This window comes from Vipera ursinii, assembly GCF_947247035.1.
Source record: "Vipera ursinii genome assembly, chromosome: 3".
In the NCBI taxonomy this organism is placed as follows: domain Eukaryota; kingdom Metazoa; phylum Chordata; class Lepidosauria; order Squamata; family Viperidae; genus Vipera; species Vipera ursinii.
Genome location: NC_139516.1, coordinates 68080746 through 68152834, shown reverse-complemented (window position 1 = coordinate 68152834; position 72089 = coordinate 68080746).

The following is a 72089-nucleotide window of genomic DNA, read 5'->3' as shown; positions in this document are numbered from 1 at the left end:
TCTAAAATTCCGTGCAGCAAAGTTACACTTTTGGTATGTTACAGTGTACAGTAATAAAAGAAGGAAAAAGTTTCTCTGTCCCTTGTTTTATTCTACCGTAGGATGAATGCAAATGTATTTTTCAACAAAATCTTTCAATTTTAACTTCACTGGAGAATCAACACTGATAAATTGAAACAGGGATGGGCCTCATCTAGAGAGAAAAATCCTTGGAGTTTCATTGTGGACTAATCCCAAACTCCAAAAGGAGAAGCAGATTCTCACCAATTCTTAGGATACAAGAATACATTATGCACATATGTTTGTTGATGTGTATGTGTGTGCGTGAGTGCACGTATTCACTAGTAGGCATTGGTAATTATTTGCTTTAATGTGAGGCACATGGCTATATATAGCATACTTAATTTCAAATCAGTTCATATGAAGCGATTAAAGTAATCCTTGTCACAACCTTGACAATTAGGAATAATATTATCATCTCCTTTGTAGAGAAGGGACTTAGGATGAAAGAATAATAGCTTACTTTAAGACTGGTATCATGTGAATTTATGGCTGATATTTCCAAGTGATAATTCCTTGACGTCGGTTTCCATCACTCCCAAGGTCTCCTATTGACTGACACAGTACAAACTGAACGTGTACTTACACATGGTATAAGACAGGATCTTAACCTCAATATCATGGGAACTTAAGCTGACATGTGGAATTTAACATGCAGAGTCTGCTCCCATATCTTTCTCAAAACCAAATTTCATTCCTTTTTGTTTGCTTTGTTTTCATTTTTGGCGATGGGTTGGATATACTACATCAGAAAGATTGTGGAAAGGAGGGGCAATTAATGCTTTTCTTACTAGCAATGAAAAAAAAATACCCTTCAAACTCCTCTCTTAACAAATCTCAAAAAATGTTTCAGGGAGTGTATGAATTTGTATTGTGGTAGTGTGGTATGTGAAATAAACTATATTGCTGATGTCCAGATATTCTTGTGAATTCCAAGATTAGCTTTAGCAGGCTGGTTTCTCTCTTCTCTTCTCTTCTCTTCTCTTCTCTTCTCTTCTCTTCTCTTCTCTTCTCTTCTCTTCTCTTCTCTTCTCTTCTCTCCTCTCCTCTCCTCTCCTCTCCTCTCCTCTCCTCTCCTCTCCTCTCCTCTCCTCTCCTCTCCTCCCCACTTTTCTCCCTTCTCTTTCTATCCTTCCCCCACTCCTGACACACTTTCCCATTCTCACTTATTTTTTCCTGTAGTCCTTTGAGAGCAGCAGGCCAAAGTTCCAATGCAGGCACTCTGCCCTTTCACATGTTCCCTTGTTTCCCTGGGAGTCAATGGAAGCTTTGTGCGTATTTTTCCAAATACACTTTTGAGCCTGTAGCACTGCCACACTGAGAACATCCTTGGTTTCTTTTATTACCCAGAACAGAGCATGTGTTGAAATGCAAAGCCCATAAATAGACAGATTCTGAACACACACACAAACATAAAAGGGATACAATACAAGTCAATATTAATTCATGCTGAGCAAAAAATTTCCACGAACATAACATCACCTCCCAGCCTTGCCTCACAAGCCTTCTTATCAAAGCCACTGGGTTGTAGGCATGTTTTCTTAGAAATGTCCCCAAAGATGAAAGGACAACACATTTGGAAGAAAATGTGGTCAGGATTTCAGCATTGTAGCCTTAAAGCCTTCAGTGCAAAGGCCAATCAAAAAGAAATTCTACGAAAATCCTAAGAAAACCAGAAGTTAAAATAGAACAAACAACTGATTGATAGCCACTCAGTACAGATGCTGGCCACACATCCAAAAGCACACCATGTTTACTTGGATATTGGTCACAAATTCAGTTTGCCAAAATTGATTGTAAGAATGTAGGACTAAGATTATAGTCCTAGTTTGCTTTCCTAACTGAACATGGTTTTCAACACACAAGACAAATACAAGATGTGTTTGTTAAATTGCTGGTTATGAAGATGTCCAGGTAAACTTAGATTGCGTTGGCCATCAGGAAAAAGGGAGAAAGACTGCTGAAGGTAGAGTGTACAGGTAGTCCTTGACTTACGATCACAACGGAGCCCAAAATTTCTGTTGTTAAGTGAAACATTTGTTAAATTATTTTTTCCTCATTTTATGACCTTTCTTGCCACAATTGTTAGGTGAATCACTCCAGTTGTTAAGTTAGCAACATGGCTGTCAGGTGAACCTAGCTTCCAGATTAACTTTGCTTGTAAGAAGGTTGCAGAAGGTGATGACAAGACTCTGGGACACTGCAACCGTCATAAATATGAGTCAGTTGCTGAGCATATGAATTTTAATCATATGACCATGAGGATGCTGCAATGGTCATAAGTGTAGAAAATGGTTGTAAGTCTTTTTTTCCAGTGCCATTGTAAAACAGTTGCTAAACAAATAGTTGTAAGTCAAGGACTACCTGTATAACGTTTGATACATTACCATATAATCCTTGGATGAATGATTTCTAATCTTGATTTTTTTAATAAAGATATAAAAGGAGGGAGATTAATCAAAGATAGAAAATTGTCTTTAACTTTTTTTTAAATAAAGGAACAGGGCTTAAAAAGCCAGTTGTTTAGTCTGAGGCCCTTCAGATGTTTTGAATTCAGCCTCTTTAATAATTTCCAGACATGGGGCTGCCCTTGAAGACCACCCGGAGCCTTCAGCTGGTGCAGAATGCAGCTGCACAGGTTGTGATGGGAGCACCCCGATACTCCCATATTACACCCCTCCTGCGTGAGCTGCATTGGCTACCAGTTGCCCTCCGGGTGAGATTTAAGGTGCTGGTACTTACCTTTAAAGCCCTACATGGCTTAGGTCCGGGATACTTGCAGGACCATCTGCTGCTGGGAACGAATTCCCATCGCCCAGTACGCTCACACAGAGAAGGCCTCCTCAGGGTACCGTCAGCTAGGCAATGTCGGCTGGCGACCCCCAGGGGGAGGGCCTTCTCTGTGGGAGTGCCAGCCCTATGGAATCAGCTCCCCCCTGAGCTTCAGATGGCCCAAAACCTCCAATCCTTTCGCCGCGGCCTCAAAACACTCCTGTTCCACCAGGCTGACCTGGACTGACAGGCATTTTAATTAATTTATATTTAGAATTTTTAATTTATTTTTTAATTCTTTAATTTTAATTTATTGCACAGATGATTTCAATTTTATTTTTATCTTGATTTCTGTACTTATTATATGTTTTGTTGTTAGCCGCCCTGAGTCCTTCGGGAGATAGGGCGGGATATAAATCCCATCAATAAATAAATAAATAAATAAACTATGCAGCTGGGATATGGAATTTGACATCCAACATTCAAAAAGATGCCAATTTTGGGATGGCTGGATAAAGCGATATTTATAGAAGAGAATATTTGTAGCTTAGGGTCGAACTGTGGGGTCCTTGGTGCTCTCTGAGCTTGGTGGTTTTCTTGCAGACGTTTCATGATCAGACTAGATAACATTATCAGTGTTAGAAGCATATCTACTGTAGCACTGATGATGTTACCTAGTTTGGTAATAAAATGTCTGCAAAAAAAATCACCAAGCTCAGAGAACATCAAGAACTTCAAATTGATACTTCCCATTATTTGACATAACAAAATGCTTCTCTGAGGTATAATTCCAGGAGTTTCAAACCATGAGACCACTGCAGATATTACTCTGGGAAGATGGAACATCACTTATTTTCAAAGTTTGCAGATGACCATTAAGGGAGGGTATTTCAAAACAGACCGGCTGCTACATCACTTCACATCCCAGAACTGGCAGTAGTATGGAAGTGATCCAAGTTTGCAGCCATGTTATGATAAGAAGAAACAGTTCCTGCTTCAAACATGCTGAAAATCCCTTCAGGCCTGGATGTTCTAAAATGAATGCAAAGAAGCGCTTTGCTGATTGGTTTACTGAGATTTCGGTTTTGATTTATTATGGTTGATGACTTGTTTTGCATGTTTGTGAGAATACCTAATACCTGTTCAAGTTACAGCACTATTTCTTGTTCTGCACAACCTTCTTGCTCATTCAGGTGGAAATTGAGTAATATGTGAGTAATATTCAGGCCTCTTAAGCAGTGGTGGGATTCAAATATGTGAACAACCGGTTCTCTGTATGGATGCTTCCGGAAGTCCATTCTGGGCCTAGGCAACCAAAAATTAACTACAGATTCTGCCGAACTGGTGCGAACTGGCTGAATCCCACCACTGCTCTTAGGTTAGGTACAACAATCGTTCTAGAAACTATGCAGGTAGACAGAATACCATGCAGAGGTGCCGTCACCATGACAGTACTTTGGAATATTGACTTTAACTCTAGAAAACCAATATAAATTAACCACATTGACAATATTCAGATGTAAACTGGAATGTGCTCTCCTGTAGACTGATCTAGGACAGATGAACATTCAGTGAATTTCTCCCCACCTTTTTCTGATGTGTCAGGGCCACAACTTTTAGGATTCCCACCAACACGATCTTTCAGTCATTGAATTACATTGAAACGCTGAATTATTCATTCTCTTGTAGACATGCTTATATGTTTGGAATTATAGTCTTGCTAGACAATCTTTTTGTGCTTCAGCTTTAGTGATCAGAGTTCAGTGGATGCTCTGATAAACAAAACAAAACAAATACAAATGATTTTAATTGTAAGTCATCCAGGGTCTTTTTGCAGAATGAGATGTGTGGCATATAAATTTAATAATTTAATAAATAAGTAATCCAGTTTCCCGAGGATGCAAAACATTCCTAAACTATAACACTATCATGTTTGACAGCTAATACAAAGTTCTTGTGGTGGAGTACAATGTTTGACTTCTGTCAGATATAATTACACATTTATTGCCTTAAACTTTTCATTTCTGATCCATCTATCCATAGAAGAGTCATTCAGGAGTCAGGATGGTCATCCAGATTGCCTTTGGCCATCATGTTACAAAGCAACAGCTTATATCCTGCTACTCTCCCACGAATCCTAGTTTTGTCCAATGCTTTTCTGATAGGAAGTCTGAACACCGATTCCAGCCAAGGAGAGAGAAGCCTACACATTCCTGAATGTTGTTTTTTGTAGTTCCAGGACAATCTCCACATATTTTTGAAAGACACCATTCCTACATAGATTCTCTATTGTCCCAAATATTTTTCAATTGAAGATGGTATTCCTGATTGTGGTTTGGTTTTGTGAATTTTAAAAATGTTTTTGTATTTTTTCCGCAGAAGAATAGCTAGTGTGTTTTTTTTTAGCAAACATTTTCAGGAATTTCTTCTGAATAGGACATGCTATGCTTCTAAATGTTGTGTGGTCAGAACTTCATCCTGGTGAAGGAAGCCAAAATCTCTGAAATTTATATAGTGTGGGGTTGGGCAAAATCAGTCTTGACAGTTCAACACACAAAACCTATTTATTGTTTTAATGGAAATGATAAAACTAGGGGAGGCAATTCTTTTTCTTTTTTACATTGGCAGATGACAAATTGGCTTATTTTGTTGACTTTGTTTATAAAATAAATGAAACAAGCACTAAATGGTTGCGTTATTCATTCACCTAATATTAGTGAATATGTCACATAAAGTTCTGATAATATTCAATAACAAACACAGAAAATCCCAAAAGAGACCACTTTTTTTGCATGACATAAGAACTGCAAATCAATCAGCCACATTTTAACCCAGCATGTTATGTAGACCTAGCCCTTATGGTTAGTTTATGGTTCCGTATTTTTTTTATATTAAACTCAGAACATTGGGTTAACTGAATAACCCATGGCTCAGTTAATCATAGATAAGCCTGTTGTGGAAACATAGCCAATATATCATAAATGAAACTTGCCAATTTAGACTTTGATGAAATTCTGAATGTCAGCTCAACTTTCTCCCTCCTGTCCCTTTCTTGTTTTCGGTCACAAAGATGTCTTAATCCTGTGTGCTAGTTGACATCACTTGGCAGAGAATAAATTGCACAATATATACATTCTGACTCAACTTTGCAAAGTCTGAATTGATATCGATCAACTCTTAGCCTAGAAATCACTTTGTCCATAGAACATAGACATTTTTGAAAGTAGAATTTATATTTATTATAGTTAAAACAAAAGAATAATTGTGTCAAAACAAGACAAATAACTTTTAAGGCTCTCTACCTTAATTACTTATCCTTCTGTTATATCTTTAGCAGTTTCTGGATGCCCAGATGTTTAACAAGTGATGCCTCTTTTGACATAGTTGGAAGAATTAGAGACTTCCATTCAGAAGCTGACATTTTGAGTGTTTGCAGCTGTGTTTGGATAACAAGGACAATGTATGAATCCTATTAGTGTACTGTCCACCCCTTGTACAGCAGTCTTTCTTCCTGAACTAGACTGCAGAAACTCTTGTATGGGAATTATCTACCTTACACCTTACCTTACATTTATGGCTATGCACTAGCCAGACTATATACTAGATATGGCGCATTGTTTGGCTGAAACTGAACTGAACTGAACTGATATGATATGATATGATATGAATATGTAGGAAATACCTTTTACATTTGCTGTCAGGGGCAGGTCACTCTCTGTTGAGTTTTAGATATAAGTCATTGGTGCAAAACTCTGTAGGGGGGCAATGACTGTTCCAATCTCAGCAGCTGATAGATTTCATAATTTTTATAATGGGCTAGATAAGAGCTGAAATTAGAATAGAGTAGAATAGACGAAGGGACCTTGGAAGTCTTCTAGTCCAGCCCCCTGCTCAAGCAGGAGGACCTATACCATCTCAGACAAGTGACTCTTTAGCCTCTTTTTAAAAATCTCCAGTGATGGAGCGCCCACGATTTCTGGGGGCAAGCTATTCCACTGGTTAATTGTTCTCACTGTCAGGAAGTTTCTCCTTAATTCCAGGTTGCTTCTCTCTTTGGTGAGTTTCCAACCATTGTTTCTTGTCTTGCCTTCTGGTGCTTTGGAGAATAGTTTGATGCCCTCTTCTTTGTGGCAGCCCCTCAAATACTGGAATACTGCTATCATGTCTCCCCTATGTCTTCTTTTCTTTAGACTAGCCAAACCCAAATCCTGCAGCTATTCTTCGTATGTTTTAGTCTCCAGGCCTTTGATCATCTTAGTTGCTCTTTGAATCTTTTCCAAAGTCTCAACAACTTTTTTGTGATAGTGACCAAAGTTGGATGCAGTATTCCAGGTGTGGTCTTACTAGGATTTTATAAAGCGGTACTAATACCTTGCATGATCTTGATTCTATGCCTCTGTTTATACAACCTAGGATTGTATTAGCTTTTTTGGCAGCTGCTGCACACTGCTAGCTCGTGGCTAAATGATCATCCACTATGACTCCAAGGTCCCTCTCACAGATATTGTTTTTAAGCCAGGTCTCCCTAATCTGTACTTGTACCTTTGATTTTTCTTGCCTAAATGTAAAACTTTGCTTTCCTCCACACTGAAACTCATTTTGTTGGATAGGGCCCATTGTTCAAGTTTGTCAAGATCTTTTTGGATCCTTAGTTGGTCTTCTGGGGTGTTGGCTACTCCTGCCAGTTTGGTGTCATCTGCAAATTTGATGAGTTCCCTTTCAATTCCCTCATCTAAGTCATTGAAGATATTGAAGAGTACTGGGCCTAGGATGGAACCTTGTGGTATCCCACTGCTTGCTTCTCTCCATGTGGATGTAGCGCCATTGAGGACTACTCTTTGAGTTCAGCTTGCCAACCAGCTACAGATCCATCTGGTGGTGATGTTGTCTATTCCACCTTTTTCTACCTTACCAAGGAGTAGGTTGTGGTCTACTTTATTAAATGCCTTACTGAATTCTAAGTATACTACGTCCACAGTATTTTGCTGGTCTATTAGTTTAGCCACTTTGTTAAAGAATGAAATAAGATTGGTTTGGCATGATTCGTTTTTAATTATTAAATCCAGGCAGAACCGAGATTCTGTATATAGGTAAGGAAAAAACAAAACTTTTGGACTGAGAGGAGGGTGTCCTGCATGGGAATATGCTTCCATAAATCTCTGGGTTTAACTAAATTTCTTTTATTTTTCTGCCTTAGAATACATATTTTCAATTGTAAGCCACCTGAGTCTTGCAAAAAAGAAGGTGAGAAAACACATTTAATTAATTAATTAATTAATTTTCAAACAACTCCCCTCCCCATCTTGTCTGCTCATGCTGCCGTTGTTAAAGAAGAAAAGGATGGAAAGAAGGAAGGAGAGTCGTAGAGGCAAGAAATTTTCACAGGCTTTTTAAATGTAACTCCGAACCCTCAGCCCATATGTGTTTATTAGTTATTCAAAGGGCACTATTAGATAATTTTTACCACCTCCTGCTTTGAGAGCACTTTTTCACTGCCTTTTGAAACAAGATCATAGTTATTATTTTACAGCATCCTTGGTATTCTGGGATGAGTCCCAAGGGTTGCCCACAATAAACCTCATAATGTGAACTATATAATACATTGAAACAGGGCAATGACTATTATAAGAACACAGTTTAAGCTTTCATTCCATTTATAAGAAACTGTTCTTCAGAATAAAATGGATACCCAAAGAGGGAAATAGTGTTTCAGCTTATCTAGATTTAAGTAGTTACATTAAAGGTAGATCTGCTACGCCCATATAATATTATTTATGCCTGTTTGCCTATAAATGACAATGGTTGCTTATAAAAGCAATCAGGTAATCCGTGTGATCCAGAAACAGCATCTTTTCCTAAGATTCCACTGGGTTGCTTCCAGTAATCCTTTCTTCCCCCTTTTTTCACTTTGAATCACTCTTAAACAGTGGCTTTCTTTGTATAGCTGGGCAGAAAGCAGTACACTAATAAAAAGGGACTCATGAATTAATTTGGTTTCTTTTTTTGTCTTACAGTTATTTTGCACAGATAAAACATGGCTGCTTGATTCCCAGAGCTTTCAAGTAAGTTGCCCTTCAGGTTTCCTTTCAAAACTGAGCAGAGAATAAACAACAGGAGAAACAAAAACAGAAATCTAGTCTAAATGCACGTAATAAAAATTATTGCAAAGGAGACAGAGCTAAACAATTTTACCCAATGTTTGGTTGCACAGTTGTTCACTGGCTTCATATACTTTCATAAACCATGGTCTCCTTTTGAGTTCGTGCAACACTTTAGGCCACTGGTCTACAAATCACAATAGCTGGTTTACAAAGCATATTAAGTTTATGTCAAAACCCCTCTGCGTTATACCTTTTTGTAATATGGGAGGCCAACTGCTCACTCAAATGAATTCCAGATAAAATTAATTTTGCTTTGATAAGTCCCACTTTTTCCTCTAACAGGTTTTGAGATCCTAATTATGAATTCCTTCCTATTTTATCCTCACAAGCAGCCTGAGGGATTAAACCGAAAGACTAAATAAATAGCAATAGCCATTATAGAGATCTCCAAGACAGCAGAAACGTGACTTTAGATCTTTGTGGTCCCAGCTGAACACCTTATCACATACTTGCCACAGTATCAGGACCTGAGTTTATGATGACTGAGTGAAAACTCTCAGATTTTACCTTGACTATGCCTGAAGTATCACCTTCCATAGAGGAACAAGTGCCTTCCTAGATAATTTGTGCCATTCTCTGCTTTCATCATTTACCATAAGTTTACAGGTCAGTTGTGATTTCCGCTAGAAGGGGCAAGTCTTTGGTCTGGTTTCCTTAACAGGTATCTACTCTGTTGCCCAAATTTACAAGCTGCTTTTATGTCTTCCACACAATACTAATCACTGGACATTGATATTTGGGTTAGTAAACTCTAATTTCTCTCACAGGTAACTGTCACCTTTTGTTTCATTCCCAAGCTTTTATTTTTCAAGCACCATAGCTGACCCCTGAACTCAATTTGCACTTGCCTATTGATGCATAAATATCTATAATATCACAGTAAATTAAATTCCATTTTAAAGGGTTTCTATTTAACACTCTGTCAGAACTTTCACAGTATTTGATTTCTGGTTTCCTCTGCCCACTGACAGGTTTATCTCAATATGGTATGATTAATGAAACCGTATATTTAGGAAAAGCATGGCTAGCATTACCATAATCTCTTAATGCTTGCTTAGGCAACATTGTATTTTGCCAGCAGGGCTCCAAAAACTTCCAGCCTCTTTAGTTCTAGAGAGAACAAGCAGGAAAGATTAGCAGGCTGAGGGAATGGGTGGGATTGTAATGTATAGCAGGCTGATGGCTTGCTAAATTGCAGGACTTTCCACTTAAATGGCTTTGGCAAAGCACCATTGAAGTGTTTGTGTGTTTTAAAACCATCTTTTCTTTCACTGGTGAAAACACCAGGATGTTTGAGAAGGCAGGTCTTTGTCAACTTTTAAGAATTTCCAAAGGAATAGCACCCGTGTAAAATAATCAAAAACAACCCCATTTCGTTCTGTGTAACAAGTGGGCAACTGAGGATAAGGTAGAATTAACTCCTTAGGCCACAAAACCTATGTCAAAAGGAAATGTGTGTTAATGGTTAACAGGCCTGAAGAGATTAGGTAGATTTGTCCAACATGTTTACTTATTTATTAAACCAAGTTTGCTCAGTTATTTCAGTTTGGCAAAGGTTGTGCAGGTAGTCTTCAACTTATGACCACAAATGAGCCCAAAATGTATGTTACTAAATGAAATATGTGTTGAGTTTTGCCCCATTTTATGCCCAGTTGCCACAGCTGTTAAGTGAATCACTGCAGTTGTTAAATTAATAACACATTGTTCAGTGAATCTGGTTTCCCCATTGACATCGCTTGTCAGACGGTCGCAAAACGGGATCATACGACCCCGGGACACTGCAACTCTCATAAATGTGAGTCAGTTGTCAAGCATCCGAATATAAATCATGTTACCATGAGGATGTGGCATAAGTGTGAAAAATGGTCATAAGTCATTTTCCCCCCAGTGCCGCTGTAACTTCAAACGGTCACTTAAATGAACTGTTGTAAGTCAAGGCCCACCTGTAGAGGCTACTGTACCCAAGCGATGAATCTGATCACTTTTTCCCCCCTTTCTCTTCCTACCACCATATCTTTGACTCTCCCACTCCAACACCCCAATATTCATCCTATTCTTCTTTCCCATGTGGTATTGCAGGCTAATGGCAGAGGGATTAGGGATCTCTAAAATGATAAAGGTAAAGGTTCCCCCGCACATGCATGCTAGTCATTTCCAACTCTAGGGGCCGGTGCTCATCTCCGTTTCAAAGCCGAAGAGCCAGCGTTTGTCCAAGGACATCTCCGTGGTCATGTGGCCGGCATGACTAGACGCCAAAGGTGCATGAAATGCTGTTACCATCCCACCGTAGTGGTCCCTGTTTTTCTACTTGCATTTTTACGTGCTTTCGAACTGCTAGGTTGGCAGAAGCTGGGATGGGTAACAGGCGCTCACTCTGCTACGCGGCACTTGGGATTCAACCCGCCAAAATGATAAAGGAGTACAGTAAATGATGCTGAACTTTTTTTAAAGACTTACATTTCACAGGCAAATAACAGGTTGACTGGCTTTACATATCGTGTGAAACTTTGAGGTCCTTGGTGCTTCCTGAGCCTGATCGTTTTCCTGCAGGCATTTCATTACCAAACTAGGCATCATCATCAGTGTAAACGTCTGCATGGCATGGGTCCAGGCTATTCGAGGAACTGTCTCACCAAAATGGGACTGAACTGCTCCACCCACACCAGCAGAGGGGACCTACGGTAGGATCTCATCAGCCAAGGAATTTCAGCTGGTGGGATCCAGGAGAAGAGCCTGTTCTGCCTTGCCTCCTGTCCTCTGGAACATCTTTCCCCCTAAAGCAGGGCTCCCCAACCCTCGGTCCGTGGTACAGTACAGGACCATAGCATGCCAACAACTGGGCCATGCAAACAAGCGAAGCCCCACCCATGGGATGCAGGCAGCACATAAAACCACACCCCCTCCAGTTCGTGGAAAAACCTTTGTCCATGGAACCGGTCCCTGGTCCCCAAAAGGTTGGGGATCACTGCCTAAAGTGAGATTGGCTCCCACCCTCCTGATGTTTTTAAGAACGTTAAGACCTGGCTCTGCCAGGCAGCTTCATACTGGAGGTGGTTGACTCATTAAATTCTAACCCTCATCTTCCTCCTCATGTCTCTGGCTCCCCTCTTTGCTATCTTGTGTCCATGATTTTCTGTGTTAATGTTTTTTTATCTGTTGTGTGTTTTTCTTTTTACAAAATATGATTTTAATGTTTTTCAATGTTTCTATGTTGTAAGCTGTCCAGGGTCATTGGATATGAGATGGGTGACAAATAATTTTTTATGAATGAATGAGTGAATGATTGATTGATTGAATGAATGAATGATTGAATGAATGAAACAGAAAACAACCAAGCTCAGAGAGTACCAAGGATCCCACAGTTGAACCCTGAGCTACAAATATTCTCTTCTATCAATGTAAAACTTCATTTTTCTGGTGGTTTATTGAGTATGTTTTGCTTATTGTTTCATGATTATTTTTCCCACTTCAAGTTCAGCACAGGGTGACTAGTGATAGTGGTGAGAAGGAGCTGTGAAATTGTTTAAGTCCCCTTTGACTAAGCAATGCCATCCGATGGGATTCAGGAAACTTGCCTTCTTTGTCCCTGTGCCTGCCCTCCAGAACAGCAAATGTATGAGATTTGGGTGGCCGTAATTTCCCACACACTTCCTTAGAAAGTTCCAATGAGTTTATTTGAAAGACCATTCACAACAACGTTATATTATGGAGTGGAAAAAATGGATTGATTACATCCAGAATAAATATGGGACTAAAAAGTTTCATTTAGCATTTGAATAAGTATTGATGTGATATTTGTATTGCTTGTAGTCATTTTATAAGAGCTAAAGTGCGATAGACCTAATAGCTTATTGTTGTTAGCATAGGGTTGTTTATGATTGTTTTTACTTTTATACCTTGTATTTAGCTCTGGGAAGTCGGGGACGGGGAGGGGGGAAGGGGAGGGTGGGAGGGTTGGGTAGGGTTGGGAAGGGGGTGGGTGGGTGGGGAGGGGTTGTTAAAGATAAAATGTATTGAAAAACTTTTCAATAAAAAAAACGAAAGTTCCAATGAGTTAAATACATTTATAGGTATTTAGAACTTGGAAGCGGTGGCTCAGTGGGTTAGGATGCTGAGCTTGTCAATCAGAAGATCGGCAGTTTGGCTGGTCGAATCCCGAGTGCTGCGTAACAGAGTGAGCGCCTGTTACTCGTCCCAGCGTCTGCCAACCTAGCAGTTCGAAAGCACGTAAAAATGCAAGTAGAAAAATAGGGACCACTACGGTGGGAAGGTAACAGCGTTCCGTACACCTTTGGTGTCTAGTCATGCCGGCCACATGACCACGGAGACATCCTTGGACAAACGCTGGCTCTTCGGCTTTGAAACGGAGATGAGCACCGGCCCCTACAGTTGGAAACAACTAGCACGCATGTGCGGGGGAACCTTTAACTTTACCTTTTAGAACTTGGATTTTCCCCAGATATTTGTCCATGAAATATAAGTGATCTGATTTTGGGGTTATTGATAGAAATGTATATGCTGCCTCGTATACGGTGGTAGTTTTGGGGGAATTATTTCAATTTGTTGTTCACTGTCCAAAATCATATGTCATGCAGGAGGCCATATACATGCTGAATGAATGAATGAATAACTGAAAGAATAACTGAATAAATGATATGTGGTCCCAACTGGTACTACACACAGCATTAAGCTAATTTTTTAAAAAAATAAACTTCAAGGCAAGGTGTATATATTATACTATATACACGGCTTACAAATCACAGCGATTGAATCCATACAACATGGATTCCAAAGCAAGCAAATCATGCATTGGCTTAATGTGATAGATGAATCCAATCATTCTTAATGTTAACTAGTAGAAATTTTGAAATGAATTCTAGACTTTTGTTTGTGTCCATGGACTAAACAGAATGATTTTAATATGTCTATAAACAGAGGTGTGCACACAGACCCACATAAAGACATTAAATGACATGCTTTTTATTTCAAAGATATGGATTTTTTTTAAATACAGAATTTGTATTGTTTATATGAAGTGTAATGAAATTTCTTAAAAAGAATGTAACAATGCATCTATAGTAAAAAGATAATGGGTAATAATATCCAATAGAAAATCTACGGTATGAATCATTTTGTATAGTTCAAGTGTTATTCTGATGTGCAAACCAAAGTCCATGCCACAACATAGCCTGTGTACACATCCTGCCACAATAGGGTGAGGGTACAATCTGTTAGGTTTGTACTGACATTTGAATCGATATAGTCTATTTCCCTCAATATCAAGGTCACACTACAGCTGCTGCCCTGATCTTTAGAATGTTAGTTCACTTTTCACAAAATCAGATTTCACATTTTAGGTTTTTTTTTGGAAATATGCGATTACAAGACAAAATAATACATTTCCCTTTCTGGAATCTTAGTTGTAAAATTATTATTATTCTCTGGCATGTTCATGATTTTTGGAGTCATTTCCTATCTTGCTTTTTAACCTTTGACAACAAATATTGTAGTATCATGAAGACAGCAAATCCAAACAATTACATATTTAGTCCAACAGCATACTCTAGAAAATCAATATTTGACATCTTTGCAACTCCTTCTTCTGAACAGCGTTCAATAGCCTTTATTCTCTATACACTTATATCTCTTTCAGATTTGCCTTTGTCACCAGAAACCCATTTTTCTCCTTTGACTTCTACATAACTTCTTTGCCCTGTACTTTTACAGATGCCTTCTGGCTATAAATACTAATGAAATCTCTTTGCTTAATTCAATTTTGCTGGTACACTTACAGTTATGACCTAACTTTCCCACGAGAGAGAGACTGATTGAACATTTCAATACCTTATGGATGGGAGCAAACATTCTACAGAACTGGACTGACAATTTCCATAATTATAGAATTCACAGCCTAATGACCTTAAAAAACAATAAAAGGATCTCTTGTTAATTCCACTTCTGTTACTGACATTCAGGATATTTCATTTTTCACGGGACAACAAATTTACTTTTTATTTTCAAAAGAGCACTCTATCCTTTTACCCTAGATTAAATTTTCTGAATGTTGAAGGATTTCATGGAATATTTAGCATTTCTTTGTCTTTTAAAAGTTAGAATATTTATGATCCTTAGAATGCTTTTGACTGATTTATAGCAATCAATTATGAGAGTGCATTTTCAAATAGCTCCTTTAGAAAAGAGAAATAGAATAATTAAAAAGATCAGAAGTCCTCCCTTGCATATAATTATTTCATTATGCTGCTATAGAGCCAAAATTATTTTTGCTGACTGGAAACTATTGTAAGTGAACAAAATCTATAGTAATATACTGTATACTAGCAGGCAGTTCTTCATGAGAATTAAGACCACTAATTGCTTAAATTGTTATGCAGCCTGGTGTTTCACACTGTATATAAACCTAATGACAAGGTTCCTTTCTTCTAATATAGACAGACTCAAAGCACAATCTTTCAATACAATCAATTTATTTCTCAAACAGGTTTATTGCTTTGTTAAACATTCATTTAGATAACGATTCACTCTGTGCTCACCACAGGGAGGAATACACATGGTCAATGTTCAGATGCAGTGTCTTCTCCCAACCGGAGCTGCATTTAAAGGATCAAACAGGTCATATTATTATAGACCACATATAGACCACCATTATAGACCACATGGTCTATAATCATGTGGAGTGATGCTTTACCAATCTTCATGAAGAAGGCCACTGCTGTAAAATCTTTAGACTCAATAAATACCCTTCTAGTCTGGTTTTCCCCTACTTAGCATTCTTCAGATATGGTGGATCACAGTTCCTATAATCTATAGGAAGCATGAGCTTGATGGTTAGGAATTATGGGATATGGAGCCCATCACACTGGGAAGGAGTCAGGTTGTGGAAAGGTGACATAATATAATAATGGTTATTTAAGCAAGCAACATTACTGTCAAAACGTGACGTGGATCTGCTGGTGATACTTGCAATGGATCGTCCATCCACCTACCTCTCTGAGAAACTGGGTGGCTGAATGTAGCCTATTTTAATTTTCTCTATACCATGACAAGAATTTCAATGGGATTTGGTAAGGGAGTTAGTATGGTTAAGCTGCTGGGCTGGGACCAAGGACATGCAGTATCAAGTCCCCACTCAACCATAGAACAGGTCCTGCACATTGGACTGAGAAATAATGGTTGGTCCAAAGGAACCTATTGACAAGATAAGCTTGACTATGTCATAGATGGGTATGGGGAGAAGGCATTAGTGGGATTCAGCCAGTTCGCACCACTTTGGCACAACTGGTAGCTAATTTTTTGTTGCCCAGGCCCAGAATGGACTTCTGGAAGCAGCATCCACACAGAGAACCGGTTGTCCACATATTTGAATCCTATCACTGGGAGAAGGGTATGTTGTGTAAACAGAAAGAACAAGCCCATTGATCTAGTCAACAAGTCAAAGAAGTCAAATTTGCTTGAGATATATTTGAGATAAAACAACTGATTAGGATGCTAACTGGGTCTTTCTTCATCCATGGCAAAGATAATATCCTAGGGTTCTTCAGGCCTTGCGAAAACAGAGCCTCTTTATAGGCTCACTGTGTGGAGGAGCTGAAAAGGGCTTGAAATGGGAGTGCTTGGTTAACCAGTTTCCTGTCTCATGTCCTGGCCTTGCAGAGTGATAAGTGAGGCTGTGAGTTTACTGAACTGTGTGAACACAACTACAGGATCACTCTGAGGATAAGATTAGAAGAGATCATTTCATACCGCCCTGCGCTTTTTAGAAGAAAATCAGGATCTACATTGAATATATGTAGATGGAAGACATAAAATACAATCACAGAAATACAATGACATCCAGCTAACTTAAGCCGGCTTTGACATTGCTTCTCTGACTGTCATTACTCCCATGAGGTTACCTTTGTCAGAATGCACAGGCTGGAAGAGATACCAAATTGTTATTTGCACAGGGTCTCTTCAAGGGTGGCCCTACAAGATGATGCTACCATAAAGGTCTGCAATTGCTGCTTATTTTGGCTGCATCTTTTCCTATTGTAAGAGACATGCCTGGACTCTTATCATTGGAGACAGGTCCCACCCTTTTGTACCCTGCCCTAAAATAGAACTTGTAGCCTGTGCTTAGTGATGCCAGATTGAATATATATCTGATGACTAAATTCGAGGACCTGTACTATATTTAGGACATCGCATCAGACTCCATGTCCTTCTGGCAACTTTGAGCACCTGCTATTACATATCTTTCCTCTAGCAAAGCACGCTTAGAATCCTGCAAGATTTGGTCATATCCTTACTCCTGCCCTGCTTCTTTCCCCGGCTATTTCCCAGTGGGCAATCTGGCGTTTTGAAAGCATCTGCTTCAGAGATCCTTGCCAGATTTCCTCATTGGCTAAGATCATTTGCACTAGAGCCATTTCTTTGCAGGCTGTCAATCCTGGGACTGCTGTGTCCAGAGGGTTTATTGCAAATCTGCCATCTGTGTCTATGTGCATGCCCAAAACATATCGCCTTCCATGCCCTGGGAACTTACTGGTCTCCAGTGCATTTCCTGCTGTGGAAAGTTTTGCTCAATAGCCCCGCACTAACCAGTAATTGTGTCACACCCTGGACAACAAACTAACATCTTGTTTTCATCTGATCCAAAATGGCTACAACGGCTATCATGTTGATGCTTCATTTGGTACTTTAATTGTCAAATATAGTTTAAAATTGTACCAGAATGAAACTGTAAATAGGTGCCTTCTGAGGCTGGTCCACATAATAGTCATTCACTAGACAAGACTCCAAAATATTGAAGTCTCCCAAATTCATAGTAGTTAAGCCAATTAATAGATCTTGACTAAAGGCTCAACATTTCAAAAAGATCTAGAAGTCACTTGTTTAGGTCTGCTGTAATTTCTAATAATATTAGATAGTTTTGTCCAAACATCAACAACAATATTTTAGACTAGGAAACGCATTCCCCCCAAAAGACAAATACATAATTCATATTGATTGGTTCACACATAATATATAAAAAATTAATCAACACACTGGCTTAAAATGTTGTTTAAATCCAGCAATTGTGATTTGTAAAGCATGGTCTTTGACTTAGCATGTTGTGCACATCTAGCTAATTATGATTTGTTCAATAAACAATGACTAAGAATTCCTGCCTTTATGTAAGCATATTCTGAGGTATAAACATTATTCTGATGTGAACAGAGGATGGATAATTGGATTTATAGGCCACTTCTTCCCAAGACCCAGGAGGGGGGCCATAATGATAAAGTTTTCATCCAATCTTTGCATCCAAGAAGCAGTTATAATAGCAATACTTTAGCTTGTGCTAGAAACAATTTTCTCTTCTTATTCCAGAAGATCTCCTACACAACCCTCACTGAAATGAATCAAGAAACATACATATTATTGAACCCTGAACTGGTCAACCTCTCCAGATTTTAACCACGGCAACAAGAAATAATCAGACAACGAAGAGTTGGAGTGATGGCATTCACAGGGTTTGGTGCAGTTCTCATTGTTTTTGAATCATACCCAGATTTGTGTGATCAGCAGTCGCTGAAGTTTGGCAAAGGAGGAAGTGCCTATAACGCCATTAGCATGAGTAAACCTTGGTGGGGTTCTGCTAGGCAATTGATGAAGCTGGCTAAGCCTCAGGGATGTGTGAAAGGAACCATGGATTAGCACATTTTCAGGGGTGTTAATGCCTAATGCCAGGTACACAGCTTTGGGGCACCCGCCTAGATCATTCTGAATGCAAATGCCTTATTTCACTTCTCTTTGTGAACTCAGTATTTCAGGAAGTGTGTCATTTTGCACACACGCGTGCGCACACACACACACACACACACACCCTTCAGCCAAATTTGCTCTGCTACAATAGATCCTGACAAGGAGCAAGTTTATTTAAACTAACCCCACAAACACAGACAAGCAATGTCCAATTTGGGGACAAGTTTCTGATTGTTTCAAACCCAGACTGAACATGATCCATCATTTCTAATGTTCATCATTTTTTAGCAGTTTACAAGCTGTCTCTTCCTCTTCTCCAATAGCTTGTAAGTGAAGCAAATCCCCATTATAAATGAAAAATCAAGACTGAAGGATCATTAATGGGTTATATTAATAGCTTATATTGTAGACTAGTCGCATGTTTGTGATCAAATTAAAATATCAAAGAAAGCCCGGGTGCAAAAAATCTGCATCCAAATGGTTAAGAAAGCTAAAGGAACAACTAAAACCACTGCTCTTTTTAATTTGGGAGTGAAAGCAGATTCAGAAAAAGATATGATACAAATACAGGTAATGCTTGACTTATGACCATAACTGAATCCAAAATTCCTATTGCTAAGCCAGACAGTTGTTAAATGAGTTGTTCCTTATTTTATGACCTTTTTTGCCACAGTTAATAAACGAATCCATATAGTTAAGGGAAACATGCAGTCATTACGTGAATCTGGCTTTTCCCATTGATTTGCTTGCTGGAAGCTGGCTGGAAAGCTTGCAAATGAAGATCACATCACTCCAGGACATCACAACCATTGAAAATATATGCTGGTTGCCAAGTGCATGAATTTTGATCCTGGGGATCCTGGTGAGGGCCAGTCATAAGTCATTTTTTTTTAGTGTCTTGTAATTTTGAACAGTCAATAAAAAAATGGCTGTAAGTCAAGGATTACTTCTAGAAGACAGAATTAAACCCTAATAGATGATAGACACTTGGCTGATCTTAAATGAGGCAACCAATTTATAAAGACTGGGCATTCTGCTGGCTGATAGGCTGGTAGAGAGCAACTCTGCTATTGTTCTTCTGTGTTGTGAGCTTCCTAAATGCATCTAAATGCATTTAGGAAGTATGAGTATGAGACACAGAATGCTGGACCACCTGAGCCCTTGGCCTGATCCAGCAGAAGATTTATAGGATCTGATGAGACACCGGAGAATTTAGCAGGGTCCTTCTTAAATGCTCTTGTTATGCTGCTTTTTATTTAGGGACATTGGGGTGGATTAATGTGTGAGCAAAGGCGACATGCCTACAGAGGAGAAATAAATTCAGGGCCTGGCAGGCAGTGCCAGTAGCTATTCTCTATTGATTGGAGAATGATTAATGGATTTGCCTAAATAGAAACATTTTGAGGAACTTTGATACTAAGTTTGGGTGTGATGCTAAGCCACAGAGCAGTGATGGTGAATCTTTTAGAGACCAAGTGCCCCAAAACCGCCCTGCCCCTGCCTGCCTGCCCTCCGCTCTGCCCATCAACAGGGCCACCCACCGCCTCCATGGCCCACCGCAGCAGATCGCCCAGGTGGCCCTGCAGTGCCATGGCAGCGACGCCCTCCACCTGTGCTCCGCAGCATCATCTGCGCACGACAGGGCGCGAGGGCAGAGACTTGTCTCTGCATGAAGATTCCTGCTTGCAGTTGAGGTGCCTCTTCCTGAATAGCAGAGCTAGAGGACCACAGTAACATAGTTTGTAAAAGCACCTGAAGAGAGATAGGGAAGATAGGCAAGGATGAGCTAAAGACCTTCAGACATTTATTTTATTATTTAAATGATTTGGCTATCCAGATCCAGTAGTTCTGTTCGATGGCCTCACATTCTTTGTCCTGACTGGGTCATCTCTGTCTCTGTCCCCCCCAAAATGATTTTCCCATCAAGGGATATATGTTGTCAGTGGGCTAAAGGGCTAAAGCCAGCAATTGGGGCCAAGATAACCTCTCTTTTTCCCTTTGTCTCTCTTTTTTTGCTAACACCTTTGATTGTCTAATCCCCTGTGTCTGTCTGTCTCTTTTTTAGTGCTTTTTTGGGATAGGGAGGGGGGCTCCTGCAAATGCCATTTCCTGCCTTTGTCTTATACCTTAGCTATAATGGCAACAAAATTATTTTTTTAATGAATGCCTTTGGAGTGCACCTGACATGAGAAAAGCAAGAAAGAAAATAGAAAAAAAATGGCTTAAAAGGGAAAGAAAATATTCCTCTTCGCTTCCGACATTTGCCTAAATAGAACCTGTGAAAACGTGGAGCAATTCATATCCTTAGCATGGAATTAAACAAATGAAGCCTTCCGATAGTACGGTTTTGTGGCATTCATTTGAAAAACAAACTAAAAATATTTCTGCAAACCAGCAAAAATCCCACTCAGTTTGAGATTCATTTATGCAAAATATTTTTTAAAATCTCCAATATATTTAATCTGAGATAGCTTCCTAACATGATCAGCCAGAGTCGGGAAAGCAAGGGTGGAGGAAGTTGATCAGGTTGAGATAATATATTATCTTATGATGCAGGCTGTTGTTTTTTTTCCAGTGACAAAATGTGGAAGCAATGGTGTCTTTGACCTTCAGGAGAATTGACTTGCGGAGCTTAACTATTCAAACAAACAACTGTATACACTCCTTAATCCTGATGAAGTTTTTGATTTACTGTAATGGCCTGACTTTAATGAGCTAAATTACTTTATTGAAATGTTTTTACTGAACTATGCAGCCTTTCCCTCCTAAGTGTATTCTCTGGGCTAAAAAGTGCTATGAATGATAGGAGAGGTTATGTAACAAAGGGGCTGGATTGTTGTATAATGTTCCATATACAATATTTATTTTAGAAGCTGTGAAAAATGAGTCTTGATTTAGCTGTGAAATGATAGTGATTTCTCACAGTCTGTGGGTATCTATGAGTTGATAAACTTATAGATTTTATGAAAATTAGTCAGTGGAATAAGAGTTTAATCAGTGCACACAGAGTTTTCATTAGAAATATGTATTTGCTCTATATCCTCACTATCGTTCACTCTTTGCTGAAAAGCACATCATTCTTTTATCAATAAACTTTTTTATACCATCTGTTTCTTTGGTCCATGCAAAAAGTAGTCTATAATTGATGTGATTAGCTTTCCAGTTGCAGGTAGCCCTCATTTAGTGACCACAACTAGGACTGGCAACTTGATCATTAAGCAAGATATCACAATTTTACAAACTGACTTCAGCTTTCCTGGACTTTACAAACTTGAAAACATTGTAAATGCAAGGGCTGACTCCAAAGTTATGTTTTTGTCCTCATTGTAACTGAACGTTGCTAAACGAGGCAATCACTAAACCAGGACTATCTGTATTATGGAATTCCAATCCCAACATTTATAGTCAATGGGCAGTTTCCTGCCATAAGATCGTATTCAAGACAGCGAGCAAAATTGAAAAGAATAGAAAAGAAATTAAAAATGAAACACTACTAATATTAAATTAACAAACAATTAAAATCTAGTGAGAGAAATGCATTTCTGCTGGTGCCAGATAGACAAGCTCTTGACAGCAGGAGCCTCTTCAGAAGAGCTTATCTTGAAGTTATTGAAGCCTATTTAGGTTCATAAAGATATAGAAGATATAAAACCATTTCCCAGATCGTCAGATCCTAAGCTATTGAAGGCTTTTGAATATCAATACCTATATCCTCAATTATGTCCAATAAACAACTGCCAATCTGTGGAAATCTTTTAATACAACATATAATTTTTCTGTTATATACCAACTGACAGCCTAGATACTGCTACTTTGGGACATTTTTCTCTTCCAAAATGTAACTCCGTGCACAACATATATTTATTCTGAAATAAATCCCAGTGGGACTACATCTTTAATATACGGTAAGTACCTTTATAATTCCTGGATGAATTATTCCTGCCATTTCATTATAGTCTGTACTAAGTTGAATAATGTGCATGAGGACTGATGATTCTTTAAGTTTCGATAGGATAATACAGCCTTAAAAAAGATAGCTTAGCTTTAGAGGACAGTATTTCAAACAGATAAATTTGAAGCATTGAAGCTCAGATAAACAATAGAAATGTTTTCCAGTTCATAATTTTCCTATGTGTAGATTTTAACCCTGCATAAAGACGTATATGGATGATAACTATCTTAGTTGATAATTAGATTCTCTAGATAATTAGCATGGAATCCCCAACTATCAAAATAGCACAGCAACCCTCCATAATTTTTGTCTCTCCATTTGTTTCGGGATAAAAAGTCCCAATGTCTGCCTTCCAAATAGGTATTGCTGCCTGCAAGTGATGGTTTGCAATGCAATACATCTGGATGGCTGTGGGTTAAAGAAAGCTACAAATCTCTTTGTGGTCCAGATGTTGAATCGATGGGTGACATTGCCTTTTGGACCTGTGGCTTGATGCCTTTCCAGTCATAGCATTTGACTAGTGCTTGGGAAAAGCACACATGGTTTGATTCAGGAAGAAAATTCTTATACTTGTTGATATTTCAGAATTATACAAAGTAATATTTTTTAAAATATATAAGTGAAAAATAACCTGCAGTGAACTGTACGGTGGAATATATTTTTAATAAGATTTATATAAGAATGTAAGGATGGATGTGTAATTGAGATTAGGAATTTTTTGTTACGATGGATGAATAGAATGGAAGAAATATTGGATTTTTTAAGGAACATGTTAGTGAAGTAATACAGTGCATAGAGATAAAACAAATATAAAAACCAGTAACAAATAAGTGGATTTGGAAAAATGAATTGATGGAGATGTTGAAATTGAATATTATGGTTATTTTAAGATTTCATTTAGATTTATTACTAAATTACAGAGCATTTAAAAATCTTTTTTTGATAATAATAGGTAAGTATTGTTGGAAATATTGTACATTTTGTTAAACTTAAGAGTTAAACATTGGTTGTCTTGTGTTTAACTTAAAGTAAGAGATTACCTGATTATATAGTTGTATCTGTACTTAGGAAAGTTGGAAACCTTTCATACAAAAACACATGCGCGCCTGCGCGCATGTGCGCCTGCGCGCATGCGCGCCTGCGCGCATGCGCGCACACACACACACACACACAAACACACAGTAAAAATACTCCATTTTGAATCCCTCTCTCTCCCCCTTTTTGTTGTTATTTTCTGTTTTATTGAAATTTAATAAAGTTGTTTAAGGAAAATTTGAAAAAAATTATTACAAAAGAATATTTTTAAAGTATATCAGTGAAAAAAAATCTGCATCCCTTTTTTGTTTTTCTGTAAATTCAGTAGAGTTTGCCTGTTTTGCCTTTTTTGTCAATGTGAGGATAACAAGTAGTTTTTAGATAATTCCTTCAGCCAAACCTTGCCCCAGAAATGTCAGTTTCTGCTTGGAGCAGATAGAATAAGCATAATTATAGCTTTGCTGGCAGGATATTTTAATACTGATGGTAATAATGTTTAAATTTTTAATCAGGCATGTAACTTAAAAAGCACATCACATAAAATGTGCAAAGAAAATGGGCTAATGCTGATGTACTATTAGACACTTTATTTCACTGATGGAAGCAAAGTTCGATAAACATTATTTATCATAAATGACAGAACTGAATGTGTGTTACTAATAAAACCTACACTGTGAAAATGGTGATTCTCCGAACAGCCAAGAATTATTTTGGGGAAGTCTGTGGTATGTATACAAAGTATGCACAAAGCAGAAAGGAATATATATGGATTTACATTTAAATTCAATGTGTGCCTTACTTAGATGTAATCTTTTGCTGGTTTCTATTACATTTATTTTCGGATATCTGAGTACAGGTTTGCAGCTTAATTCTTTTTCACTTTTATTTCAGCACTCAGAAATTCTTCGGCTTAAAAGAAATGAGAAAAGGTTTATTTAATTTTAATTAAATTGGCTTAGATGATGATTTGCTTAACTATTAAATTTATATACGTACCATCCTTCTCATATGACTCTGGGCAGCTCACAGCATCATAAAAGCACAATGCAAAACAATAAAGACATTAAAAACATTAAAATATCCAGCAATAAGAATTAAAACATTACAATTAACAAAAACTACGTAGGGACCAATATGTAAATGGAGTGGACCAATTACCTTTGGGTAAAATCAATCCTGGAGAATTAGGATCTTCTCCCCCCTGCCGCTTTATATGTCCTCTATCTAGGTTTAATTAAAAGAACTGAATGGAGGGGTCTTAAGGAACACGCAGAGAGGAGAGCTGAACCAAATCCTGTTGTGCAAGTTCTCTCACATGATATTGGATGTATCCCTGCCAACCAAGCCCCTCTTCCTCCTTCCTCCCTTTTGCCAGATGATTATTCTTAAAGAAAAGTGAATGAAACGGTAATGGAAAGAAGAGAGAGGAGGCAATGGTGTGGGAATAATGAGGATGGAGTGTACCTGCAACCCTTTAAAGTTCTCCATGCTGTGGTGGTAAATCAGTCCTCTACTCTAGTGCTTCAAGCTCTGGTCTTGGATATGAAGACCCAGTTCTCACTTGACCACAAACCTCACTGGGTGACTTCACATCAGCCACTCTTGCACAGTCCAACCTTTTTCACAGGCTGGTTCCTGTGACAATTATACAGGGATATAATTATTATGGGGATATAATTAGGGAAGACTCCCATGGATGGCCTATTGAACTTTCAGAGAAAAAGTGTGATACAAATGCCATAAATTGTGATACTTTGGGGAAATATTTCTTTCCTAGTCATCAAATCTGGTGGCCTGACTAACACAGGGGATTAAAAAAAAAAAGGAAAGTTCACAGAAAGCTACCTATAAGAGAAAGCAAGTTTAAATCCAGTGTATTTCCAAAATCTAAATTTAAAATAGGTACGTCCGATGTACAGCTACTATTGCTATAAACTTATTTTCTGGTTCTTGAGATTGCAATCCAGTGCACATTACCTAGTAAAAATCTCACTGAAATCAACAAAATGTATTTTAAGAATCCATAGGAATAGGCTTAATCTGCAATTTTTAGCAGATGTTGAACTCTGCCTCCTGCCAAATCTAGGAACAGTGGCTATTCCATATCGGATGCATAGTAGTTAATAGGGAGATAAAGTTTAACAATCTAAAAGTTAATCCAGATGAGATTGAAGATTAGGATAACAATACTAATGAGTTCATTCCCAATCCTCAATGGGTTATATGAAATGAGCATTCTTAGGTCCTTTAGACTACTAGTTTTGATGGGATGCGGAACACCATCTTATCTATTAAACTCAGAAGTTAGCGGTTTCCATATCAACCATCTTATTCCATATATGGTTTAAATATTTATTCCTTGTTAATTTGAAATTATCAGGAAGCTTGAATTCTATGACTGGATTCACCTGGTATACAAATCCATGGGTTGTTTAATCATGGTTTGTTAAATATGCCAACTCTGTTTGGGTTTCCAAATCATGTTGAGTCACCATGATAGCCGCCTAACTACAATAGCTGAGATCAAACTATACATTAGCCCCAGACCAAAACACATCTTTGCTTATGTGAGATTTCCAGACTGGAACAATAGACAAGTCTTCTTAGTGGTGACACCACAATTATGAGATCTCTGTTCTGATTAACATTTACCTGGCTTTTGCTGTTTTCCCATTTTTTGCTTTGTTACATTTCAAATAGTTTATTATTTTTCAATTTATCATTGCTGTCCCTTGATGCTGATATTTTGCTATTGCTTTTCTCTTTCAATACTGCATTTTGTTGTTGTTGCTCATCACATTGCTCTATTTTTTTATTGTAAGCTACTTTTTCCTGCATTATAAAATTAGCTTCAAGGAAGCATTAAGGGAATTTTGAAATCTTGAGTTCTTATTTATCCTGCATCTAAGAGGCAAAATAAATTTAAAACTCTCAGGGCTGACTAACCCATTTTACTGTGGTTATGCTTTGATCTTAGCAACGCATAATATTAACAGGCAGACTTTAGAACCACTAATTTTATTCCCTTCCTTTCATAAGATTGAGATGGTTTGATCAATAAGAGATTTTATGTTCTAAAAAAAACTTCCCACTAATTTTGCTTGCTCCAATTTGATACCCTTCAGATATGTTGGAGCATCATTTCCATTATTTCCAGCCAGACAGAAGATACAGAATTACAGTTCAATGAATCATCTGAAACAAAGAATTCAACATTTTAGTCCTCTTATGGATGTCTCAATTTTTCTTGTGCTTTCTCTAACATAAATTTCAGCAATCTGCTCGATTTTCTCTCACATCTTCTAAGGTAGCCAAGAACAAATTTGGGATATGGCATCACTGAGCAAATTACGTATTATCTACCGTATCTTAGTTTTATCTATCTCAGGGGAGTCCAACCTTGAAGACTTTAAGAACTGTGTACTTCAACTCCCAGAATACCCTAGGCAGCATGGGGAATTCTGGGAGTTGAAGTCTACAGGTCTTAAAGTTTCCAAGGTTGAACCTCCCTGAATTTATCTGGTGATTCTGTCTTATTTAGAAGCTTGTTAATAATAAGTATTAAAATATAATAATTACAATCATGTGTATTTTTTTAGAGATAAATCAGAATGAATTAACGGGCCTGGAAATAAATCTTTCCCAACTTTCACAACTTCTGGAGGCAGGATGTCTCACTGATTAATTGTTCTAACTGTCAGGAAATTTCTCCTCAGTTCTAGGTGGATTCTCTGTTTGATTAGTTTCCATCCATTGCTTCTTGTCCTGCCTTCAGATGCTTTGGAGAATAGTTTGACTCCCTCTTCTTTGTGGCAACCACTGAGACATTGGAACATTGCTATCATGTCTCTCCTACTCCTTCTCTTCATTAAACTAGACATACCCAATTCCAGCAATCATTCTTTATATGTTTTAGCTTCCAGTCCCCTAATCATCTTTGTTCCTCTTCTCTGTACACTTTCTAGAGTCTCAACATCTTTTTACATCATGGTGATTGTTGTGTACTGGGTTCGTTGCGCAGGAATGAAGACGAGGCGAGTGAGTTCAGCAAAGATCATGGTTTATTGCTTGCAGGATCTGAACTAGAGAACAGGGCTGCAGATGCAGCAATTTATACCCTGGCCCCTAGGCGGCAGCCAATAGGTTTGAAGCAACCTATTGCTGCCCTAGGGGCAACCAATAACAGCGCTGGAGACGGGTTGTCTGAGGTGCTGGGAGCCGTTAGCTAGCTCCCAGCTTAAACAGCCTCCCAGCAATACCATGTGGTATTTAACAAAACAAGCCCAATACATTACAATGACCAAAACTGTATGCAGTATTCCAAGTGTGGCCTTACCAAGGCATTGTAAAGTGGTATTAACACTTCTTGTGATCTTGATTCTATCTTTCTGTTAATGCAGCCTAGCTTTTTTGGCAGCTGCAGCACATTGCTAGCTCATATTTAAGTGATTGTCCTCTAGGACTCCAAGATCCCTCTCACAGTTACTACTATTGAGTAAGGTGCCACCTATATTGTACCTGTGCATTTGGTTTTCTTGTCTAAATGTAGAACCTTACTTTTTTCACCACTGAATTTCATTTTATTAGATAAAATAAAAGCTCCCAATGTTCAAATCTGTCAAGATCCTTCTGTATCTTAAGCTTATCTTCTGGAATGTTGGCTATTTCTGCCCGCTTGATGTTGTCTGCAAATTTGATGAGTTCCCCATTTATCCCCTCATCCAAATCATTGATGAAGTTGTTGAAGAGCACTGGGATCAGAAAAGAACAGCCCTGGGTCCCCATTGGGGACCACATGCTGAGTACAGCTGGTCAGCCAGCTATGAATCCATCGGGTGGCAATGCTGTCTAACCCACATTTTTCTATCTTATCAAGTAGTAGGTTGTTGTCTAGTTTATTAAATGTCTTACTGAAGTCCAAGTAAATTATATCCACAGCATTCCTCTGGTCCACTAATTTTGTCACCTAGTCAAAGAATGCAATAAGATTTGTCTGTCACGATCTGTTGGCTTTTGGTAATGACTTTGTTTTCTTCTAGGTCAGACATGTCAAACTCGCGACATCACATGATGTCGTGCAACATATTGGAGCTTTTCCCCTACTGTCAGCAATGGAGTGGGCGTGGTTTCCTGGTGATGTGTCTTGCCTGCGGGCCGGCAGTTTGACACCCTTGCTGTAGGTGTTTGCTGATTCCTTGCTTGATTATCTTTTCCAGAATCTACCTAGATATTGAAGTCAGGCTGATAGGTCTGTAGTTTCCTGAATCCATTTTCCCCCCTTTTATGAAGATGGGAACTACATCAGTTCTTTTCCAGTCCTCTGGTAGTTCCCCGTGCTCCAGGATCTTTGAAAGATATAGTTCAGTGGTTCTGAGATCACATCTGCCACTTCCTTCAGAACCTTGGAGTGTAATCCATCTGGTCCTGGTGATTTTAACTTGTCTAGAGTAGACAGGTGCTCAGTTACCATTTTCTTGCCTATTTTAACTTGTGTTTTTAATCTGTTTTTACAGTACTGTTTTTGATAGGTTGGACTTTCCCCCCCTCTTATGTAAAGATGGATGCAAAAAATTAGTAAAAAATAGTTCTGCTTTCTCCCTGTTGCTTGTCTCCTTCTTGCCACTTTCTCCCACTAAAGGACCAATAATTTCCTTAACTTTTTTCTTGTTTTTCAAATGTTGAAAGAAGCTCTTTTTTTGTTATTTTTTACTTTTGTTGCAATCCTTAGTTCATTTTGAGCCTTAGCTTTCCTCATTTCATCTTTGCAGGGTCAGGCTATTTGCTGGTATTAGTTATGTGCCCCTCTTTCTACTTTTCATACTTGTCCTTTTTATCTTTCAATTTGTCAGAGAGTTCTTTTTGCAGCCATGTTGGTTTCTTTTGAGAGCTGTTATTTTTCTTCTTTGTTGGTATTGTGCTAGACTGGGCTTTTATTATCTCACTTTTTAAAATTTTCCAAGCTTCTTGAGTTGTTTTCCCCTTGAGGATTCTCATCCACGGAATCCTTCCCAAGCTCTTTCTAAATTTATTGAAATTAGCTCTCTTAAAGTCCAAGACTCTAGTTTGACTGTGTTCTATTGCTTGTGCTTGCATAATGTTGAATTCCAATACTGCATGATCACTCCTCCACAAGGTTCCTTTGGCTTCAATACCTTCTATCATTTCATCTCTGTTAGTGAGAATTAAGTCCAATATGGCTGATCCCCTAAGTTCTCTTTTCTACATTTTGGGAGACAAAGTAGTCTGCTAGGTTTGTCAGGAATCTGTTTGAACTTCCACTTGGTGCAGAGTTTGTCTCCCAGTTGATGTCAGGATAATTATTTATTTATTTATTTGTTTTTATAAACCGCCCTTCTCCCGAGGGACTCGGGGCGGTGTACAGAATAAGGTAGGTATACAGATTGAACAATAGTGAAAAAACAATAGTAAAAACAAACTGGGACCCCAATTAGAGCTATCAGGCCAGGCCAGACTGCTGGAACAGGTAAGTTTTTAAGTCACGCCGGAAGGTGCGGAGGTCGGGGGCCATCCGGATTTCGGTTGGCAAGCTGTTCCAGAGGGCTGGCGCACCCACTGAGAATGCCCTCCCCCTGGGGGCCACCAGCCGACATTCCTTGAGCGGTGGCACCCTGAGGAGGCCCTCTCTGTGGGAGCGCACAGGACGGTGGGGTGCTGACATTGGCAGAAGGTGCTCCCGTAGGTAGTCCGGACCCATGCCATGTAGGGCTTTGTATGTCATTGTTAGCACCTTGAACTTCACACGGAAGGCAACTGGAAGCCAGTGCAGCGCACGGAGGAGAGGTGTGATATGGGAGTATCGGGAGGCTCCCAAGAGTGTCCGTGCCGCTGCACTTTGCACCAGTTGAAGCTTCCGAGTGGATCTCAAGGGCAGCCCCATGTAGAGAGCGTTACAGTAGTCTAGGCGAGAGGTCACAAGGGCATGGGTCGGCATCGAAAGCCGCCGAGAGGTCTAATAAGACTAGGACAGAGGAATGGCCCCTGTCCCGGGCTCTCCAGAGATCATTTATCAGAGCGACCAATGCCGTCTCCGTGCTGTAGCCCGGCCTGAAGCCCGATTGGTACGGGTCTAGATAAACTGCTTCATCCAGGATCTGAGGAAGTTGGTGCGCCACCACGCTCTCAACAACCTTCGCAAGGAAGCGAAGATTGGAGACTGGACGAAAGTTATTCAATGAGGATGGGTCCAAGGTGGGCTTCTTGAGGAGAGGTCTCACCACCGCCTCCTTCAAGGCGGTGGGGAAGTGACCCTCACTCAGAGAAGCAGAGATGACCGCCAGGAACCAGCCTCGTGTCCCCTCTCGAGCTGCATAAGCCAGCCAGGAAGGGCACGGGTCCAGTAAGCATGTGGAGGAGCTCAACCTCCTCATAAATTAAAGTCCCCCATTACTATTGTGATTGCTTCCTACATACCTTAGTTATGTATATACCTTTAGTGAACTAATTTACTCATACTGTGCTTAGTTATGTGCACACACTAAATAAAAGTTACTACTACTACTAATGTGGCTTACCTCTGAGCAGATATGAATATGATTGCACAGAAATAGAACTGGAAGAGAATATCACACACTTTTATATTGAAATAAATCCTTTAGTTATCTAGCAAATTTGAAATAATTATAATAACTTTAGGAAAAAAAATAAAAATCACTTATACTATAAATTATTAACAAATAGTAATACTAATTTACAAAATTATCAAATAATCTGCACCATAATAATTAAAATTAATAATACTTTCTAGCCTGATGCCTTAACCATTGGACCAAACTGGCTCTTGCTTATTTCAATGCTTGCATTTGTGCACAAATAAATTTATCCCAGGAAATGTGATGTAAAGAAGAGCAGCATCCCTAACCTCTGGGCCATGGACCAGTCCTGGTCTGTCACCTGTTAGGAACTGGGACATGCAAGCAGCGATGAGCAAGTGAAGCTTCATCTGCACATGCAGAGGATCTAGGTTGCACACAATGCCTCCCCCCAGTCACTGGAAAAATTGTGTTCTACAAAACCAGTCTCTGGTGCCAGAAAGGTTGAGCTAGAGGGTCACTTAAGAATATATTTAGCACAGATGCATGTTTCATGGAATCTCACAAATACCTCCAGTTTGCAGGATGAACTTTTCAAGTCAAATCAAGGGTTAGTAAAATCGTTAAACAAAGTTTCCCAATATTTATAGAAACTTTGTTAATTGATTCCATCATTGCTTTGTATGAAGATAATAAAAAAATCTATCTTAGCGGTTAACATCTTTTATTAAAGCACTGATCCTGTATATCAGTAAAGGAATTATAAAAATGCAACCATTCCTCTCCCCCACCCCACCACTCCTTTTCTCTATCTTTTTTCTCTTTTGCACCAACCAAAAACAATTGGCCAAAATGGTCCATTTAAGTTCTGACAATTTTACTGAACATGTTTACTGAACATTTTCCTATGCAGCTGAAGAAAGCCAGAAGCCCCTACGTTGGGAAAAATTAAAACAACAAACCTTGATTGCATATCGCGATTTCATATTTTGCAGATGTTAATATTTAATCACATACAGAAGCATTTAGCTTAAGTGCATTAATGTAACTCATTTAAAAAGGCTCAGTAATGGTCCCTATTAACTCCCAGTGCGGGTATTATCCATGTTGCTGTGCTGAGAAGGCCAGAGGGAGTGAATCCTACTGGCACCCACTGAGATTGCTGTGATCTGTTGCAAATCCTGTTAACATCTAATTACTTATGAGAAGCGTCCAGGGAATAGCTAATGAGCTGCAGGAAACCCATTGAAGGAAATTCTTCTTTAATACAGAGTGAAACATCTTCAGTCTTTCAATTACAGCTCCCTCATATGAGCATAATTATACTCTTAGGGAATGTGACTATTATTTGTTGTTTTTAATTACATGCCATTGGTCACATGGAAAAAAATAATTTTCTCAACCCAGATAAACATTGGTGAAAAGTTTAATATTCAAGCAAATTTAATAATGTGATTTGTAGCACTTCACATCCTGTTCAGTGATCAGATAGTAATATAAGAAGCATTGAAGGAGAAACATGGAAAGAGGAATGAAAAATAGCATGAATGAGGGAGGTAACTTCCAGAAATAGGAATATTTTTTCCTCTCATCCAAGATAAGCTGTGATCTCTTGAGTAACTACTTAATCAAAAACAAAAGAATGAGAAACATAAACTGTATGCATTATTTTTATTGGAGGGAACCAATGAACACATTTAATTTCCATCATTATTTTTGGTATCTATCAGTCCACTCCTCGCCCAGCTAAATATATTCTTTTCAAATATATCACATTTGAGTTTTGTGTCTGAAAGATATTCCAGAGTGTTGTATGTTGCAAAATACAAACTCTCCACCAAGTAGCGTGCATTGCTGCCATTTTCAATTCCTCAGGTAGATTGGCTTGGATTGGCCCAAAACGCTATCAGCTCTTTTAAAGTATACAGTAGATGGGCAGGGAACATTCTTTCAAAGCTTCCCACTAGTGACTAGACCATGGTGACATATTATCGGAGTTACAGTTCAACCTCTAAGCTGCCTTCCATAACTGAGAATTTCCAGAAGAACACAACGATTTGGCAGTGTCTCAGAACAAACTCAATACAGTAGGATTGATTAAAGGGGCAGTACATTTTACATCACGGTAATTTTTGGCCCTTTAACTCAGCAGTGGAATCAACAAAATAAGGGCTAGAACAGTGGCCCACAACCTTTGGGTTGCCAGGGGACCGGTTCTGGGGAAGGTGGTTTTTCTGGGGACCGGGCGGGGCGCATGGTTTTGAGCACTGCCTGAATCCTACACTTCCACAGATGGGGTTTCGTTCACTCTCGCAGCCTGGTTCCTGGCAAGTGGTGTACTGGTTCTGATCCACATACATGGGGTTGGAGTCCCTGGACTAAAAATCTTCCAACGTCACTTCAAGCCCTGAGATTCTGTTCTCTGCTTTGTGCAGTTATATAGGATTAAAATGAATGGAGATAGATCTATAAAAGTCCCTAACACTGGATCTCAAAATTACTTTTCCCAGGTGCCCCTTTTCTAACTAAAAAGGGCCTTTAATGCAAAATTTCTAAAAAAAAATTACTTGTTGATGCACATTGTTCCCTAACTGGAATAATTAAAACAATAAATTGCCATTCTGCTAGGGGTTTCATAAGGAACCTATAAACCTGACCTCGATGAATCCTAACAAATTTAAAAGGGTTTATTAGTCTATAATTGGAAAATTATCACTGTGATTATCACAAGGATGATAATTATGCAGCAGGGAACAACTTAACCTGGTCAAAAGTGCTACAAACTTCATTGATTACATTGTGTGCTCAGTGTCAAATTATAAGCCTGAAGACAGGGAAGACATTAGGCAAAAAATATCCTCTATCAAGAATTTTGACCAACACCACACTGGAAGTGGTGCCATAGAAAATCCCGCCAAATGTGAAGATGCCAAAGGAGTACTGCTAGTGAAGTTCATGGAGCGTGGTTTGACCATCAGTTCAGAAGTCTACTGTGAAACGTTACAAAAACTCAGGCGAGCCATCCATAACAAGCGTCAGGGCATGCTGACTTCTGGTATGGTGTTGATCCATGATAATGCTTGCCTGCACACACTACTAGACACATCCAAGAACTTTTGAAGCAGTTCCATTGGGATATTTTTGATCACCCCCCTATAGCCCAATTTGGCACCGAGGGACTACTATTAAGGAATTTCAAACCTTGTAAGACGTTATGACAAGTGCCTCAATTTGAATGGCAATTATGTCAAAAAATAATGTAATGTTGTAGTTTTCTAAAGTGTATAATAAAAGTTCTGTATCTGCAAATGTCTGTCATTGATAACCAAATGGAGGTTTATTTCTGAATTGCTCTTGTAATAGCAGTAAAACTTCCAAGGAACTTCAATTATAGTTGCAACCAATATGTCCTTTTATGGAATATGGGGTACTGTAGCCTACTATACTTATTAAATTCTTTAGCTTTCCCTTATTTTTGTTGCTCTGATCCTACTGTAGTCATTAGTTGTACTAGATTTAAGCTAATCATGGTTCTTACAAATAGTGCACCATACAGTCCTGATTTTGATTTCCAAATATGTATGTCTGTGTGTCTCTCTCTGTGTGTATTTTTCTCTTTGTGTGTGTTTCTCTCTCTCTGTGTGTTTTTTTTTCTCTCTCTCTAATATTTTTATTGCTTTCTTTAGAGGATGAAGAATGGAAGTTATCATAATATAAGCTAACCATAATGTAACTCATGTTTAAGTTAAATCCTAAAAAAGAACTTTTAAAAAGTTAAATTGAAAGAGAAAAGAATGTAGAATAAGGGCCTATAAATCGTTCATGTACAGGAAAATAAATAAATACTAGTCTGATATTTATTATTATTATATACACAACAACGTGTAATCACAGCTACCATTTCTTTTGCTGATGATCTTCATTAGCATAGACTTCCTCCCAAGAACCTAGGATGTCATAATGTATTGGCATACTATATGTGTGGATCCAAGCAGTAAGGTTTTTGCAATGGGCTGATGGACTTTTTGTCAGTGCAGATTTTTTATCTAAGATTTTTCTGGTATGCCACTCAGTGTGCTGGTAACCATTGGGATCACCATGGTTGGTTTATGTCATAATCTTTCAACTTTAGCTTTCAGATCTTGATACTTTGTGATCTTCTCCAATTCTTTATCTTCTACTCCATTTCACTCTGATATTGCTACATCAATTATCCACACTTTCTTCGTTTCAATCACAGTTATATTTGGTGTGTTATGAGCCAAGACATTACCAGTCTGCATTTGGAAAGCCCATAATATTTTAATTTGCTCATTTTCAACTATTTTTTCAACTCAATGTTCCCACCAATTTTTCTTTACTGGTATATGATAAGCACTTTATTCATATCCTTCATTATAGGTGTCAGGTGTTTGAACATTGGAAAAGACTTTATCCAAACTTAAATATCAGTGAAAAAAATTATTAGCAAATCAAAGGAGATTCATTACCAGAAAAAAAAATTCAAGGAAGCAAAATTGTTAGAGATTCAGAAAAATCATGACGGCCCAAAGGCAACAGTAGAATAGTAAAGGAAATTCAGATAAGAACAATTATAAGCAAACAAGTGATATGAACTACACAAATTAGAACTTAGAAGAAGTAAAAAAACAAAACAGAACCAATACAGGCCAGCATTGAAACAACTTATGAACTGACGACCCAACAAAAAGAATTAAAAAAGATTATGGCACGTGTAGAATCACCCATAGACAAAGACTGCCAGCATTGAAAGTAGTGCCCCAAAAGACCTCCCATTTGTTGCTTCCAATTTAAAAGAGCAGGCCACAATGGTGCAATTTTCAAACACAATATACTTTTGTCTTGTCTGTGGTTCTTGTCCTTTCTATAATTCTACTGGGCTCCTGGTTGTCTAGCCATAGTTCCTGAGTCCCATTGCTCACTTTTCAACAGAAGCCCAGGAACACTAGCATCTGATGTGGTCCTTGTTAATATTATTATTTCATATACTGGAACATATACTGTAGACCAGGGGTGTCAAACTCAATTTCATTGAGGGCCGCATCAGCATTGCGGTTGCCCTCAGGGGGCCGGGTGGGTGTGGCCTGGGTGGGCATGGCCTACTGGGTGGGCGTGGCTAAAGTGCGTATGGCCTACTGGGTGGGTGTGGCCAGCTCTACATCATTCGTATCAAGGGTGCCTATGGGGGCCTGGGTAGGAGTGGGACAGATCTGAGGGTCTCTGGCAGAAGGAGGGTCTCTGGGCCAGGGCCAAGGCAGTGGGGGCCGTTCCCTCACTGTTTCCAGGATGGCTTCGTGGGCCGCATGAAACCACTTCACGGGCCGGATCTGGCCCCCGGGCCTTGTGTTTGACATGTCTGCTGTAGACTGAAACATATCCAGTATTATGGGCTAGTACAGAGGTAGGCAACCTTGGCTCTTTTATGACTCGTGGACTTCAACTCCCAGAATTCCTAAGCTCTCAGAAGTTTAGCTGAAAAACACTTCTTTTAAAACATCAGTCAAATATTAGCTACTACCACCCCCCCCCCAAAAAAAATCACACCGCACCAACATTGGCAGTAGAATTCTGGTGCTCCTGCACTGTTATAACAAAAATTGTAAGTGACTGCAGCTATAAATTACCTGAAGGGAAAATGTATCTGAGTACAGATATTCCTTTTACAGGCAGTCCTCGACTTATGCCCACAAAGGAGCCCAAAATTTCTGCCGCTAAGTGAGACATTTGTCAAGTGAGTTTTGTCTCGTTTCGTGACCTTTCTTGCCACAGCTGTTAAGTGAATCGTTGCAGTGGTTGAACTGGCAACATGGTTGTTAAGTGAATCTGGTTTCCCCATAAGTATTTTACTTTTCTCTCCTTGTGCAAAAACTATATAGCAAAGGAATGTACACTTAACTTCCTCTTCCCTGTTCTCCAAATTGCTGGAATCACTAATATTCTTATTGTTTATTAATGATATCATGCTTGTGACTCTGGGCAGTGCACTACAACTAATAACAAAAAAGCCAAACAATCAACATAATTAAAGCAAACCATTAAAATACAGTCAATAAACTTCTGGGTGTTTTCCAAGACTGATGTAGAGCACATCGGAATAACTCAGACAAAGGGTAACTTACCATGAATGACTGAGCGCAGTGACTTACCGAACAGGAGTGGCGCAACTGGTGTACAAAAAGAAATGTTGCAAAAGTCTTCTGAGTCATAGTATCCAGGGCTTTTTTTCTCATAGAACGCTCAGAACGGAGTTCCGGCACCTTTTTTGGATGGAACCTTGTAGGGTAGGCAAGGCGGGTTGTATGACATGTGTGAGTTCCGGCACCTTTTTCTTTTACAAAAAAAGCACTGATAGTATCACTTCCTTCAGCTTGTGTTAAGCTGTCTTGGTCGTTCTTCTGAGTATGACTTTTGACCTCTGTTTTCCCCCCAGTCCTGTTTGAATGACAGTGCTGACTCAGGTGCTAAGCATGGAGGCTGAATTTTTTTGCTTGCTTTACGCACGAGTTTCATGATCACAATATTAGATTAAAGCTTGGTCAAATACTAAGAGGAAGAAAAACAGCATCTCTGCTGTAACAAGCAAGCTGATCTAGCTATTTATGTTCTTTTTTCTATTATAGACCTTTACTTTATCTCCTTTTTAAAAACTTCTTTCGATATACTCATTAGACTACTGTAACTAACATGATTGCAATACTTAATACGGAAATACATAGAATGCTGATGGCTTCTAATTATTTCATTCAACAATGGAAAATAGCCCAACCTAGGGACAATTCCACTCAAGCAAAGGTTTATAAGGTTCAAGATTTGTTGAAAAGTCTTTAAGAATGCCTCTTCTTGTATCATATGCTAAGAACTCAGGGCATTGCTATATTGTCAAGGGCTCTATAAGATTACTTTAAAGAAGGATCGGGTGATCTTAAGGCATGTGATCTTAAGGCATGCTTCCCCATCTTATGTCCTCTAAATATGTTGGGGATGGCTACCACAACTACAGGGTACCTTGGTGGGAAATGTCTTAAGGGATACATAAAATTTTTAACTTTGGGAAAATGTTTGGAGATCTCTGGAAGATGCGCCCATGGTTCTGGGTGGTGGCGGTGGTGGATGTAATGTGTAAATCTCAATATGGGCAGTGCAGTATTCAATGTAGTTCTGAAGTGCTAACAGATTAATTTTAAATTATGATTGGTTGCACAGCTATAAGTTTAGACTTGTTTTAGCTTTTTTATCTACTTTGTTAAGTCCTTCCCAAGGACCTGGGATGAGTAGAGATGGTTGTTTGATGTGCTAAAAGTATCCTTGCAGGAGGTAAGCTATTCCAGGTAAAGCTGCCTTTTGCAATTGACTGATGATGATTTTGTCAATGCCAATGATGTTTAAGTGGTACTCCAGATGGTTCCAAGGCTCCTGTGACTATTGGTACTATCTTTGCTTTCTTTTGCCACAGTCGTTCTACTTCTATTTGCGGGTCTTCATATTTTGTGATTTTTCTCCAGTTCTTTCTCTTCTCTTTTGCTGTCTCCAGGTACTGTAATGCTATTATTATTATTATTTTATTATTATAGGAAAGCTGCAGCAGAATTAATAGTATTTGGCTTTTCTAAACATAGGCAAAGCATGTTCTTTGGATCTGAGTCTAAATCACTGCCGATTCCAGTTTTGGGCCATGGGGTCTGGAATCCACAGACAAGGGGTGCTTGGCGCTGCTTTTCTAAGATTCAGTGGTTCTCTTTCCTTGTTTCCCATCCATCTTACAGCATCTGTATACTTCCAGCTCCATAAAGAATCCTGGCTATTTACTTAAAATTACATAAAATCCATAAAAACAAACCTATGCCCCAAAATCAGCTGACCAATGAGTGACTTCTTTGTCCCTCATCAGTTATCAGCAGATGAGATTGATTACGATACAGTCTGGCCAAGATAAAGTCCAAGCAGATACAGTATTTGCCTAGTGTATGTTTTCACAGGCTTTGATTCTTAACATATCCTTTCTTAATTTATGAATCCTTGCTTTTGTACAGCATGTTCAGGTACAGTACTTACTCAGGGGTTACCTGTCATACTTCTGCCTGATGCAGACAAGAGGGCTCTATTTGCATAATATACTAACCCAGAATCAGCTAAACCATTGTTTACTGAAGTAAACCAAATTTTCCAGCCACAAATGAATGAGCCATACTTTAGCTACAATATTGAGTGTATCTACCTGATTGGGCAGTTCTTTTAAACCACTGATTTTAACTGCTAGATAATCCTGATGTAATTTAAAATTTGAAATGGCTGATTTGACTATTTGTTGTGAGTGGGAAGAAGTTTGTGTTCCTTGAAATATATACTGCCTAATATCTGAACAAAAAATGAGGTTAACTGAATTTCCATTTTCCCCCCATTGAGCTTCAAGTACTTCCGATCCAAAATATGAATATATAAAACACTACAGTTTAAATAAAAGAAACGTAAGTATTGCAAATCAAAATAATTATAAAATTAGGGTTGTGAAATGAAAGACTCATCAAAGTAAAAGTAACTGCAACCAAGCACTACGAAAATAAAAAGAGATTAACATATGTGGTAATGAGGTAATTAAATCCTTTGCATTTTTACTGTGATGATTTTATAGCATGTTCCTACGCTTGCCAGTTTGGGCAATGCCAGTAAATATTTTCTTAATTGCAAAAAGAGACAATATGAGTCCCACTGTTTCATTCATAACATTTGATTAATTGCAGAGGCTGTGTTCTTAGAAAAGAGAACAAAGAGTGTGAAGTGGATAGCTTAGAGGTTAGAAAAGTGATTCCAGAAACAAATAATTAACCAGAAATGTTATGGCAAGGAAAAATAAGAGAAAGAGAAAGAAAGAAAATGAATCCACTACTTGTCCTGACAGAATCATATAATAAACCTTCCCAAAGTCAACAGTTCATAAAGTCTTTTGTTCTAGTAAGACGTCTTTAATTTTTAACACAAACTCACACTCGGATATGTGCGAGCTCAGGTAAAATGAGAAGACATGCATATAATAGGAGGTAATGGATTATTATCTGTATTTTGCAGATATGTCAGGTTCTCTCATCTTTGATGGAGTAGCACTTAATGTAAATTTAATTTGAAGTGATGTATGGAAGGCTTGAGGTGATACTCTGTGATTCCCAACTGCCTAGAGAGTCTCTGTGGGTACCATCTGGATTTGGCTGCTCCACATGCCCAGCAGCATTGACTAACTAGGATTAATGAGGTGCCCTGTTCACCAGTGATCCAAAGGAGGTATGCTACATTTACTCCCAACAATATGAAGAGGAGGACGAGTTTCCTTTGGGGGCACACTGATGAAACTTAATGATGGCCTCCTGATAAGCTGTAATAAATACATGGGGCTGAAAGTTTTTTTTTATCTCCAGTTTAAATGCTCTTTCCCTGTAAAAATGGTGTTAGGAGTAGTGAGGCGTTTTTGAGGTCTAAATGACAGTAGTTGGAGGGGGATTGCTGTTTTTGTTGGGGGAGTGCTGAAAAAAGGTTATAATTTTTTGTAGTAGTCCTAATTAGCTTTTATGTAATAGCTGTCTTCCAGTGGGATTGGATGGTATGCGGAAACATTCTTGGGCTGTCTCTTTCATAAAGTTAAGGGATTCCTCGGAGGAAATAAGAAAGAAAGGGAAAAAGGAAGCCGACAGCTTTCCCATGATTAAGTGTATGTGTCTTTCTATTTTATATAAACGAGGGGCTATTAAGTTAGACAAAACTTCTCCATGTGGCCTCAGCTTCATTTAGGCATCTGGATTGTGTTTTGCCTTTGTGTCTAACTGAGCACCGAATGAAACCTCAGCTAATTTCAAATTCCCTTTGTCATCGTGGTTTTCAGCCAAAAGTCTATAATAAATGGTCAGAAGATGAGCTGAGACTGAATGAATAGTGAACGGTATTCATCAGCCAAACACAGAATCCAGATCCAATTATATGTATTCATTAAGTGATAATGATATCATGGTCTTTAACTAGGAAGAAAAGAGTGTAATTGAATAATAACAGTTGTACAATCCCAACGGAACACGCTTTCTATCCTGGCATAGTGACCCTTGGGGACGATGCAGGATTGATGGAATTCTATTACTCTTTGATGGATTTATTATGAAAGGCTGAGTGGAGTTGCTCTCCACTTTGTCACTCACACTAATCAGTATCGTAAGGCCCCCGAGCATGCAGGCTTTTGTATCCCTTTGACAAAGACAAGGTTAGGGGAGGATGACAGACACCCAGACCTCTACGAACCTATACTACAAGATGAAATGGGCCAGCTGAGCTCTGCGCTGGGACAGAATTTTAATTTGTTTATCAATGGCTCACAGGGGCCACACCATAAGGAGATTTGTCAGAGGAGGAACACTGAGGCTAAACTCTTTTGTTTGACAAGTGGAGCTTGGGAAAATATTTATCGAACTGTAAAAATCAGGGGGAAAATGAAAGAAAGAGGCTTCTTTTGAAAGACTGGAAAATAACTCACGTTGCTGTGCATGAAACACCCAGATCGAGGATGCGTTTTCAACTTTATACCACTTTTTTCTTTCTTCTTTCTTTCTTTCTTTCTTTCTTTCTTTCTTTCTTTCTTTCTTTCTTTCTTTCTTTCTTTCTTTCTTTCCTTCCTTCCTTCCTTCCTTCCTTCCTTCCTTCCTTCCTTCCTTCCTTTCTTTCTTTCTTTCTTTCTTTCTTTTTAAAAAAGCTTTTATTTGGCACAGGTGGCCTCTTTGCTGAATCTTTTTCATTCTTCGCTAATCCGGATCTTGTCTGGTCCTTCATGCCCAGAAACAGAATAGAGGAGGAGCAAGAAGAATTTGAACTGAGAGGGGAAAAAGAAAGAAAGAAGCTTGGGCAAGAAAACCTGTAAGTTTTGTTTTTGGTTTTTTTTTTTTAAAAAAACACCACACTGTTTTATAAGTGAATATAAAATTTCCTCTCTATTCTCTTGTTTGGACAGTCAATTGCAAGCAGTCCTCTTTATCCCTGTATCCACCATCTTGTTTTGGCCCATAAGAATCAGCAAAGGCAGTGCACTCCTTATTAGTCAAGGATTGGTAACCAGGAGGGTCATAAACCACCTTAAATATTGATTAGCTAGAAAGGTAGGCTATAGATGCATTTAATAGATAATTGACATCAATAAGATCCTGCAACAGGCTGCAGAAACCTTTTTCATTTGTGAGTTGTTCAGTGTCTCCACCCTTAGACAGAAATGTGCACTGAAGGCTGTTGGTTGCTAACAGGCAATGACTCTTAGCAACTGCTCCCCAAATCTTTGCAACAGGATCTCTGGGAAAAATTTAAAGTGGGATAATGGTAACGTGTATGAAAGGGGATGTGCTCCATCCCCTATTATGAAAGTCACAAGGTCAGCAAGTGAACTTTCCCACATTACGGTTGTCATCTGCAATATGTTGTGATTCAGGGTCAGCCTGTGGGTTCGGCAGTTGGGTCTGACGACTCAGAGGAGGAGGAGGGGGGTGTTGAAGACCTTGCTGAGGGGGTTGAAGATCTTGCTGATGAGAGCCCTCAGCCAGGCCCCTCCCACTTGGTCACCACGGAGACCCAGCTGTGTGAGCCTGACAGCGTGGATGAAGATGACCCACAGCTGGCCCTGTTCAAGGACGCCCGACGCAGGAGGCAGTCAATTAGGAGTAAACAGAGGAAGGCAATGGGGCTTCTCAGAAGGAGGCAGAGAGAAGCCACGCCCTGAACTCTATATAAGGGGAATGTGTGGGGAGGGCTGGTTTGCTGAAGGCAACCGCTTGGATAGTTCATGTTTCTTAAAGCTCCTGTTTCTTGGTTTGTCTTGTTCCATTTGTTTTTGTGGTAATAAATTTGGCAGGCGTATTCCAGCCTCTTGCCTTCTTGTAAAAGGGGTTATCCCTGCCTTTTCTGCAGGGCCAGTAGCAGGCTGGTACAGAACACAATATGAGAATGATAATCCTGCACTGATACAGCAGTGCAATCCAGGGGATTCTTATCCATGGACTGGACAACTTCTGCCAGCCTCCCCAACACTGCAGCTTCCTGCTCATCCTCTCTTGGATGACAATCTTGAGCAAATTAGAAGACATATGAAGAACTATAAGAAAGAGAAGAAAATTCTATGTGTGTTAGTTTCTGCTTGTGTTAACATTAAAGTCCACCTTAAGAATGAAAATCCAAATCCTTGCTGCTGACTTGAAAGTATATGTACATACTCTGTCTCTCTCACACACAAACACACAAGGCGGCGGGGTGGGGGAGAGATGGTTAAAATTAACTGAAGGAATCATTTAGCAACTGAGTTGGGACTGATTTTGCTTACACATATTCAGCCAATATCAAACAGAGACTTCAGGTAGTCCTTGATTTATGACCACAATTGAGCCTGAAATTTCCATTGCGAAGCAAAACAGTTCCATTTTATGACCTTTCTGGCCACAGTTGTTAAGTGAATCACTTCAGTTTGTTAAGTTAGTAATATGGTTGTTAAATGAATCTGGCCTTCCCGTTGACCTTGCTTGTCAGAAGGTCACAAAAGTCACATGACTCCATAAGGAATAGTCATGAGTCATTTTTTTCAGTGCTGTTGTAACTTCAAATGGTCACTAAATGAATGGTTGCATGTTGAGATCTCCATGTATGTCCTGCAAACTTCCTATCTATAGGCTCCCCTGCCCCCTCCCCCTGTTTATTTAGATGCTCATTAGAATGGACTCTGGTTACATCTATCGGACAAATCATCCAGCAGCAATCCTGCTCCACTACTAACAGTGCAAGCATTCCAGCAACAGGCCAGAAAAGTTACTTTAAATCCTGAAATAAAAATATATTTTTGATTTTCAGTATCTCAGAAATCTCTGGCAGTTCGAAAGCGCAGGTTCCTTTCAGCTTCTGAGGCAAACAGGAAGGGCAACGATGCTGGAAGGGATTGAGCTGCTATCTAGCAGTTTGAAGAAGCTAAGGGGAAGGGGATAAAGCTTGCACACATTCATTAGACCAGGGGTCTAATGGCTCTTTTATGAGTCATGGACTTCAACTCCCAGAATTCCTGAGTCAGCTAGGTTGCCTACCTCTGCGATTAGACTTAATTCATCTATTTTAGCCCTTGCTCCCGGAAGAAAAATTAAAAATCATATTGGCAAAAATTGGCAATTTGCCATCACTTTTTTCTCTCTCTCCAATGCCTTTCTGGAGCCTGCACAAATTGGTGTGGCAACTGTACGGTGTATCTTCTCTTCTACAACTTGACAAACTTGCATAAAAATAAATCTCTGTAAACAGGCCATACAATTCACCTACAATTCTTCCTTCTTTTATATGTCAACTGAAGCAAGAACGTAAGAAGACCCTTCTTCATCCAGTCAAAAGGCCTGGTTAACTCTGCCTTTGATTCCCACAAAGCCAAATCATTGTTTATTAATATGCAGAATGTGGATAAAATCCTGCTGTTCTTCTACCCTAGCAATACCTGGTATTAAAAGCATTAAGCCTCTAATTCAGTTGGTAGTACGTGGCTATCATCCTCTATTAATGGATTTGACTTATAATTAGTCTTTTATCTAAGTGATCAAGGTAGCTTATATGGGTTTATTCCTTCATTTCATTCCCACAACAACCCTGCAAGGTAGTTTGGGCAGAGAGAAAGAGAGAGGATTTTCCATGGTGAAGACTAAGCCAATGATGCTCATCTTCCATTAATACAGGGGTTCTCAAACTTGTCCACTTTAAGACTTGTGGACTTCAACTCCCAGAATTCTGGGAGTTGAAGTCCACAAGTTTTAAAGTGGCCAAGTTTGAGGACCCCCTGCATTAATACATCTTTTCTCTCCTTAACTTTTTTTCCTTCCTAAAATCAACAGTTCTATCCCCTTGATCATTTTAAGAACTTTTGATAAGGTAAGGCAATCAGAACAATCCACAGATGTTCAATTCTGGTTGCCCCACAAACCTATTTACTGGCATTATGGTACTGATGCTCTACTTTCACAGTATTTATGGTGCCAGTCACATGTGCTTAACTTTCTGCATTATTGTCTTTCCTTGTTCTTTTCCCCCCCAGAGGCACAGGAAATACACAACTGGGAAAGGGTATGAATGCCTCGATATAGGTAGTCCTTGACATATGACTACAATTGGGATCGGAATTTCTGTAACTGTGCAAAGACGTTATTAAGTCAGTCACATCCAATTGCATGACCCTTTTTTGCCATGGTTGTTAACTGAATCACTGAAGCTATTAAGTGAATCAGTCTATTAACTGATTGACTTCGTCGTTGGAAACTGCCTGAGAAGGTTGCAAATGGCAATCACTTGACGCCAGGACACTACATCCATTGCAAATACATGCTGGTTCTGAATTTTGATCACATGACCACGGAATGCTGCAATGGTTGTAAGTGCGAGGGGCCAGTCATAAATTATTTTTTTCATTAATGTTGTAACTGCAAACAGTTGGCCAATCAATGGCTGTAAACTGAGACCTGCTTTGTAAGAAAGCTAATGTTATTGGCAACATTGTAGAGCAGGGGTGTCAAACTGCTGGCCTGCGGCTGGTTACATCATATGGAGGCCCCGCTCACCTCAGCTCCAGCAATGAAAAAAAAGTCATGATACGTCACGACACGTCGTGTGACGTGGTGAATTTGACACCCGTGTTGTAGACTAAGGGTGGGGAACTATGGCCCTTTTATGACTTGTGGACTTCAACTCCCAGAATTCATGAGCCAGCCATTTTGGTTCAGGAATTCTGGGAGTTGAAGTCCACAAGTCATGAAGAGGCCATAGTTGCTCACCTCTGTTGCAGAGACTGCTCATGTTAACCCTGCTTAACCTTACCAAGAACTAAGCAGTTTGTAAAAACTGTGCTTTACAGACAGAGGGACAGGAACACAGTCAGGCCAAGGGACCTCAGTGAAACATGCTATAAGGCAGGGATGTCAAACTTGCAATGTCACGTGACGTGTCGCAATGTATCATGACTTTTTTTCCATTGCTGGCAATGGGGTGGGCACAGTTTTGGCATGATGCATCCAGCCTGCGGGCCAGCAGTTTGACACACCTGGTATAGGGTTTCCTGCTTGAGCAGGGGGTTGAACTAGAAGACCTCCAAGGTCCCTTCCAATTCTGTTATTCTGTTAAACATGAGGTGGTCAGGAGCTGTCACCTGGAATGTCAATCAATCCATTTGTTTTAAGCTTTTCCAGCCTCAGCTTAGTCTCTTCCAACTCTGATTTTTACAACACAGACACGTCACACTTAGCAATAGCTAATTGTCAGATGGATATGCCGCTGCCATCTTATGTATACGGATTTGGAAGACAAACCTATTGAAATTAATAGAATGTACTTCTAACAAAATGTAGTCAGGATCCAACAGCCTAAAAGTAGAGACACATTTATTTCTGTGCTTCTGTCTTTAGCTATTAAGGAAGAAAACTGATAGGAAAAGCCAGAATGAGACTTTCAGTCTGGCTGAATTAAGAATATTTGGGCCAGTTATCAAATGCTTCCTTCAGTTACCCAATAAACAATGACACTAATGAATTTACTGTAGGTCTGTGCAAATTGTTAGACAGAAGCTATGTGTAAAAGCGAGATCTTTGAATAATTCCCCACTATTAGAAGAATCCTGCAAATTACAGTGACTGTTTTAAAGAGAAGATAGGGGGCCAAACTATATACCAAGATGTCATCCACACAATTCTTTGGATTTGATTGAATCTTTTCTTTGTGTGTGTGGGAAACTGAGGTTACTTAAAACAATCTGTGTAAATTGTGATTTATAGATGCAAAATGGCAAAATGCAAATATAAACCACCACAATGATATAAATTTATTATTCTTGGAGGATTATAACTTTTGGGTTCTTTTTTTTAACTAAAAACAAATGCAATAAAATTTCTCTGAAAAATCTCAGTGAAAGCTTTCGGCCTACCAGTTAGAGAAAAGTATTGTGTGTCATTTTTAAAATAATTGATAAAGACCTTGTAGCAAATACACCATTGCATGGAGTTAACTGCTTATTTATACTCCTAGTTTGTATCCAGTGGAGTGGGGTTAGGTGGGGGCAGGAATTAAATTGTGTTTGTTCTGTTAGTTGCATCCAGCTCTGAATGTTATTATGGGAGCAGACCAAGAACAAGGATTAACTCCAATTTTATGTAGATCTGGGGCTAGGCAACCTAGCATCTTCCAGGTATTTGGACTAAAAATCTATAAATCTATTGTTATTAGTTAGGCTGATAGCAATGCTTTCAAATAACATTTGAAGTCTTGAATATCAAGACCATCAGCTTGCCCAATCTTGATTTAGGCATTGAAAATATTTGTGTGATTTCTATTGAGACTTCAATTAACAAAATAATAGAGTTGGAAGGGACCTTGGAAGTCTTCTAGTCCAACCCTTTGCTCAAGCAGGAGACCCTTTACCATCCCGGACAAATGGCTGTCCAAACTCTTCTTAAGAACTTCCAGTGATGGAGCACCCACAACTTCTGGAGGCAAGCCATCCCACTGAGAAATTGTTCTCACTGTCAGGAAATTTCTCCTTAGTTCTAGGCTGGATCTCTTCTTGATAAGTTCCCAACCATTGCTTCATGTCCTTCTGGTGCTTGGAGAATAGGTTGACCCCCTTCTTCTCTTGTGAATTGGAAGACTGCTATCATGTCACTCCTAGCCCTTCTCTTCATTAGACTTGACTTACCTAGTTCCTGCAACCATTGTTCATACATTTTAACCTCATTGCAACATTACAACAATTGTACTATAACATTAGAACTGGTATGTTCATACTTTTATTTTAATTTGATTTTGTAAACTAAAGTCCTCTGGAGTTGGTAGCCATAAAAATCTAATTACCATACATCAAATAAATAAATATATGGACACAAATTAATATGGAAAACAGATGAAAGGCCAATCCCGCTATTACCCAGTTTTGAAGGGATCAGATAGAAATATAATAAACATTAGAAATTATTTGGGGGTTTAATTCTATTTTACTTTTATTGCTGAGCACTAGTCAGGTTTTCTGCCTGAGCTACCCAAAAGCTGAGTCCTTAAGTGGCTCTAGGAACTGTGCCGAAGAAGTGGCACTGGATCGATTTTTGTGTGTACCTTGGGGATTTACTTTGTGCGTGGCAGCCGAGTGTACATTAGTTGACTTATCTCTGAACTATAGCAACACTTGGAAAAGGTAAAGCAGAAAGTACACCAATGAGCCATTTGTCAAGAGCAATTGCAAGCAGTCCAGAAGTGCAGGCAGGGTGTATGAATCATGATGTAAAAATGGTGAAGGGCGAGCACTTACACCGGTTGTGGTAATTCTGGGACACAGCCTAGCCAGAACATGATTTACTCAAGCTGTGTGCAGGGGACACGTACAACAGGAAAAGAATTAAAGTTTGCCTTTTGTATCTCAGGAGGCATGGGGAATTTCATTTGACATCACACACAATTCACAATTTTGATAGGAAGGAAATGATGGCACTGCAATGTATGGCCTTTTCTGCTTCTCTCTCTCTCTCTCTCTCTCTCTCTCTCTCTCTCTCTCTGTGTGTGCGTGTGTGCGTGCGTGTTTATCTGCAAAAATCTGCTTGCAAACCATATCTCTGTTATTATTATTAAAATAATTAGGATTAAATGTACAAAGGAAAATTAAAGAAAGATATGGAATTTCTGTCTTTTTGAAGATATTGTTACAGGCTTTGTATTCTTACCGTGGACCCACTACAATGTACTTAATAATTCTTGCATACATATAATTCTTGCATACATATGTCACGTATAAAATAGTTCTCAGTTCACAGCGGATTGAAAAAAAATTACTATCCTTCTGCCCCAATTTCTTCCTTGTATCTAAAAAAGGAATGCCATTACCAAGGAGGTTTTAGAAGGAATATTCTGAGATAATGTATCTGAAGAATTAAAAAAAACCCAAATAGATCTTAAATCGTATTCTTTGTACCATTTGCACATAGATGAATGCAGAGCAAACTGGAGAACACTGTCCCATGTTGACCAAGCCCACCAGCACCTTAGAAGGTCAAAATAGCCTGAATGCCCCTTGATTAAATACTCCAATAAAGAGAGGGCCTTTTGGTATACTGTATGCAGGGCTTTTTTTCTCATTGAACGTGCAGAATGGAGTTCCGGCACCTTTTTTGGATGGAAACTTGTAGGTTAGGCAAGGCAGGTTGTATGACATATGTGAGTTCCGGCAACTTTTTCTTTCACAAAAAAAGCACTGGGTATATGCAAAGGCCATAGGTAAAGGTAAAGGTTCCCCCGCACACGCGTGCTAGTCGTCTTTCCAACTCTAGGGGCCGGTGCTCATCTCCGTTTCAAAGCCGAAGAGCCAGCGCTTGTCTGAGGACGTCTCCGTGGTCACGTGGCCGGCATGACTAGACGCCAAAGGCGCACGGAACGCTGTTACCTTCCCACCGTAGTGGTCCCTATTTTTCTACTTGCATTTTTACGTGCTTTCGAACTGCTAGGTTGGCAGAAGCTGGGACGAGTAACAGGCACTCACTCTGCTACGTGGCACTCGGGATTCGACCCGCCGAACTGCCGACCTTCTGATCAACATGCTCAGCGTCCTAACCCACTGAGCCACCACGTCCCTGGAAAGGCCATACATTGTCTATAAATTGGCCAGTCCAGAATTTAGGTAAAAATGATCCAATTCAGAATTTAACCCTTCCCAAAGATATCAGTTGGTCAGATAACCAACTGAACATGGCATTTTGTATTTTGCATATGAGAATGTTCACTAGATAGTGAACATATTTGGTTGGGTCAGGTAGTCAATAATTAAATAACATGTTCATGGTTTCTAATGTTGCTAAGGATTATGTAAACCTTACTCACTAATGGGCTGCTGATAAATAAAGTTATTCACAAAGACACAGCAGAAAATACATGGCCAAGGAATGGTTGTACCATAGTTAGGTACAAGTGGTGAAAATATCACAGCACCTTTAGCTACCATAGTATATTTTACACATTCCAATATGAGTGATGCTGTTAGCAACACTTCATTTTCTGTACTATGAACATGTGATAATGGCGTTCCTGTGTGATAGTCATATCCACTGTCATTTCAGTTTACTACAAACTAAATAGTTATCATTCAAAGTGATTTGTTTATGCTAGCATTGACATATTTTCTCTTTTGATGCAGTCAACTTAAATTAAGTGACTCCAGACCAGAATTAATTTTCAATTAATAAGAATTATTATGGGATAATTACAGACCAATTGATTAACAAAATATCACTGAAATAAAATAATAATTGAACAACTTCAGTTATTGCATTTCACAAGCATATTTTTATAATCAACCAACCTTTGATCTTTCCCCCCATAAATCAAGCTTGTTTAGGACATAATTTAAGCTAGAGAAACAAATAATCTGGTTTTATATAAAACTATAATTTGTTTTGTCAAACAGCTGTTCCATTGAATAAATAGAATGGAACCGATTTTGGATTGTCAATTGTCAACAAATATACACCAAAGTCTTTGTACAGTTTTTATCAATTGCTATTCAAGTCTCCCTGAAGTCCATGATGCTTACTCCAGGGTAAATAGGTATTGATCTTTGGTGTAAATTACTATAAAGTCTATATTTCAGGCAAACATTTATCAGAGAACTCTTTCAAAATGCTACATCTCCATGCCAAAAATGTATATGAATTGGATTTCTGTTTGTCTTGTTGCAACTAAAGGCAACATTCTTTTACTAGGAAATATGTGATTTGGAACACCCCAAATAATTCTTAGAGGTTTCAGAACTCACCTGAGAGTTTTTTCTCTGTCCTTGAATTATCAGATTAATGGAAGGATAGGCTTCTCTTTCTTCATGCAGAACTTTGAAGACAATACATGGTGCATTTTGTTAATGAGTAGGCACTACAGCTTTATTCTCCATGATTACCAACTGTGGTTTTTATAAAGCTACAGTGGCAGCCATTCTGAGTTCAAATAACATGATAAACATGCCCAAGATGGCGGACGTGCACGGCTGAGCTCCGTTAGGAGCTTCGGCAATTTTAACAATGTGGCGACCCTGGGTAGCTTCACAGTGATATTTGGGTCCTGTGAAGGTGAGGAGGAGGAGGAGGACGAGGGAGCTGAGCTTTGGTGCCTGCTTTGAGAACTGCCTTGAGAACGCCTACATGGTTCGCCTGGCTCTGGGAGCCTGGACTCACCGAGGGCTCCGAGGACTCCGAGGACTCTCTGAGGACCTTTTGAGGACTGTCGGCTGAGCCCGGGGGAGCCTGGAGGAGCCCGGAGGAGTTTCAGGAGTTCCTGGACGGCTTGGTGGATGCGGAGGAGCCGAGCAGAGTCCTGTGTCGTATGGCGCCGATCAGCTGTTTATCGGTGCCGCAAGGACCCGGCGAACTCCGATGGAGGCCGTTCGAGGCGGAGGAGCTGGGCGGAGCCCCGATGGAGACTGCGGAGGCTGCTGAGGCGCCTGGAAAGACCTTGATTTTTTTGCTGAAGCTCCACTCAGCGTGGCTCTGACCGGCTGACCGTCTGTGTAACGGAGGTTCCAAGACCCCTTCTACGGAGCCTGGTGGTGTTCCTGAGATCTGTGATGCCTGGATTAATTGTTTTCAGCTCGGTGATGCTCCGGAATGCCTTCCTGCTGCTTGGGGAGCTGCGTGTTGCTGGAATGACTATGAATCGCGGCTTGGAGCGGCGGGGGTGTGTGAAAATGCTGGAGTGGTGGAGACCTCGTTTAGCTGGTTTCCGAGATGGCTGACGGTGAAGGGAGTGGGCCTCTCTGATATGGCGACCTGGCCTGGTGGTGGAACGCGGACGCTGTTGCCTCGGACATTTGTGAGGCAAAATTTAATCTCTGCACTGCCAGAAAATCATTGGACCATGTTGTGGTTTCCCTTCTTGACTATCATCCAGTCTTTTTTGCAACATGGAAGTGACTTATATAACCAGAATCTCTCCTACCATTTTATGACCATGCCGGCTTATTAATCCTGATGTATGTCATAGATTCTTTGCTCTAACTCCCTCCCCTTCTCCCCCCTCCCCTATAATAGAAGGCCCGGGTTGTAACCACTGTGGGAGAGTGGTTAAGTTTTTTACATCTGCTGCCTCCCAGAGGTGAGAGCTCTGGGGGGTATTGCTCCCCCGGTTTGTATGTACCAGGTTGCCCCCTGGCTTTGACCGCCGTGAGAGGGCGGGATTCGATCTGTCCCGGGATTTCCCAGCTCCAGTGGCAGTGGAGCTGGGCTGGCTCTCTGGTCATTTGCCTTCGATTTATTTATTTTGAGATCCTCCCATGTTGATCTGGTCTGCCTTGCTGTTTTTTGTCGGACTTATTAAGATCATGCGTCTGACTTATTCTAGCACGACCTTATACGCTCTCAGGGGGGCCCCCCCATCCTGGGAGCGACCCACCTTACTGTTTACATCTCCTCTTGATGAAGGGCCCGAGTGTTGGGACCCTGAGAGATGGCTGGGCATGGGTAGGGACCTCCGATATAAGCCAAATAGGAGGCCCCTGGTTAGTTTTTTGGTTAAATTTTTTAGGAGGTTAGGGAGGGGGGTGGGAACTTCTTTTGGTTGTTCGGATATGGGGGGCAGTCCAGCAACCACTGTTTAGGCCAGGGCCGGGATTGATCGCGGAGGGGAGGAGCGGGGGTCGGTCGCCCCCGGGGCTCCAGGGCAAGTCGTGGGAATGCCTATTCCCACGACGTTAGGGAATGGCAGCAGGTGCAGGAACAGAGGGCCGTATCGATCTCAGGGAAGGCCTCTCCGCTACTTGCAAGCGGTGAGGCGTTCCGACCCTCTTGTTCTACCCCGAGGTCCCGGGAGTGAGGATGTGCAGCCTCCTGAGCTCCGGCTGGTGTACCTGAATGCCAGGTCTGTCGTTAATAAAGCTCCTCTTGTCCGTGACGTGGTCGAGGGTGAGCAGGCGGACCTGGCTTGCATCACGGAGACTTGGTTGGGCCCAGAGGGCGGTATTCCTCTGGTTGATCTCTGCCCACCAGGTTTCCAGGTGCTACACCGGCCTCGGGCTCAGGGTAGGGGTGGGGGAGTGGCTGTTGTTATGAGGGAGACCTTAGTTCCGCAGGAGGCCACCGTTCCGCAGATAGTCGGGTGTGAGTCTCTCTTCTTGAGATGCGGCCCTGGTGCGCAGTTGGGCTTGCTGCTGGTGTACCTTTCGCCTAGTCACGCAGCAGCAGCCCTGCCTGAGCTTCTCGATGTCCTCTCTGGGTTGGTGGTTGAGTTCCCGAAACTTATAGTTTTGGGGGACTTCAATCTACCATCTCTGGGAGGATCATCTGAGTTGGCTCGGGAGTTCATGGCTTCCATGACGGCCATGGACCTGACGCAAGTAATTTCAGGACCGACTCATGAGGGAGGCCACACCCTTGACCTAGTTTTCTTATCTGGGCAGTGGTTAGATGATCTTGGTGGGGGCTCCCCAATTATTATGCCCCTGTCATGGACCGATCATCATCTCCTGCGGCTGGTCTTCCGTTTTGCCACCCCCCGCCGTGGGTGTGTGGAACCAGTTAGATGGTACCGCCCCAGACGCTTAATGGATCCCGCGAGATTCCAGGCAGCGCTGGGGTCCCCACCTGCCTCCCCTACTCACAGCTCGGCAGATGCCTTAGTGGAAGCTTGGGAAAGGGCAGCCACTGAGGCTCTTGACCGAGTTGTACCCTTGCGGCCCCTGACCCGATGCAGATCCCGCCGAGCTCCATGGTTCTCTGCGGAGCTCCGGGAGATGAAGCGTCGGAGACGGGGCCTAGAGAGCGGTTGGAGGTCCAGCCGATCCGAACCCGACCGATTGCGACTAAGAACCCATATTAGGTCTTATCTCGCTGCGATGAGGGTGGCGAGGTCTAATCACTTCGCTACCCTTATCGCGTCCGCAGATAATCGCCCGGCCACTCTGTTTAGGGTGACTCGCTCCCTCCTTAATCAGGAGGTGAGGGAGGAACCCTTGCAGGGTCGTGCCGAGGAGTTTAACAATTATCTGTCGGACAAAATCGCTCGGATTCGGACCGGTCTGGACTCTGACTGGGCAGAGTCTGGCGATCAGGACGCGGGTGGTCTTGTCGATATCACTTGGGAGGAGTTTGATTCTGTGACTCCGGAGGAAGTGGACAGGATTATGGGGAGACTGAGCTCCACCACATGTTTATTGGACCCGTGCCCTTCCTGGCTGGTTTATGCAGCCCGGGAGAGGACACGCAGCTGGTTCCAGGCAGTTATATCAGCTTCTTTGAGTGAGGGTAGCTTCCCTGCCGTCTTGAAAGAGGCGGTGGTGAGGCCCCTCCTCAAGAAGCCTGCCTTGGACCCAGCTGTATTGAACAACTTTCGTCCTGTCTCCAACCTTCGCTTTCTTGCGAAGGTTGTTGAGAGTGTGGTGGCGCATCAGCTCCCTTTGGTCCTGGATGAAGCGGATTATCTAGACCCGTACCAATCGGGTTTCAGGCCCGGGCACAGCACGGAGACGGCATTGGTCGCGCTGGTGAATGATCTCTGGAGGGCTCGGGACAGGGGTCATTCCTCTGTTCTAGTCCTATTAGACCTCTCAGCGGCTTTCGATACCATCGACCATGGTATCCTGCTGCGGCGTCTCAGGGGATTGGGAGTGGGAGGCACGGTCCTTCAGTGGTTCTCCTCCTATCTCCAGGGACGCTCGCAGTCGGTGTTGACAGGGGGGCAGAGGTCGGCCGCGAGGTCTCTCGTTTGTGGAGTTCCTCAGGGGTCGGTCCTCTCGCCTCTCCTGTTCAACATCTATATGAAACCGCTGGGTGAGATCATTCGTGGCTTTGGAGTTGGGTATCATCAGTACGCTGATGATACCCAGCTTTTTCTTTCTACCCCAAACCACCCCAGTGATGCCCTCAACGTGATGTCCCGTTGCCTGGAGGCGGTTCGGGTCTGGATGGGGAGGAACAGACTTCAACTCAACCCCGACAAGACCGAGTGGCTTTGCATACCTTCATCCCGGGTCTATTCGGATATTCCATCTCTTTCTATGGGGGGTGAATTATTACCCCCCGTAGATAGGGCTCGCAACTTGGGAGTCCTCCTAGATTCGCGGCTCACCTTGGAAGATCACATGGTGGCTGTGACTAGGGGGGCTTTCGCCCAGGTTCGCCTGGTGCGCCAGTTGCGGCCCTATCTAAGCCGGGATGATTTATGCACGGTCACTCACGCGCTCGTGACCTCTCGCCTAGACTACTGCAACGCTCTCTACATGGGGCTTCCCTTGAGGACCACCCGGAGGCTCCAGCTGGTACAGAATGCAGCCGCGAGAGTTGTGTTGGGAGTCTCCCGATACTCCCATGTGACTCCTCTGCTCCGTGAGCTGCATTGGTTGCCAGTTGTCTTCCGGGTGAGATTCAAGGTGCTAGTAATGGTGTTCAAAGCCCTCCATGGCATGGGGCCGGAGTACCTCAGGGAACATCTGCTGCCGGCATCAAGCTCCCTGCGCCCTGTGCGTTCCCACAGAGAGGGCCTCCTCAGGGTGCCACCGGTCAGAGAATGCCGTCTGGTGGCCCCCAGGGGGAGATCCTTCTCTGTGGGCGCCCCGGAGCTATGGAACCAGTTACCGGTTGAGCTCCGGACGGCGCCCGATCTCCGCTCCTTTCGCCGCGATCTGAAAACATACTTGTTCGAGCAAGCCGGCCTAGCCTGAGGGGGGATTGGTGGGGTTTTTTATCATTTTTAATTGGGGTTTTTATTATGTATCAATTGTATTTTAATCGGGCATGTATTTAATTATATTTTAATTTTTGTAAATTTCTGTGTTTTATTCTTGCCCTGTACACCGCCCTGAGTCCTCCGGGAGAAGGGCGGTATAGAAATATTAATAAATTAAATTAAATTAAATTAAACTTAAGCCATTAGTTAAAAAAGGTGATGTGGTCCAACTTAGGGGCGGAATTAAAAGAGGGATCAGCCTGAGAATTATGGGCAAAGCTTGAACTTTGGTGATGGTGGTGGAATTCTGGGAGGGATTCTGGGAGTTGAAGTCCACAAGTCATAAAGTGACCAAGGTTGGGGACCCCTGGAATAGACAACATGGAGCTCTTACAAATCCAAGCACCTGTGGACACATCCTTTAATATCCACAGCTTCCTCGGCTGATGCATTCATCATTCTTTTCAATAAGAATATGTGAATATATTGCACCCTACCATGATTGAAAACATAGTACCACATCCATGGCAGATATTTTATTCAGGTGGAAACCCTTCCCAGTGACTATTTTGTGAAAAAAAAAGTCCAAAACATACTTCCAACATTTCATACTACCAATCCAGAAAGGTTGCTTACTCTTCACTCACCTTAATTACAACTTTGGAGAGTACACATTAACCTTTACCAGAAATATAAATATGCAGTATTTGCATATTTATTTCCTCCAGAAATCACTCAAGCAGAACGGGTGCCTGTGGGTTCTACTCAATAGAGGACAAATCTGTATTTGAAGGTATCTTTTTTTTTAATGGGATGGCTTAACGATTAAGAAAGACGATCCACACCTTAAAAATGTCCCAGCAGATGTTAGGTTTCAATTTTTCCAATATGTCTTTCTTCATAAATCAGCCTGTGCAAATTTTATGCAAATTTTCATTTTCTTTCCTTCTTTTTTAAGTGAAACATTTCTTCTTTTTTGGCAATTGGTCACCCTAAAGAATTGCCCTTGCTTCTCAGTGACTCTCGGGAGAAATATTCCTTTATGTATTCTCTGGAGATTTCCTTGTTCCCCTTGAAATTTCATGGAGGTTTAAATGGCAGTTCTCTGTAGTTCCCAAGGCCTATAACACTTTCCCCTTCCATTTTATTTGAACAACTACAGTAAATCACATTTTGCTGCGACTAGAACCGCAGGATTTGTAAGGATCATAAAACTCTTTTTTCAGCCCAGCAGGAAAATAGATCAGGGGAAATCCAACACAAATATCAAAAATAATCCTCCCCTTCCCTCCCTGGTTAAATTAATAAAGTGAAGCTGCTATTGAAGGAAAACATGGAAGTCATTCCAGAAACAATTAGTTATTTGTAAGACCACCAGAACTGGGTTGCAAAAATCTGGATGATTAATAGAGTCCAGCAAAGAAGCAGACTTTTCCCTGTTTTTATTGCCCTCTAATGGCCGTCCAGATTTCTGCAACCCAGTTCTGGTAACCTTAATATTACTGCAAGTGTGAGGTCTTTGGCGTTCTCTGAGCTTGGTTATTTTCTTGCAGACATTTCATTACCTAACTAGGTAGCATCATCAGTGATGAACTGTCAGTATCATCAGAACCAGTTGGATAGTGAAACATCTGCAAGAAAATAACCCAGCTCAGAGAACACCAAGCTGTAACCTTGAGCTGGTACCTGGCTCAATAGTAGTAACTGAGAGAGGGATCTAGGAGTCCTAGTAAATAATCATTTAAATATGAGCCAGCAGTGTGCTGCAGCTGCCAAAAAAGCCAACATGTTCTAGGCTGCATTAACAGAGGGATAGAATCAAGATCACGTGAAGTATTAATACCACTTTACAATGCCTTGGTAAGGCCACACTTGGAATATTGCATCCAGTTTTGGTCACCGCAATGTAAACAAGATGTTGAGACCTTAGAAAGAGTACAGAGAAGAGCAACAAAGAGGATTAGGGGACCGTAGGCTAAAACAAATAAGGAACAGTTGCTGGAATTGGGTATGTCTCGTTTGATGAAAAGAAGAACTAGGGATGACATGATAGCAGTGTTCCAAAATCTCAGGGGTTGCTATAAAGAAGTCAAGCTATTCTCCAAAGCACTTGAAGGCAGGACAAGAAGCAATGGATGGAAATTAATAAAGGAGAGAAGCAACTTAGAAGTAGGGAGAAATTTCCTGACAGTTAGAACAATTAATCAGTGCAACAACTTGCCTCCAGAAGTTGTCAATGCTCCAACACTGGAAGTTGGACAACACAGGACAAATGGACAACCATTTATCTGAAATGGCATAGGGTTTCCTGCCTAAGCAGGGGTTTGGACTAGAAGACCTCTAAGGTCCATTCCAGCTCTGTTATTCTATTATTCTGAAATACAAATGTATTCTCTTCTGTAGGTATTAGTGCATGTAAATAATTTCACTGGCCCAATTCTGCATCATGAGACAAATAATTGTTCTTGCTTCTTTGCAAAGTAGCTTTCTCTTATCAGAATGAAACAATAGCTTTCCGGAAGAAATAATGTTCTTTTTGAGCAATTGTAATGCAGTTGTTTGCAGCCCGTATCATTTGTTGCTTTTGAAAGCCCTAGGCAGAGATTCTTCCCCCCCCCCCGCCATCCTGCCTGAAGATGGTCATTTAGTGGCAAATTCTAAATGAGATTCCAGTATAGCTTTTGAAACCATGCTACCTTTTGTTTGTGACAGGAAAACCTCTGGATTGATTAAATTTATATTTCCTATGAAAAAAGAGTCTATGTCTATTGGGACAAATAGGCATTTCTATCTCCAAAAATATGAAACCGAACAAATTATAGGACACACTTTCAGAGCCACTGAGTAGCCCTTTTATGTGGATAGAACTGAACAAATATACGAGTCTAAATCAGGGGTTCCCAACCGGGGGTGCGAGATGATATTCCAGGGGGTGCAAAAAAGTAGGTTTTCAAAATGATAGTCTATATCAGGCATGTCAAACTCGCGATGTCATGTGACGTCACGCGACGTATCGGAACTTTTTCCCATTGCCGAAAATGGGATGGGCGTGGTTTCTTTGTGATGCTCCGGCCTGCAGGCCGGCAGTTTGACACCCCTGGTCTATATGCATAATCCGTTGCTGTTATTTTGAACTTTTGTAAGGGGTACGAGAATATATCAGAAGCGTTCTAGGGGCGTGGGGTATAGAAAAGGTTGGGAGCCCCTGGTCTAAATGTATGATTAATACATATGGAACATTTGTCTAACACTGTAGTCTTCAGGATTGAGAAGCAGATGAGTATGCTGAGAATTTAAGGATTTGAGGAAGACATACCTCAGGATCAAATGACATATACAATTTTTTTAAAAAAACCAGACTATATTGATCCATAGAAAGACATTCCCACCCCCACAGAGCTTGTCTCCCAGATATGAAGTCTTAAGACACTACCCTGCCTTGTCAGTTAGGAACTCATCTTGGATGTTATTTTCCCTTCCACAAATGTGCGCGTTTAACCCATTTGCGTATGCACATATGAAGATGTCAACAAGCATTGGCCAGAGGCCACACCTCAAAAGGAAAAAAAATCAAGGACAAGCAAAAACTCCTATTTTAAAAATTAATAGATTATCCATCTCCATACATACATACATACCATGCACAGAAACCATTCACTCAGCCTGTCAGGCATTTTCATACACTGAAAAAAAAAAGATTATTGAAATTTTGATTAGATTATATAAACTTCTGCCTGCTTCTGCCAGTCACTGACACCCAAATAAATCAGTGTTGGGTACTGTGATGTTGGGAACATGCAAGCTGGAATGAAAAGTGGGCAAGAAACTATTGGGCTGTGAAGTAGGGTTTTTTTTTGTTTTTTTGCAGTTTTCATCTTGAACGAGTCTTAAGAAAATTATTTATTTAATTAATTAATTTGCATCTGACCTTTCTTATTTTCACAAATAACTCAAGGTGGCAAGCATATCCAACAGGCTTTCCCTCCTTCTATTTTCCCCACAAGAACCCAGGGAGATGGGTTGGGCTGAGACAGACACAGAGAGAGAGAGTGACTGGCCCAAAGTCACTCAGCTCATGGCTAAGGCGGAACTTGAACTCATAGTCTCACGGTTTCTAGACTAGTGCCCTAACCACTAGACCAAACTGGCTCTCAGTGGCTCCATTATGCATGTTTATCACTGAACTCAGGGCACTTAAGACTTCTAATCCAGTTTGGTTAGTACATGACTCAGCCTTCCATCCTTCCGAGGTAGGTAAAATGAGGACCCAGATTGTTGGGGGGCAATTAAGCTGACTTTGTAATAATGCCGCTTGGGGGTGTGTGTGAAAGCCCTAATAAGCAGGCATATACATAGAATGAAGGCTACTGCTAAGCTTGTAAGCCGCCCTGAGTCTTCGGAGAAGGGCGGGATATAAATGGAATTAAAATAAAAATTTTTTAAAAAATAGCTTCATTTTGCTGACTTCTTTTTCCATGTGTAGAGGTGAATATTTACAGTGCATAACCTCTCTCCTCAAGCAGATTCTCCATCATCAAAAATCCTAATTTTCTAGAGTGGTCTCATTCTGACTGTGGACTCATTTTCACTGAAATTGTAATGGGGTGGTTCTTGTTGGATTTGTGTGGCTGAGTCTGAGGTTGGACTACCAAAACGGACTTACTGTATCACGGAGGCAGTCTTTATCCAGATATATTCATGATGGTTTTTGTCTGGTAGCTGATTCTTTTCTCATGAGTGGTGCTGTTAGTTTTTTCTCCTTTAATTCTTCTGGTGCCCCATGACAACTCTTGAAGAGATATCCCAAAGATTCTCTAACATGGCACCAGTCTTCTGGTTACACTAAAGCATCCTTATAAACCAGTTACGTAATGAAACAAAGAGTTCACCGACACAAATCAAATCACCCACTGAAACAGTTCTAAATTGTAGCAGGAATAAGAAAACAGTATAGATAAAAGTCATAAAAAGCAAAGACTCTCTGATTAGATCCAAGCCAGTGGTATCAACTAGCTTTGCTCATTTAACCTGTCTTCTGATCACAGCACAGCCGTCATATCGCTGCAGGGTGGATGTGTTCATTCTGAACTATTAATCTGTTTCAAAATGCCATAACATTTCCATGAAGAACTTCCTAATTTCCCCCCCCCCGAAATTAAATGTCTCTTTAAAGTTCATTCTCTCCTGCTGCAACTAATTGAAATGAGATTTGGTTTATCTTCATGACATGAAAATGGGATTGAGTTTCATAATAATAACAATAATGATAACTCTATAGATTTTAGGACTAGTAGTTAATAATTATGGTAAATGTGAAGATTAGACAAGAGTAATGCAGCATAAACATACCATTATTATTTGTTGGGAGGTGTGACTGGAGACACATTGTTAGTGCCGGCTTTTTCATTTTGCATCTGTTTTCATCTCTCATTGAATTTGAGCCAAATGATTTAATAAACAGAAACCCAGAAGAAATATAACTGGGGAAGCAGGGCTTTTTTAAAAAAAAAACACAACAAATCTGACAAGCACTTCTGTGAAGAAAGGGGAAATGTTTTGTGTCAGTGGACTGACATAAAAAGGCCCAAAGGCGTGAAGGAACTGTTAATTTTAGTATTTCTTCTTTCCCACATGATTATACCTAGTTTAATTCCTTTTTCGTTTAGAAGTTTCTTCCAGCTCTATGTTTTTTTTCCTTTTGAACATTTTCTTCGATGTCAAAAAAAGAATGTGCTCCTGTTTGACCTCAATATGCTGAGAACAGGGTGAGCAGTCATTAGTCCTTCCCAGATGATCAGTCCAAAAGTTGAAAGAACATTTTCCACTCCATGCCCACTCCCAACATTTGTATCTTTATTACCATATTCAGTGAATGTATCTAATGTTTTTTTGGGGGGGAAATGACTTTTCTGCCCACTGAGTATATTCCAGCAGAGTGGGGGCACTCCGTGTCTCTCCGTACTGTCATCTTGGAGGTCCGTGAAGTGAGTCTTCTCTGTGGTGGTCCTTATCCTCTGGAACAGCAACCCCATGAGATAAGGATGTTGCCTTCTCTCCTGAGGCTCTTGAAAGTTTTGAAAACCTGTCTTTGGTATTGAGATTCACTATTTGTTTAAACCCATTTTTTTTCATTGTTGATTTAGTTGTTTATTGCATCATTTTAGTTTGGGCTTCTGTCTCACTGTATGTTTTTAGCTGTTTTTATGTGGGTTTTTTTTCTAGTTTTGTGGACCTCCAGTGAGTGGGTGGCCAGTGACCTTAAATAAGCAAACAACTGATAAATAATAATTTATCTGCTATATCATCAAAAACAGTTGGGTTATTATTTTAGATTTTTAATAACATCTTTTATATCCGTTTATATTTAATGCAAGGTAGCCTACATGCTTAATGCATGATATACGTTAAATATATCATCGGGGCAAAATGCAGATTATCGATGTACATTTTAGTTCTGCTTGTTAAAAGATGCTTTTTTCTACTGTGGCCAAACGGTGCAGCATATGTCATGGTTTCAAGAAGACAGAGCATGGCATCTGATGGTTACAATGTCAAGCAGCTTTCTATTTCTTTTTCTAGCAGCTTTCTATATCTTGTGCAAGTGTTAATGGCGTCACTTTAAACTATAAGTCTTTGGCTAACTTTGTGCATAAGCCATTCCACAAGATGATGCCCAGTTGTATATAGTTTTGTATTTCATCCATACTTTATTCATTTGCTCACTCACATCCTTTCTGGAGGTAGCTAGCAGATTAGAAGAAGATCCCACCTTCATCCTGTCTATACACTGGGTCTTTTTATCCACTTTGTTATCAGTTTGAATGCTTTAACTTCAGCGTCCAACGGTTTAATATTTTTAACCTTTTCATATTTTTGTACTATTATTTATGGCATTGTAAGCCATCCAGGGCTGCTTGATAGTCAGATGGGTGGCATATAAATTTAATAAATAAATTACGATTCACGTTCTTCGTCCTTCCTAACCTATCTTTGAATGCATCCTAGGAAGTTTGAGTTGTCTTTCAATACTTAGCAGATATAATGTACTATAGGCAAGCTGTTTGATGGATGCTTTTAAATTGAAAGGATAAGAGAAAATTAGATACGGGGTGGTGGTGGGGGGAAGTGGGAGGGTTACCCAGAGTTGTTTTTTTTTGTGTGTGTGTATGAAATGGGTGGCCCTGTAAATGTGATTAATAAAATAAACAAAAAAAAATAGTTTTGTAATAATATGCTTTGAGAAGAAGACAATGTATGGACGTTCTGTGGACAACTTATTTAGATTTGTTTTAAAATTCAGGATGCTTGGATGCTCAGTCATCAAGAGGGATTTCAATCTCTCTCTTCCCGCCCCCCCTCCGAATGCCTGGAGGCTGTAATAATTGTAAAGGCAAGGGGCTTGAAGAAAAGAGGGGTTTAGAAAGGAAGCTAAGTAGCAATTGAAAATAAAAAAGAGCATCTCCAGGAGAGATGAAGACCTTTTTAGGAGGGAGGGATTAGTTGACACAGTCCACAATACGGCCTTTCAAATAGATCACTGTTTTATTAAGCGAAGGCCTATTTCGAACTCTTTAAATTGCAGATGAGACACCTCGGTCCTGGATTTAGGAAGCCTGGGAGAAACAGTATCATTGACTTGATGGACCATTGCTTCTTTTTTTACCTGAGTTTATGATCCATCATGATTATGACATACAGTGATAGTGCATAAAACGTGGTTCGTTTCTACTCTCCTGTGATAAATCCAACTGAACAACTGTTTTGTAATAGAAACAATTATTACTATTCAGGCAGTGGTGGGATTCAAATGTGTGAACAACCAGTTGTCTGTGTGGATGCCGCTTCCAGAAATCCATTCTGGGCCTGGGCAACAAAAAATTAGCTACCGGTTCTGCCAAAGTAGTGCGAACCGCCCGAATCCTACCACTGCATTCAGGCCAAAATGCTTAAAAGAAGTGGTTTCCCCCCCCTTGTTATTGCTTCCTTTTCTCTACCTCTATCATGTTTTCCAAGCTCAGTGTCTGATTTTTAGTTGTGCTAATATGCTTCCATTAACAGAACAGAGTAACAGAGTTGAAAGGGACCTTGGAGATCTTCTAGTCCAGGGGTGTCAAACTCAATTTCATTGAGGGCCGCATCAGCATTGCGGTTGCTCTCAGGGGGCTGGGTGGGTATTGCCAGGGTGGGCATGGCCTACTGGGTGGGTGTGGCCAGCTCTACATCGTTCACATCAAGGGTGCCTTTGGGGGCCTGGGCAGGAGTGGGACAGATCTGAGGGTCTCTGGCAGAAGGAAGGTCTCTGGGCCAGGGCCAAGGCAAGTGGGGGCCGTTCCCTCACTGTTTCCAGGATGGCTTCGGGGGCCACATGTAACCACTTCGAGGGCTGGATCCGGCCCCCGGGCCTTGTGTTTGACATGTCTGTTCTAGTCTAACCCATTGCTCAAACAGGAGACTCTACAACATTTCAGACAAATGGTTGTCCAATCTCTTCAGCAATGGTCCATTAAACAGAATCTAACTGTACTGTTAATGTCTGAAGATTTTTGGCGCCCTCAGTTTTACAGAACGTATTTGACATTGTCCATCTGATAATATGTCTAAAAGTAACCCCTTAGATAGCAATATTTACTAGCTGATGAGATTCTAGAAAAGACATTTATGTTTTGCAATTATTCCTTCAAATACTTGCAAAAGGGAACAAATATATACGCTACAGGTAATCCTTGACTTACAACCATTTGAGACTGTGAAGTTACAATGGTACTAAGAAATGACGAATGACAGTTTTTCACATTTATGACTGTGGCAGTTTCCCCATGGTCATGTGATCAAAATTCAGATGTTTGGCAACTGGCATGTATTTATGACGGTTGCAGTGTCCTGGAGTCATGTGATCATTTTTTGTGACTTTCTGACAAGCAAAGTCAATGAGGAGGCCAGATTCATTTAACAACCATGTTACCAACTTAACAACTGCCGTGATTCATTTAACAACGGTGGCAAGAAAGGTTGTACAATGGGGCAAAGCTCACTTAACAACTCACTTGTTTAGCAATGGAAAATTAGGCTCAGTTGCGGTTGCAAGGACTAACTGCAACAGTGGCTTCCAGATTTCAGAAAGGAGCCAAGGAGACCTTTAGCAGGTTTCCTATTATTTGGTTTTCTCACTGGTCTCCAAAAGGAGAAATGCGAGAACTTTGCACGTCTCTGGATATTGAGTGTGCAGTTCAAGCTACAAATAGTTTTCAATATGAACCATGGAAACCTTGACAAAACTGCTGTTATCTGTGAAAATGAGGGCTGAATGTATTCCAAAAAGTAATCAGAAGAACATTCTGGCAGGAAAAAATGCCAGATTCCTCCAGACTTTTTATAGTTCTGTACCTAGTTTTATTTTAAATGACAGTTTTATGCTGGAATAATGGCTTTTGTCTTTCTTGCACGTCACAGTTTCATTTACTTTTGTTTTTAAAGGAGGCATCTGATGTTGCCAACATGCCTAGAGATGTTATTAGGCAGATTAAAAGTATTAATGAGAGAATCTCTAGACTTCTCCCCAAACAAAAAGAAAGAGCCATGGTGGCTGAGTGCTTAGAATGCAGTACTGCAGGCTACTTCTGCTGATTGCAGTTCAATTCTGACAGGGCTCAAGGTTGACTCAGCCTTACATTCTTCCAAGGTTGGTAAAATGAGGACCCAGATTGTTGGGGGCAATAGGCTGACTCTGTAAACCGCTTAGGGAGGGCTTTTAAAGCACTGTGAAGTGGTATATAAGACTAAGTGCTATTGCTATTTTCCATCAGAATAATGGAACGATCCCCCGCTCTATGGAATATTTATTTAAATCCCATCCCCAATGTGGTCCTTCTAAATGAAGGTATTCAACTCTAAAATTAATTGTTATGAGTAGGAAAAAGCAGTAGGCGTGAGCTTAAATGGACTCCAGAAGATGGTAGAGGACAGGAAGACCTTGAGGAACGTTGTCCATGGGGTTGTGATGGGTCGGACACATGGGTCGCAACTAACAACAACAACAACAACAACAGGAAAAAGCAAGAGTTTTAAGAGGACAGTGCTGGGCCAAATGGACAGAAGTAGTTACCATTTTATTTGACTGCGTAAATATGCTTATTTCTTCTTTATTTCATAATTTCCCTCTTTTCTCAGCCTTAAGAGCTGCAATTTAGTGGGAATTTTCAGAGGGGGATGTGGGATCATAGGAAAGGTTACATGACTCTCAGACCACAGGTCATTCCTTCCAATTATATCAGCTGGTAATAGATAAGCATTTGTTTGCCTGTCTATGTTTCAGAATTTAAGGTTTAAATAAGGATAAAATAAGTGTCAATTAGTTTGATTAGAGATGATACCTTCTTTCCTTCCCAGGAATAAATACAAGCAAGAGAATCTGATGCCTTGGTTATTGCTCCAAATAAATTCACTTCAATATCGCATCAAAATGTTATCTTCTGGATACCACTTGAAAGGTTCACAATCCCAACTAAAATGTACTCTTTCCTTTAGCCTTCAGAGATTCTTTCGACATAAAGGCTAGAAAATGAATAGTGTAAGTACTGTCCCATTGGTAGGACACTGGAGATTTTAAAGAAGAGATTGGACAACCATTTTGTCTGAAATGGTATAGGGTTTCCTGCCTGACCAGAGGGCTGGACTTGAAGACTTCCAAGGTCCCTTCCAACTCTGCTCATCTGTTACTAGATGTAGCTTGCTATTGATACTGTATGTGTTTATTTACACCTTTTAAAACAATGGTGGGTAACTGTGGGTAATTGTGGCCACCCGTAGGCTTCATCTCCCAGAATTCCTGAGCCTGAATAGTGGCATAGCAGGCCTAGGAATTCTGGGAAATGGAGTCCATAGGTCATAAAGGGGCCATAGCTGCCCATCTCTGATTTAGAATCATGACTATGTGGAATTTTTATTTAAGCATTCTGTTTATAGTATTAAACTAAACCCCACAGCCTAGTGAAAAGTAATACTAGCCCTATCTGAGCCCTTCTCTATTGCTAGGTATTTGTTCACATCCTTGATGCATTAAATCTCTTTCTCGCTCCTTCCTCTGGGTGTTTCATGAATATTGGTGACTATAAGAGAGTCTACTTTATAGACATATAATCAATGAAAAGGCGTTAATCTGCCCTAAAGCTCTCTTCATCTATTGGAACGGTAACTCCAATAAAATGAGGTGGGCAAATCTTTCAGACAGTAATATGAAACTCAGAAAATGTTAAATCTTCATTATCAGAGGACTGGAATCTTGTTCATGTAGCATGCTGCTTCTCTTGATCCCTGATAGGTTTAGTAGATGCTTAAACAAAAGAAAAAGAAACATATTGGGTGCTTTTTAAATGCTGCATCTTGTAAACTCCTGCATTTGGGACATGTTTAATATGCCTGTGAGCAGAATTCTCTGCATTCAGTCAAGATTTCTTAAAGGACAGATTCTCTGTAAATTATTAACTTTTATTGCTGCCTTCTCCAGATTCATTTAGATTAACATTTAGCATCGTTACTCTTGAACTGACAAGCTGTAAGGATTCCCCCCCACTTCTTTTGTTAAAGGAAGATGCACCATATATATTGCTGACCTTTTGCTTATCTGGAACTTAACACAATAAAGTAGTGGAATGGCAGGTTGAAAGCTGAGGGGTTATGGTTTGAGTTTTCAAGAGTAACTTCAGGAGGAAAAGAAAGGAGGATGTTGATAACATAAGCTCAGGATACAGGTTTGTTTGTTTTTTTTTTTAAAAAAAGATATTTGCATTTCAAATATTAACGATCTGCACTAGGCAATTTCAGGGATTTCATCTTTGCACAAATGAAGGGCAGCTTCAAAAGCCTGACCCTTTTCTGAATTCCTGGCCACCAATGTCAGGATGCTTCAGGCTATTTTTGAAACAGAAAAAGAAAAAAGTCTAAAGGCTACACAACAGGCATCAGTGATTCAGTGATGTCACTAGTGGGGAGGTCTAGAATGTCCATTCCATTTCTTAAAATTTGGAATGGGGGGGAAAAGAGAATTTAGGAAGTTTAGGTAGAATAATGTAGGTGTGTTAGTCCTATTGTAAGTTGAACACAAACATTTGATATCTTAGGTTGCAGTTTGTTTAGAAAAGCAAAAAATACGATGCTGTACATAGGTAATATGCCAGAGCTTGGACATTAACAAAAGGACTACAATTGATACATTGTCTATATAGGATGAAAAAATGGGCAGTGCTCAGACAGTACAATTCTTCTATATTATTTCAGGTCTTCTGAAGGTGGGTTGAAATTAATCATTTGTTTGGGCAGTAAAGCACAAAAGCAGAATAGACACAGGGAATGTTTGTGAGAACTGTCAATAGCCATCAGTGGGTTCTAGGTAAACCTATGTTCGTGATCAGTGGCAACCAGTAGGGCAAAAGCTGACAGAAGATAGGAAATGACAAGCCTTTTAGCAAGCTCCAGAAGAATTTGTTTCATATGTTGCAGCATTGTCTTTGAGTTTCCCAAGATTATCTGCTGAAAATCAAACATGCTTTGGGCCATTGCAAGAGGAACCAACAAACAGATGTGTGGATACTTCAATCTGTCCTTTCCACTCCTTTTTTCCTCCACTTTTCCCACAATGCCCAAAGAAGAGATATTCAACTATGCATTCATCTGAAGAACTGTCATTTCTTCTGCACATTTTCACCTATGTGTTCCTTTTAGGATTTTATTACATGAGCCCAAAGGGAAATTCACTAGGCATTTATCCCTATGTGGCTACTTTTTCAAAGCTAGTATTTCTATAGAAATCAGCAGCACCATAATCAAGAGGCTACATGAAGACAGATTTCAGCAATATTTTCCCCCATCTCCTCTTTCAATATGCAGCGGTTAGCAAACAAGTTTAAATCTATAACGGAGGACCTTCTCAGCAGATAAATGCAACATTATCCTGAATAAGGTGTGTACAGGACTGCTGTTGAGAGAAAAACAAGCTGAGTGACAAGGCAGAGCTTTTGATGTGTGAAATAAAGGTAGCCTTCTGGGACTTATTGTCTTACTAACACCACAACACTCTTTCCCCCCAGTATGTGGTCATATCCAGAGGAGTCTGAGCCTCCTTGCTCCATCCCTCTGCTGTGGTAGCAGCCACTTCAAACATAGCTTCATGAATAGGAGCTCATTTGACCCTTGACCAGAACCAGCCTCTAAACTGGCAGACAGAGAATCGGAGTAATTTGTATAATTTCAATTAGTTACTAGCTGCATAACAGAGAGGTCACGGCTTTCCGAGGATGATCATTGCCCATGGCAACCCAGCCTCAATGTACAATCCATTTCAAAATACTTTCACTTAATAAATGTAAGTTCATATACAAAGCTCAATTGTTGGATGGGGACAACAAAGCTAATTATCTTGCGCTGCCCCTGAATGAGAGGAAGATGACATAATTTTGTCGGCAAGTTGCTTGTTATTAACAAAAGGGAACAAGAGAGCTAGAAAAGGGGAATGACAAATAAATGGCTTTAATAATGCCGGATGAATGAGGCATATTGATCTCTAGCTATGTAAAAAAAAGAAGCAAGTTTGTGTAAGAGCACTGCTGTTGTGCTACTGTGAGCAGGCGGTTTTTGTTCCGCAGTTTGTTCTGCACACCAAAATTCTGAAATTCTAAAATCAATGTTGCTATTGTTGGGCCCAAACAGGACACCCATACTCCAGACAATGCAAAGAATTTCAAAATATAGATAGCTGCCTGATACATGCAGATTGGACTGGGAGAAAGCTGAGGTTGTTGGGTTTTTTTTCCCCTTTCCTGGAAGAATGGGAAGCTTGTTTGGAGCTGCACACAATGGCATGTCTACATTGCCTGCAAAACTTCTCAAAGCCCATGCAATAATTCAAGCCTTTGATTTGAAAAATGTTTTCTGTGCCTTCCTCCACATCTGCAAATACCTCTTTTTTCCTTTGATGCCAGCCAAAAGTTGTTTGCATTTGAATACTTTCCACTCAAGAAAGGGAGCCGCAGAAAAAGAGACGGCCATGGTCCAGAAGGGTAAAGGGAAGAATGGAGACTGAAGAAGTTCAGCATTGCCTGGAGAGGGCTATTTGGCTTTTGGTGTTTTTTTTTTTTAATTTAAAATAAAGGTTTCCTTCTCTCATGTCACAATCTATTAGCCACCCAGGAACCTGGAATCACAGTGCTTTCCCTTTCACACCCTACATGTGTAGCAGATTTGATGGGGTGTGGAAAGCATCACAGGCGCTGCACTGTGACTGCGTCGTCTGTAATCAGGCTGTGCTGCTGCTCAGATTAATGGTGACAGTAGGCAATATTTCCAACATTATTAGAAGAGAAACCTAATATTTTGGGACATTGGGGATCTCTGAGCGGTTGTCCATCAAAGTGAGGACCTTCATTTTCTGCTCCTTGGATGGGTAACTTTACCTATTAACCATTTAATGGGTGAGAGCTTCACGTGCATCCTCACCGCAGTTCGGTCTGTTGCATGCGAAGCACACGTGAACAATAACCTACTGGGTGCCTAAAGTTAATCTTGGATGCTTTTTTGAGATTCCTGCCAAATGTTTTTTTTTTTTACACAAATGGCACTTTGGGACACATCACCTGCTCCTTGAATCTGTTGAAGTGGGTCCCAGTTCAATCCCTCACCTCCTCATGTATTTGCTAATTTGTTTATAAATCTGTGAGCATTTGCAAGATGTAAAACCCAATATTAGTGTTTAGTTAGCATCTGTCCTGTCTTTTGAATATAGCACGGTGGGGAATTGCTTTGCTCCACCAATGATATCTCAAGTGCAAAGTTGCTGAGCTACACCAAAGGTGAGTTTTAAATATGGAAATGTTATATTATGCAGTAGGGTGAACACAGTGTCAGAGTTAATGAAATTATGTTTGGGCTGTTTAGAGCAATCCAACAGATAAATAAAGAAGATACGGAAGATTTGCTTTAGCTTGGACGACTACCCATCTGTATCAGCAGAAGTGGTGGCCCTATCCTAATTCACTGGTATTGTAGCTTATCATCACTGACCTAAAAGGGGATGAATAAGAGATTTTGAATAATTGTGTCTTTTGTTTGATTTGCAGAATTTCTCCTTACGAGTCTTGAATTTAGACTAATTATGATATTTTACTTAAGATCCAGTCTCCCAATCCTTTAACATAGGTTTATTAAGGCGTGTGATGGCTCAGTGGTTAAAAATGCTGACCTTGTCAGGTTCAAGACCTGAGTGCCATGAGATGGGGTGAGCTCCTGTTATTTGCCCCACCTCCTGCCCACCTAGCAGTTTGAAAGCACGCAAATGCAAGTAGATAAATAGGTACCACTTTGGTGGGAAGGTAACAGGGTTCCACGGACCTCAGTGTATAGTCATGCTGGCCACATGACCATGGAAAGGGTCTTCAGACAACTAGAGTCGGACATGACTGGAAAGAGTCCATGAAAGCATGCTGTTACATTTGGAGTGGGGGGAGGATTTTCACTCATCCATATCACAGGTGCATGAATGTGGAATGCATGAAACGAGATATGTTCAAGGATGGGGAAAGTTCTAGTAAGATCTCAGATGGTTCTTCAATACCTTAGAAAAGGTGTGTCCAAGCCTACAACCCACAAGCTGCATGCAGCCCTGGACAGCTACTAATATGGCTCCACAAGGTAAATATATATATATATATATATATATATATATATATATATATATATATATATATATATATATATATATATATATATATATATATATATGTGTGTGTGTGTGTGTGTGTGTGTGTGTGTGTGTGTGTGTGTGTGTGTGTGTGTTTGTGTGTAAAGGTTCCCCACATGCATGCTAGTTGTTTCCAACTCTAGGGGCCGGTGCTCACCTCTGTTTCAAAGCCGAAGAGCCAGCGTTTGTCCAAGGACATCTCCATGGTCATATGGCCAGCATGACTAGACGCCAAAGGGGCACGGAACACTGTTACCTTCCCACCTTAGTGGTCCCTATTTTTCTACTTGCATTTTTACGTGCTTTTGAACTGCTAGGTTGGCAGAAGCTGGGACGAGTAACAGGCGCTCACTCTGTTACGCGGCACT